This window comes from Anser brachyrhynchus (genome assembly GCF_964034855.1).
Source record: "Anser brachyrhynchus genome assembly, chromosome: 4".
Taxonomy (NCBI): Eukaryota; Metazoa; Chordata; class Aves; order Anseriformes; family Anatidae; genus Anser; species Anser brachyrhynchus.
Window position 1 is genome coordinate 72,811,665 of NC_137698.1, and position 50,567 is coordinate 72,862,231.

The 50,567-nt window shown below is 49.5% G+C and overlaps 1 protein-coding gene and 1 long non-coding RNA gene across 3 annotated transcripts; one reads left to right on the forward strand and one right to left on the reverse strand.

Moving 5' to 3' along the window:
- Window positions 1-493: 493 nt before the first annotated feature.
- Window positions 494-39,641, reverse strand: LOC308194664. 2 transcript variants are annotated; one of them, XR_013950791.1, is made up of 4 exons: window positions 28,208-39,641; window positions 16,300-16,421; window positions 2,353-2,422; window positions 494-1,972 (listed from the first exon to the last, which is right to left on the reverse strand). It is a non-coding gene; the product is annotated as an uncharacterized lncRNA (long non-coding RNA). The 2 variants fall into 2 exon arrangements; XR_013950792.1 differs by lacking the exon at window positions 28,208-39,641 and having other exon boundaries at window positions 16,300-18,349.
- ATOH8 (atonal bHLH transcription factor 8) lies at window positions 27,405-48,984 on the forward strand. The gene is made up of 3 exons (XM_080590824.1): window positions 27,405-28,203; window positions 39,652-39,843; window positions 47,414-48,984. Exons 1-3 carry the CDS (start codon window positions 27,760-27,762, stop codon window positions 47,417-47,419), a joined length of 642 nt encoding a protein of 213 aa, XP_080446950.1. The 5' UTR covers window positions 27,405-27,759; the 3' UTR covers window positions 47,420-48,984.
- The last annotated feature ends 1,583 nt before the right edge of the window (window positions 48,985-50,567 follow it).

The window sequence follows — 50,567 nt, forward strand, 5'->3', positions numbered from 1 at the left end:
AAATGTAAAATTTTCAACCCATTCCACTCCATCCTTCAAGAAAAATGTGTTAATACAGAAGAAAAAGGTGTTAATACGTATTTTAAAAGAAAGGAAGTCATTGAATTAGACTTGAACAAGACAAGGAAAAATGTTTCTAAACAGATTTGATTTTCATTTTTCTGGCAAGATTTTCAAATAACTTTTGGTGACACATATTGCTGAAGTGGAGCCAGAAAAAAAAAAAACTGTTTACCACAAATTGCTTTTCTAGTAAATGAGAACCATGAACCATTTAATATATTTTTTTTCAGTCTTGGGATAGCTCTTTTTAATCAACTAAGCAACCTGAGTCTGCAGAGGAGAGCTCTCCCAAGGCAACAGCCCTTCCCTATCTGAAGAACCAGGCACAAGAAGGGAAATCCTGAGTCCCAGATCCCAAATGAGAATTATTACATTACACCAGGAGGGTCTAACCTCACAAGCTGAGAATGCATTTCCTTGGCACCTTTTCCAATAAGCATGGGCTCCATTACAAACAAATGTGTATTATTGCAAATAACGTGCCCTGATGGAGCATAAATTCAGACTATATTTTTTTTCTCATTTTGTTTTCTGCTGGGGAATTCTGGTGGAACTTATTTTCCTGCCATTGCCTACATTCTTCATATCACTGGAGTTCTCTTAAACCACATTTAGTGTGGATCAAAGTCCTGACTCAGAATTTAAAAGATCCCCTAAAAGAAGAAAGCATCACTCCAAGAGCATTGCTCTTTTTCTTATTCTGTCACACCCCCAAAAATATTCAGTAGAGTCCTTTTGCTGCTACTTGCACATGTACATGAAATAATGATCTAAATTTCATTAATAACTGAACAGATTAGTCTCAGATCAAACTCTTTCTATATAAAGCAAATTCTTTCTGCTGTCTAACAAAAAAAAAAATCCATTCATTACCCTAATGGTGAACTCAAGTAAGAAAGCTTATTTATCCACTCTGAGGTATTTTCTGCTTTCCTATGAATTAGCAGTTGCCACTGGACCACGGGCATAGCAGGTTGTGCCCCCCAAAGTGATGCCCTCCTGCTGGGTCACTTTGTCCCTGAGGTCAGACCCCAAAGTCAGCAAAGAAATTAGCAATTTTCTAGTTTGTTGGGTCTAACCTATGTGACTCTCAAGACTACATAAGGCTGAAATTTCTGTGCATATCCACACACTACAGTTTCTTTCCCCTCTGATATTTTGTCATCTACAAAACTCCTCCTTCACCCACCAGGAACACCACTTTGGGGATCACAATAATACTATCAAAATCCAGGTAAATCTGAGTGCAGCCTGTAGCTTTCAGTCATCCTAGGATAACAATTTATAGTGAATGTCTGTTGTTCATGTCAGTCCTACCTGACAACTCTGGAGTTTACACAACCAAGAACAAGTTGTGGCTTCAGAAACAAGAAATGTCTTCAAGTTGTTCTCCTGGGGAATAATTTTTCAAAGGTAAATCTGAAATAAGGCTCCCTTATTAATATATATCTTTCTCAATCCTCAAAAAAATGGCTAAAATAGATAAGTAATATCATTTTAAAACTTTATGGTCCTTCTAAACATTAGCCAATGTGGAAATCTATAGATTTTAATCTATCATCTGCAAATACACATATGTATGTGTCCTTAGATGAGACAGGCAGACCTACTTTACTGGGTGGGACATAGTTTGGCCACGTTCTCCCCATCTCTTACTGCTCCATCAATACGTTTTGATGTATATTGTCCCGTCCAGTTAAAAGGTATCATCTGCTGAGCCTACCAGCATTTCTTCCTTACAACTGTGGTAAGTCTATGCACATAGACTCCTTGTCCTGCAGCTCCTGGCTTTGGCACCAACTGTGCAGCAGAGACCTGTCTTGGAGGTTGGCTTAATTTTGTGTTGAAATTTCATGAAGTCTTAATAACTTCCACCTCCTTTGCAGCCAAAACTTCACTCCTTTTCAACCTGGAAAAAATGAAGATGCAAACAAAAGTCTGGGAAACGAATGCTGAACTGAAACAGTTTACCAGGATTAGGACTATAATTGCTTAATGGGTAAAGCAGGTACCTTTTAGCCTCTTGCTTTGCCTTACTTGTGGCGATGGAGAAGAAATAAAGACCAGCTCAGTATATGAAATCAGCAGTCCAGATCACCCTAGGCTGTTGTTAACTACATTTTATTTTTTTTACCACAAGGAACCTCAGGGAATACAATCTGACATCTAACAAGATTTCTTGGTGAGAACTATTGCCATCATCTCCTTATTAACAGTTTTATCACATTCTGAAAAGAAGTTATTGGGAAAATATTGTAGCAGAGAAATGATAAATATTATTTAAAATACCTCCTCCATCCAAGTTTGGCAAGTCCTGAAAACACTGAGCGAAGGTAAATCATGCAATAGGTAACCAGGCCTGAAATCAAACAGAAAGCATTGCACAAGTTTGGTTCACATCTCGACAATAACTCCATACAGCTTCATCTAACAGACAAATAAGGAAAATACAATATTTAAATAATAGCATGGTGTGATTGTATTCCCTTCCTGACACTCCAAACTTGGCGCCAGACCTGCCGGGGGTTTCGCTGACTGTTGAGGATGTGTCTGACAAACCTGGCTTGAGTCTTGGGCTTTTAACCAAACAGCCGGTGTGTTCTAGATAGTTATTTGTCCCCAGATGCCCTGATGTAACAGCCAGGTTTAATACAACTCTCCCTTCAGCTGCTGGAGGTATTGGTAGTTGCCCGTCATTATTCCCTTTTCTGTTTCTAGCAGATGGGAATTCTCCTCTGGGGATGAAGCTGATCAGCCTTAGAGTCTTGCAAAAATAGAAATGACGTAAATTGAGATGATAAGGCATGTTTGGAGAGGGGCAGAGATATTTAGGGAAGAAGCAGCAATGCACTGGGGAAAAGGAAGGTGCATTTTAAGTGCTTCTGGGAAATTCAGGCCCAGCCCCTGAAGTTCAGATTTATGAATCTATTCTGGTTTTCTGAAATGATTGAACACACAGTTTAATAATATGGATCCTCACTTTAAAAGCCTCACTAGCATAAATCACAGATCTGCATTGTCTGCAATATGCATGCCACGTTTATTACCTAGGTTCATGGCCAACACTTAACTTAATTTAGTGCATACCCTTTCATGTAATGTATTCCAAGATATGCATCACTTGACAATTCAGCACCACGGTGCTCAAAACTGCCTATGGTATCAATCTATATGATGATTAAATCTCATCATTTTTTAACATACCAGGCTTTCAGAGCACTAGATGGTGCTAGAGAATGCTCTTAGCCAGCTCCAGGGGCTGCATTCCTGCAAACTCTCTCCATGTACCATTTATTTTTTGTAGGATTTAACAGTCTTATCTGGATCAAGCATCTATATTCTCAGCAGTGCTTCAGATCGGCTGCTGATATTGTCCATCACTCTTCCTTGTCGTGTGATGAGATATTGTTTGTTATTGCCAGAAGCAAGCTGTCAAAACCATGAGTCAGGCTCCCCAGATCATAAGACAGCCTTAAAAACCAGGGATATATATATTTTGTAGTGTGTACTTTTTATTTACATTCTGGTTCCTAAGCTTTAGGACTGATATGATGATGTTAATGTGCTCCCTAGGAAGGGGTGGCAGTGCTGGGCACTAAAAGCATCTGCCATTAGGGCCAGGCATGGGGCTAAGCTGCAAGGTTCAAACCCATGTCCAGACCTTGACCTGGGGGTGTTCTGGAGCAGGGCTATGACCCATCCAAAGTACAGGAACTGCCCTCAGAAAACACCAGGTGGAAAGGACAATTAGGAAATGGAGTGTTTTTCCCTCCCTGACAGCTCAGCTGTGAGGCCAAACATACAGCAAGACTCAGGTGCTTCGAGGCAGGCCATGTATCTTTGGTAGACAGGTGCTGAACCGACACCGATTTCACAGTGCTGGCACTGTAAGCGGGGCTCCCCAGCTGTGTCTATCCCACAAAGCCACCGGGCTGCAGACAGCAACTGCTGCCGGACAGCTGGAGGGGCAGCGGGTTATTGGGCTGCTCCGGGACAGCCCCGAGGTGCAGCTGGTGGTGGGCAAGATCCTTCCCCCCACGAGGCAGCTGCACACTAGAGGAGAGCAGCCTCCCCGGGCACCGACACCGCAAGGGCTTGGCCTCATCCTGCACTGCGCAGTGTGGGTTGGAGCCTCCTCCATCCCACCCGGCTGTGGGGTCATGCTCATCAAAAGCCCAGCTCACATCTATATGGGTAAATTTGGGTCAGGTGTGATGGGCCAAGGCTGTGGCACATCTCCTGTGGTTGGTTCTTCCTGGGCACGGTGGAGCTACCCCATGCTCTCGAAACAGCCAGCAGCACAGATGGAAACGCCGGGGTTCAGCCATTGGCCCTGCCGTGCTTCATCCCACCAGGAGCACAAACGAAGGGTGGTGCAGAACAAAAAAACATTGTTTGGATGATATGGGAAGGAAGAGCAGAAATTTGGGAAAGCCGGGTCAAAATCCAGATGGATGTTATGGGCTCTGCATTTGCACCTCTCCTGTGTCATGGACCAAAAGCAATTACTTCTCGGGATTTATTTAATCTTGGGTTTCTTGGTGACACGTGATTGCGTCCCGCTCCAGATTGATGATGGTGTTTAATCCAGATGGAAAGAGTTGAAAAATTCAGACATGATGTCATGGAACTACGACATCATCGCTAAAACAACCAATCAGATAACAGCTAAATAATGACATTTCCAGGAAAACAACATTTATTTCTGTGGCAGTTCTAGTGCAATTAAGACCTGAAAGGGACACAGTCAGATCATGTTAGGACCATAGCTTAATATTTTCCAAAAGATCAGTGGAAATGCTCCCGTGGCTTTTCCTTTAGCGCAAACCAAATCGATTGTTGGTATGAATTTAAATATATCGCAGAGGGTGAAGCTGCAAACCAAGAGAAATCCCACTGCTGTGCTGCTTGCCCCAGCTGAGCGAGTGCTTAAACGCAGTGAGAAAATCGCCGTGTTGCCACATCTCTGTCTCATTTTATGTCACCCACAGTCTTCTAACAATACGGCAGGGCAAGAGATTTGCTTTTAATTGATTAGGAACCTACCAAGCTCCCTCTGTGTGCCTTTTATTTATATTAGCAGTCTCAAAGGTTGAAGTATTCCCCTTCAGGTTTTATTCTGCCAGAGAAACGGGTTTGCTGTCATCACTCCTCACCAGCACAGCCTGAGACCAGCTTCTCCTCAGTCTCTCCCTTCCACCATTTGTCTTTACTACCTCATAGCTGTCAGCTTTTCCTTTAGCTGCTACTATGACATGAGCACAGGGTTATTTTGGCTAAAAAGCACTCAAAATGAGGAGGGGCAGAGGGGGGCAATTATTGATCTTCAAATGGGAAACATCCCTGGGATGGTATCCTTGACTAAGGGCTGCAATCCCCAGGTTGAAAACCTCCATCAATGCCTACCCAATAATAAATCCAAGAGAATTATATGGGATCATGACTCATTATAGACAATTCTGTGATTCTGTAGTGGTGGACTCGAGTTGGACTAGATGAACTTAAGGGTTATTTCATCCATGCTGCCTCAGTTTCCCTACCTGTAAAATACGCATAGTGGTAGCTGCTTGTTTGACAGTGGAAGATCTTGTTTAAGGAGTAACAGGGTTTTCTGTGAGCCCCTTGTATTTCCTTCCCCAGCTGAATAGGTATTCAAAAAATAGACAGAAATTCATGCGAGATGCAAACCCAAGGATCTGGGAGAAGCAAATAGCCGAAATTACTACACAGCCCTCATTGCACCACCCCATGAGAAAAGCCATGTTCAGGCCCTTTCTGTTTGGGTGATGGATGTTTCAATGGACAGTCAGATAAATATATTTATTTTCCCTGAAAAAAAAGAAGCCTTGTGCAGAAAAGCCTACTATATTTTAATGTCACTGCAACTTTCAGTTGGGCCAGAAGTCTAAACATTTCTTTCCAAGCCCTTGGCTTCCCAGAGGAATTTTTTTCCAAATGGTTAGTGAAAATGCAGACAAATGGGTCAAATATCACAGGAATTGTAGAATGAAAGATGGGGTCCATCAAGACCAGAGGGTGGGCAAACTGCTGTAGGTGACACTGTTTGAGTAGGGGTTGGACCAGGTGGCCTCCAGAGGTCCCTGCCACCCTCAGCCATCCTTGTGAAGACAAGAACAGGAAGGCTCCTTCCTTTATCCCGTTCAAGCTGTTTGGCATCCTGCTGGAAGCACTGGGTTTGGGGGACACACGATGCATCCCAAGAAGGTATGAAGGGGGAAGGCGGATGAATTCTCACCCCTGCATGAGATCCTGGTAAGAGCAGCCCATTGGGCAAGCGGCTGTCACTCTATGCAATTAGATATAATTAATAACACACAGCTCAGAGAGGGGCCAGCAGGCACCGGTGGTAGTCCGGACCATCCCCAGCCACGATGGGGTGCTGGGTGCTGCCACCCACCTACCTTCCAGGTGGCAAGGCCGTGCCCTTTTGGGGAGCCCCATACATACATGCTGCCATACATCATCCCGGCTGGCCGGGCAGCAGCCCTAACCTGGGTCTGTCCATCAGCCCGGAGCCAGGCTGTCCCCTTGCTCCCCTCCCGCCACCCCCTCGCCGGCCGCCAGGACTTTGTGTCCTAAAAGCTCATTCTTTCCATAGCGTAAAAAATAAACCAGCATGTGCTCCCTCTCCAACGCCGCCCATCTCCGCAACGGCCCCGGGTGGGTTGTTGTCGTAGTTGGGCTCGTTGGGCTCGGTGTCTGCTTAAATAACAGAATTACAGCGGGCCTAATCCTGCAAAGTGCTGAGTAACAGCTCGTTCCCAATAAATTAAGTAGGCACTCAGCGCCGCGGCCTGATATTTGTATCCATGTCCTCCTGGATTATCAGTCTCTCCTCCTCGCTCTCTCCCCGGCCCCTCGGGGAGCAATTATCTGTGAATGAGAACAGAATAACTCTTTTAGCAGAAGGTTTCCACACTCGCACACAAGGAGCGCTCTGAATGGATTTATCATGCTCACTAAAAAGGGAGGTGGAAAAAAAAAAAAAAAGTCCCCCCTTCTCTCTCTCATTTTTTTATTTTATTTTATTTTAAGGAGAAATCCCTGAAGCGGCAGCCATTCCCTGGTGGCTCCCCGCACCAGAAAAAAATAAAATAAAATGGATATAGTAAAACTTTTTAAGGGAAGCATGAATCGGTTCTTCAGAAAAACAAGGCAGCGGTGCCAACTGGAAATGTTTGCTTTGGGGGTGAGTTAGATGGCTGGCGTCAGCCAGGGCTAAAGACATGCCAGCGGAATGCAATATTGGGGAAGCAGCAGGTCACTCAATCACTGGCAATTTGCCCAGGAGCAACTGGATGCCTTCAGATTTTTTTTTCTTGTGTGTGTGTGTTGCTTTTTTTTTCTTTTTTTTTTTTTTTCTTTTTCCAGGCAAACAGAGCCTTAGCAGTTTCAGGGCCGGTGAGAGCTGGAGAATGGTATTTCTGAGAGGCACGCTCCTGCAGGAATATCCCTCGGTCTGCGCGGCTGTGCAGCGGTGACATCTGGCAGAAGAAGCTGCGTTTCTACAGATGGGGCTGAATCTGGCCCGCGGCCGCACACAGCAGAAGATGCGGCACCACATGCAGGGAAAGGATGGGGCAACGGGAAGGGACAGCAGTGCCAGCACCTCTGAAAATACCCTCCGCAGAGCAGAAATATTTTTTTTCTTCCACTAACAAATATCAAACACCAGAGATGAGTTTTTGCTTATATTTTCAGGAGGCAATAGTTTTTTTTTTTCAAGGTTAACTTGCTTACAAGAGTAGAGAAAGTAAGTGAAATATAAAAAGAAAAAAATATTTTGAAAAAAACACATCAACATGGAGGAGGCAAAGCCCCAACAGGCAATTTTTCTGTATTTTTTCATGGCTCTATCGCTTGTGCAGAGTGCCAGGTTGCAAAGCCTGGGGAGGGAGGGCTCCCAGCAAGCCCAGCTCGTAGCTGCCACCCTCGTTAGGGATTTGCCCTTTTTGCTAACAAGGGAAATTGGTGTCCGGTCAGCGGCTGAACACAGCACATCATGTGCTGATGTCAACCATGGCACTTCTCCAGAGGTGAAAAAGAACAATAAAATTGTCCTCACCACTGTCCCCCTTCACCCACATGGGTAAAACCCAAATGTGAGATGGAGAGGAGCTCCCACGGAAGCATGGCCCTGAATCCATGGGGTTCGATACTGTTCAGAGGTCATCCTCCATGTAGGCAACCTGATCAACCCATGAAGAAATTGGAGAGAAAGAATAGGTTTTTGGAGGCAGATCCCAGCTATGATCAGAAGGTCGGGATCCCTGAGAGGTCTCCTGAGTGGGGTCATGCAGAGGCATTCAGGAGGAGACAATTAACTGCATGTGCAATGCAGCCACTGACGGCAACCAAGTGACAAGCTCAAGAATTTCTTGACCACCTTTTGGCTCCAATTCTTTGGGCTTTCTTGAGGGCATTGGTCCAAATTTTCTGCTGGTGGTAACCCCACCAGGGGCTCTACGCATGCTCTGCCAATGTCCCCTGACCTGGCAGCTGTCCTTGCACTGCCATGCCATGGTGCCTGGTGCCTGCCACCAGTCCACCCAAGCTTGGAGACCATCAGGCATTGAACAGCAGCTTTATCTTGGGACTCATTCCCCACCTGAAATGCAGCTTTTCTGCTACTCCTGGCTTTCAGAGCAGCTGCTCCAGCAAACGCGATCATAGCATGATCATTCTTGTCTCTCCATTGACTCCTTTCTTTTTACATTTTCCTTCTGGCTTTGGATCTTGATCCAACTGTGTTACAGAACAGACCTAAAAGCACTCAGCATCCCAGCTCTCCATCACTCTTCTTTTCTGCTTCTCTTTTCATCTTAAAAGAATCATATTTGGAACAAGAGATGGTCATTTAATCACTGGACAAGGGCTTTAGTTAAAATGAATTGCATTCCCAGGTCAGTCACTACTTTCTTGTGTGATCTTGAGAATGTCCCTGCCCCAGATCTTTGTACTGTCAGATGGATATTGCAACCTTTTCTTTTCCTTGCTAAGCCTTTTTTTGCTCTCAGGAGCGGAAGGAGACTCTCTCTTGCAATGTGCATGCATGGCAAACTCGTGAAAAGAATTTGGTTTTACTGTAAAGTATCTTGAACAATTATTTAATAAAACACCCTAGTTCTTTACAATGATCTGAGGGAAAGAACATTTCCCAACTTCTTTTCTAGATGATTAATCCGGCTTTCTCTCCTTGCAGAAAGGGTCATATCAGAGCATCCAGCACGTACAACCTCTCCAGATGCCATAATGGCCACCTAGCCACGGCACCTCATCACCTGCCCGCAAGCACCTCCTGCTTCCCAGGAGGACCTCTGGTGTGGTTCAAGAGGAGCACTGATGGGCAGTGATTAAAGACAGAGTGGACATACTCAGTAACCCAGCAAGATCCTTGTCACAGTGAGCTCTCCCACCCAACCCTGTACTCCAGGGCTGCAGCACCAGGCAGGTCACCTGCTGGAGATGAGAATGATCAAGCCCTTCTCTGCTTCTGTCTCAAGTGTTGCTGTGTTGCTTGGGCAAATCATTTTTGCTTTCCGTACCTCAGTTTCCCCATCTGGAACATGGAAAAAGTGATCTTGGCTTCTTTTTAAAGCCCTTTGAGATGTGTAGATGAGGAGCCCTTTTAAAGAGGTAAGCAGTATTATAAGCAGCGGACTCTCGTCTGCCAAGAACCAGAAGTGATATGAGGGTGATGAAATTCAGGCCACCTCATCAGCAAAGCATGTTGTCCTGGCCTTCAAGACAAGGTTAGGGCTCTCGGAGAGAGCCCGTTCCTTTTTGGGACAGAAAGGAGTGGACACAGACCCAGCACATGCTTTCCTATTATTAGTCATTTGTATCCATGCATTGCCACAAATGTATATGGCCCTTAAAAACCCAACCAAAGCAAATGCATAACCTAAAGCCATCTAACCCAGGAGCTCAACTGTGCAACATAAGCTGATTTTAAGTCTCCAGCTAATTTCCCCGTGATGGCTTGAGCAGGATGGGTGCAACCAGCCCTCAACAAGCCCCCAAGCCCCACCACCTCCATGAGACTTTCAGTAGGGCTGGAAGGGGACAAGAGCCAGCAGGTGGACCTGCCTGGGGACCGAAGCTGGAGAGAGCATCGAGGCTTCTCCAGAGGACCATGCAGGATGGTGACACACGGCTTGGCCGAGGCAGGAAAGCTGGACGGAGGCAAGCCACAGGCATGGGAGAGCTTGGTGAGGACCTCACAAACGAGGCCGGAGGCACGATCGAGAGCTGCTTTGCACGACGAGGCCAAATCCGTCCCTGGCACGGCTCCGCTCCGGCCACCTCCATATGTTTGTGTAATAATCCCGCTCCGGCCGCTCAGGGAGGCACCGGCTGTGCGGGGCTGGCGTGCCAGCCCGGAGGCCCAGACGCCAGGACAGCACCAGATGCCGGGCATATTTTGTCAGCTGCGCGGCAGCGGGGAGTCACACGGGGCCCGGCGTGCACCTGTGCGACCCTGAGCCGGCCTGCTATTAACAGCCGGCAACAGCGCTCGGATGCCGTACGGCTGACCGCTCCGTTCCCCAGCGCAGTGATAAATTAGCCTCCCCGCTGGCAGCCCCGAGCTCTTCTGCAGCAGGGATTGATGTGAATGCTGAGCGAGGCCAGCCCGGCTCCGCAGCCTCCTGCCTCTGCTGCATGGCCCCGTGGCCCTCCTGCACCTCAGCACCCTGTTGTGCACGGGGTGCCCCCTGCTCCCAACACTCTCCAGTCAGCCCCTTGAGGTGAGGTGGCTCTGAAGGTCTCCTGTTGCAGCTAATTAACATTTGGGGTCTTCCACAATGTTTGAGACTGGCACTGTTTTCCTGGAGAGGAGATAAGATAGGGAGGGTCAATGTGAGATGTGAAGTTGCTGGGAGGTGCTTGAAGCCAGAGAAAGCACCCAGAGATAAAGTTACAGCAGACACTGAGTATGAGGGGGCTAAAGCTTTCTCAGATTTGGGGGACAAAAGCTAGAGGTGTCAGGAAAGGAAGCACTGATGGAGAAAGCTGCATTTACCTCTTCTCTCATTTGCCCTTTGTGCCCTGAGTGGGCACAAAGTTCAACATGAGCCAGCAGTATGCCCTTGCTGGAAAGAAGGCTAATGGTATCTTGGGCTGCTTTAGGCAAGTATCACCAAGAGGTGATTCACCGACAGCTCATCCTCCCCTTCTATTCAGCACTGGTGAGGCCACACCTGGAGTGCTGGGTCCACTTCTTGCCCTCCCAGTAAAAAAGAGCCGTGGACATACTGGGGAGAGCCCGACAGGAAGGCACCAAAAGGGCCTGGAGCACATCTGCTATGAGGAGAGGCTGGGAGAGCTGGGGCTGCTCAGCCTGGAGAAGAGGAGGCTCAGGGGTATCTCATCCATGTTTATATACACCTGAAGGGAGGCTGCAAAAAGGATGGAGCCAGGCTCTTTGCAGTGGTGCCCAGAGCCAGGCCAAATGGCACTGGACACAACCTGGAGCACTGGAGGTTCCCTCTGACCATCAGGAAGCCCTTCTGTGCTTGGGTGGTGACAGTGCTTGGTAGGGGCATTGGACAGGATGACCACGAGAGGTCCCTTCCATCCTCAACCATTCTATGATTCTGATAAGCACCGGCCCTGCAAGACTTGCAGGAAAATTCCTGCCATGTCCAACCCCTGTGGAAGAGACACACAACAGGCAAAGTGATGGTCTTCACATTTTCTATTTTCTTTCACTGCTGACCCAAAACAAGCAAAATCTGACTCATTAACAGAGCTAGTTAGCATCAGGATGAAAGGTCCAATAGGGACTGCAGACTCTTGGGAAATAAATTTTGATGCCTTGGGACTCAGAAAAATGATTTCCCAGGCATCATGTGCATAACACAGCCGGCTTTGTGACTTTTCCTCTTTTTCTTCATCAGTTCTTGGTTCTAGCACAAAGATGATTTTTAATGCCAAATCATTGTGCTTCTTCCCTCTTTATTTCAGGCCGCAGGCTCACCACATTCTGGATTGGTTGCAACCCATCTGGTTTCACTAATACTTCTAATATAATATTTATAACTAGCTAAGGGCTGATCATATGACGGGTGTAATCAATAAGTCATGTGCCAATTGTGGTTATTCTACACCTCGAGCCATTTTTCTGTATTTTGGCATTCAGAGCCTGTTGGGGTATTTGCATATTTTGTTGTTGTTCCTTTCCACCTTTGCAGCCGGGCATTAAAGACAGCTTTCCTGAGTCTCAGTAATTGAGAAAAAAGGCACATCACTTTGTTTCCACCCAAAAAAGGAAATGAGATGAGAGAATCAACCAAAAGCTCTGCTTGCCAGATACCACTTGCCACCATCTTTGGCTTTGCTGAAGGAACTTGCGCTTAGGGAAGTTGTTCAATCTAAACAAAACTGTCTTTTCAACAAGTTTGTCCTTTGCTTCGCCAGAAGGCTTACCCAACAGGAACCAAAACCAGGTCTGACAGTTTTAGCTCACCCGTGGCCAGCTGTGGCAGCCCTACTTCAAATTCAATGGGCATAGGACATTTCCTGGCAGATTATCGGGTAGCAGGGAGAAAAGATCACCTATATCAAAGGGGTAGGGCCCATTGCTTGCAGAGACCTCTTTCTTGTTCTCTCTGCCCTTCTCACTCTACATGGCTACAGTGGGCTCGAAGGGGAAGGAATGTCTTGGTAGATGCTCAGATAAAGCAAGAGGCCCCTCCAGAAAGAGACACTATCAAGTAACTTCAAGAAACTTTGGTTGAAGCACTTTTGAGGGTGGGAAAAAAAAAAAAAAAAAAAAAAAAAAACACCACTTTTAGCTTCATTTTGAAAAGAGTGAAAAAACAAGGTTTTACCTTGGTGTAAAACCACTGGAGTTGCACCAGGCCAGGATTTGGCCCTGTGTGGCTGCATGGAGGCAGAAGAGTGAACTCTCCCTTTCCACGGGTGCTTATAGCTGGCCACAGCCTGAGAGCAGATGATTTAATGATTCATTCTGGCAAGCAGGGAAGCATGACTTCAGGTTTGAGCTTCCCACATCGCTTCTACCAGCTCCCCCTGGAGAGCCAGCACGTCGGTGGCCAAGACGATTGCACGTCGCAGAGCCAAGTGGTGCTGCCTGTTGAGCCCTTGAGCAAGAGCACCACGGAGGGTCCCTCCATGACACCGCCGTGCGGGAACTCAGAAGGGAAGCAGAGGCTGTGTGGCAGCCCCAGGAGCACAAATTAAAACATCTCCTTCTTGTGCTGAGGCTTTCAGCGGTGACAACTGCTACCTTGTGAGTCAGTGTATTCAGAACAGCCCAGCACTAACAGGATTAACAAGCTCTTCACTGCTTGGATCGCTTCACGGTGGGAAGATCCAAAATCAACTGATGGAAAAAGGATAATTCCTCCTGCAGAGGGAGCAAATTGTTTGTGGAACCAAATGATCAAACAATGAATCTGAGTGCTGCAAGACGTCCGTACGTGGAGACACACACCCAAATTCGGCTGGGTGCTTGGGCTCGCAGTGCCATCGCTTGGTTGGGACCCCCTGACCACACTCAGGTGCAGCATTGTGAGACAGGTGGGTGCTTTTGGGACGGTCAAGGTTTGAGATGAGGGTGGGAGAGGTGAAAGGAGAAAGGAACCCATGTTCTCTCAGGCACTTCTCACCTGCTCGACCTCAAGGCCGGAGGCTCAGCTCCAGTCAGGAGCTCACACTGTTGAAGCAGTATTAAGTCCTGAAAAGCACCAGCTCTGCTTCACCTGAAGCATCACAAATAATGTATCCATGCCCAAAACCATACAGGGACATGCAAAACCTTTCTTTTCTTTGCAGAGCTGGGTTTCTCCTTCCCCACAGACACTGCATGGCCTTGTGCCTTGCGCAAAACCCTGTCTCCAAGGAGGAAGATACGCTCAAATTCTCCCAGTACCAAGCTTGCCAAACTCATTTTCTCATTCATCTATCTCTCACGGGGTTTGGCGCTGAAGAGGAAGAACTGGCTGAGCACCAGCACCCAGTAGATGGCTAGAGTTTGTGATAGATGAAGCAGCAAGTCTCCACTGTCAAGCCTGAGAATCACTCAGTGGGCCTAGTTTCCTGCTCAGGCCATATCTCTACTATGCGCCAAGGGCTGCGCTGCAAAGCTAGGGCCCTGCCTGCTGAAGGCATCCTGATTTGGGGTGGGTTGATCATCTCAGCTTGGTACACGTGCTCAGAGATGGGCAAACACCAGAATGCCATGTTCCTTTGGGAACGAACTAACTTGCCAGCACCAGGCACCAAAAGCAGCCATGCTCAGCAGACCAGGGAGGTGACAGTCGTGTGGCCCCAGAAAGGGTTACAGCTACAACCTGAGGCAATATTCCTTCCCCGTTCACATAACCTGGTATGTGGGGTCCACTTCTTAGGAAAGAGGAATGCTCAAAGAGACCTCATGAGTGCAAATGGTTTATGCTAAAGGCAGTCATGCGTTTAATGTGTGTGCATACTCTCAACTCTGAGAAGCTTTAGGACCCTGTCAGAAATTGTTATGAAAAGTTTCATACATGTTGTGTTTTCCTTTTGTCTTTCCCATGGCAAGGAGCTAAGCCATTTGACAGGCATGAGTGAAACTTATCTAGCCAGGACCCGACTAAGGGGTTCCAGTGTTCACACAGAGCTTGACACTTCAAAATGACATTGTTCGGGCTCTTCTCCATCTGGAAGAGTGAATGAACTACAGCTGGTCTGAAAAAAGAGTTTTCTTCTTCTACAAAATAAAATAAAATTTAAAACCCCTATCTTTTAGTTTAAAAAGAAAAAAGAAAAAGAAAGAAACAGCTGAAAATAAACTTTCTGCTTCTAGCTGAAAAGCTTCAGTAAACATCTGAAATTTCATGCTGAAAACAGACACTTCCCAAAAAAATGCATAATCCATAATGGCATTTTCTGTCAGAAAACATTTGAGAGGTAAACATTTTTAAACATCCCTGGAAATGCTTTTTTGCCTAGCAAAGTTCAGCGCATGTTAAGAATTTTAGATATAGCTTGGAATACTGTCAACTGGACTTTTAAAAAGAATTTTTTTTAACCCTCCTTCCAGGTAAGCTCAGCAATAGATCCTCATAATGTCTCTGTGGCTTTCCTCCCATCCCATTTCCATCCTGATTGTCACTACATTTAATAGTTATAAAGATGTGTACCTGCAGATTTAAAAGCAAATGAGTCTCTCAGGAATTTATCAGGGTCTCTAAATCTCATTAGGAGTGATTGGTAGCACGAAAATTGTTGTAAGTTAGGGTGAATGCTAAAATTAAAGCACCTCAGTTTTTTTTTCTGACTGCACATGATGTTTAGCTCTGCTAAAAGGGGGTGGAAAGCACAAGAATAAAAATGTCCACATGAAAACTGGACTCATGTCCACACTGCATATTTCAATAGGTTCGTGTTTCAGGCTGGCTAAGATTGCTTTTTGGTCAGTTTAGCCTGGTATCACAAAGAGAAACATTATCAGTTCTTTCTGTTGTGTTAATATCCAATTTATGTTTCAGCATTGCAATTTCCTGCCTGCTCTTTGAACAGCTATCAAAGGACTAGACAACAGATCATGGTACACATTCTTCCCATGGTGACATCTGCTAAACTAGTCAGTCTGTTCCTATACAGCCCACTCAGCGCATCCTAAAATATTTTATAAGCCACCAGTGAAACAGAGAATGGTAATATTGGTCCCTGACCTTTATTCAAGCCACCTTGATGTTCACTGCAGATGGAGAGTCACACTTCAGCAGCCAGAATTTCTGGGTCCATTCAGCTTAGGGTTTCTGTGTTACCTCCAAACCCAATAAATTTCACTTAATGCCATCTGGCACTTCATATCCTTCACTGTTTTTCATCTGACAGTACTGGCAAATCCGCATGTGAGGCTCAATCCAAAAGCCTCTGAAAACCAATGGAAAGATGGTTTTGGATCATAACTAAAAGTGCAAGACTTTATTTAGCAACATGCCTTCTACAGCTTTGCTGGAAGATGCTCTTCTTCGGAACAAGCACTCAACCAGCAGTGGGCACTTTCCAAGGAAAGTACACCAAGGAAAAGGTTGGTCTGATTACATTTAGAGAAGCTAAGAAATATAATTAATAAGATAATTAACCTAAACGCTTACATGTGAGAGCACCATTGCTAATTTTGTGTTGGGCAACACCACTGATAACACGGATATCAATGTGTTTCACAAACATAGGCAAGTTCTGCTAGGGACTACTTACAGCTAATTTTCAGAGTTACTCATAGGACTTGCAGTCTCTGCGTCACAGTCTCTCCTGTGCACTCTGGCTATATCCCAACATGTTTTCCATACCAGTGATGACTTCAGCCTGAATTTCCTGTCCTGTAGCCAGAAAAATAAACAAACAAATAAATAAATAAATAAATATTTTTTAATTACTCAGACACCTGAGAGTTTTCTTGAAGGCTTGATTGGTGGTTTGACCCAACCAGTTATTACTCAAAGAGTGCTTCCCATTTTTCTCTGCCCTCACTATCTTTCTGGGTTTTGGTTGTATCTCCTTAGCCATATCTCTGCTGCCTTTGAGCCCTGGTTTCTAATCCCCACCTGCCTGACCTCCCCTTCTGCCTATTCCTTGTTCTAGATCCTATCCTGTGACACTGCTCTTCCTAATCTTCAACAAAATCCTAGGCTGAACTTTGATTTTGTTCTTGAAACAGCTCCTGCATAGATTCTGAGCAAATTTATGGCCTTTTATCTCACTTTTCTGGACCACTGTGTTCTTCACATTCCCATCCATTGATCACAGTTGTCCTCATTCACTTCTTTTGAGCCCTGCCTGAGCCTGACCCCCTTACTGGCACCCCTTAATAAGCAGGGACCTGGTTAAAGGGCATGGCTGAGTAGCAGTGTCATTAACTGTTTGATAACCAGCAGATCTATACCGCGTGCCACATGGGTCAGTCACAGAAAATACCACTTTTTTTAGCTCCTCAAGATTGTTAGATGCAGTTATTTTCCTGGTGTTGACAACCATTCTGAGCACTCCCTATTCAACCAGAAAGCTTGGTCCTCTTTTCTCCCGCACAGAGACTGAGCTGAGCAGTACCTATGAAGCTGATGGCCCAGCAGGCTGGAGGAAAGAGTTTAGCTTAAATTTACACCCAAGACTGTTCAAAAACAGTAGTGAAGACTTTGGTAGTATGTATAATAGCAAATAAAACAGGCAAAGGCTATTTTCCAGCTATAAGGCCAATTGTCACAGCATAATAAGGGTCTAGATGGATAAATGCTCCTTGCCCCCCAGCCCTAGAAAAAAAAAAAAGAAAAAGAAAAAAGAAAAAAAAAAGAAAACAAAAAAACCCCACCATGTTGACCACTTGGGAGTTTTCCACTGGGAATCTCTCTTAGCACAGGCCATCCCCAAACCTTGCCTGCAAGTCGCCTGAGAAAACTAACTTGGCCCAGACCCAAACTGTCCCATGGAATGCGCTTGTGATCTAACAGCATGGACAACAGCCCGTGCTCTGGTGTGATCTGGCCCTCTGGGTGCATACCAGAGGATAGCCCTCTTCTGACAGTCTTTCTTCCCTACAAGAAAAGCTGACTACTTTTTTTTCCAAGAAGGGCCTGGCTGGTGCATTGATACAGTCCTGCTACAAACATCTTCACCTGGGAGGGGCAGGAGCAAATTCAACAATAATAACGAACCAATCCATCTATCAGCCAGCTGAGGACTATCACTCCTGTGACTAGCCAAGGAAAAAAGTGCCAAATCTCAGACATGGCAATGGAGGATCAACCTCTTCACATTCTCGCCATGACAACCCAGATGGATGGACGTGTCCAGTTCTCAGCACTGAACAACTCATCCCAGATAGCAGGATACCCAAAGGCAAGCCTGAAGGTAATCTCCTACTCTGAGGAAGCTTCATATTTGACAATGTATTAACGTCTCCCAACCTTCTAGGCTTTATAGAGAGACTTTGAAGTCTCTATCAAGGGTCAGCTGCTGTACCTCAGCCCGTCACTACTTTCTCTTTTACTTTTTGCCACTCTGTTCACTAGGACACCGATGAGTGTAGATGTCAGAAATTCACAGACCATACTGTCAGAAAGATGATAATGTCCACAGAGCATTCATTTATGTGGTGTGAAATGTGTTAGGAGGCCAAGGTGGAGGATTTTTATTGCAGAGATGGCTTGATTCTTGGCAGTGTTTATATTTTATATCAGAATAAACCTAGGAAGACATTTACTGACTAGTACTAAACCAAGTTCTGCAATGAACTGACATATGTGTTACCAATCACATCTTTCATACATTAAGTAGTGGAGCTTTTTCTCTATTTGTAGAATGCTGACAGGCAGGAACAAAAAAATGAAGAGCTGTACTGAAAGGAGTTGAAAGGGAAAGTTAGGATTTAAATTATTTCAGTACTCACAGAGTCTATTTTAAAAGTACATTTTTTTGGTGCTAAATGTTAATAGATATCTCAAAACAACAACAAAATTAAAAAAAAAAAGGGGGGGGGAGAAAAAACAAAAAACTTTAAAAGAACCCCTAAAACCCAGAACTGTTAAACACCAAAATAAAGTTTATTAGAAGTAAAATATGAGAATGATGTTCAGAAAGGAAATATAGAAAAGACATACACTTAGGCTAGCCAATGCTAAAATTAATATAAATATATTTAAAACCATTCTGAAGAACAATTTCCTAAAGCTCTAAAAGCTATTAATAGAAACTGCTCCGAACACACCCAAAGAAAGTGGTTTGCCAGAGGACTGGCTTGGCTAATAGATGATCTATATGCGATAGCTGAGCACTCAAGAAATATTATCTCATGATAGCAAAGTCAAATAAATACTTAGGATGCATCCCGCACTGCAGCTTTCCTTACTGGGAGCACGTCCGAAGAGATATCTCAAATTGAAGCGTCAGTAGAAAAGATTTTCAAACAAACTGATAAAGTGAATAAGACAAATCTACAGGACCAGATGGTATTCACCCAAGAGCTCCATTGGAATCCAAAGAGGAAATTGCTGAATTTCCACAGCGCAGAGCCAACCTGCTGTTTAAATCAGCCTATGTCAAAAGAATAGAAGCAGTAAACATGATGCGAAATGAAATAGCAGTTTCCAGAGATGGCTCATTGAAGAAACAGAGGCAAGTGTGATTCTGTATAAGGCGAAGTGATAAATGTTCTAAAAAAGAAGAGTAGACAAATCAGGGAGCAAGGTTTAATAGGTAAGAGTCAAGTATTGCATCCATAGCTTTAAGTCATGTCTCACCAGTCAAGTCATCTGTGGGTGTCATGGAGTTGTGGGGGTAGTGATCTGTGTAATATGGTCTACCTGGATTTCCAAATGCTGGAACCTATTAGGTTATTCCTGAACAAGGAAGAAAGTCCTCTCATTGTCTCAACAAATGGTTACAAGTAGGAGACCAAACAAGGAATAAATGACCACGTACCTAACAAAGGCGGCCAGTCTGCAGGACTGGGTGAGGTTTCGTGCTGATAGGACCTCTGGTGTTCAACACATATACTTATTGTAGACAAGCTATAAGAACTGAAAAGCAAGGCGACAACTTTTTACTGACGATACTGAAACAACTAAAATATTTCAAACTAAAGCTGTGAAGAAGAAAAAAATCAGAAGGACTTAGAACGCTCAGTGATTCTGCAATAAAATGGAACTCAAAATTCAGAGTAATATAAGTAATGAGGAAAAAAAAAAGAAAAACAATAATCCTAAGGATCCATGCACAATAATGAGCATTGCGTGAGCTACTACTGTTGGAAATAAGATCCTGGAGTTACTGTGCATGGTTTTGTAAAAATGAGAACTTACTGCTCTACAGGGATCAAAAAGGCAAAGAGAAAATTAAAAACTAGTAGGAGAAGCGTTCAGAAAATATAAAAAACTTTTGAACATAGCTCCAGTGCACCCATCTCATATAGGATATAGCAGAATGAGAACAGTTACAGTAAAGGGCAACAAGGCACCAGAGACAGGGAGGAGTTTCCAGAAAGGAAGAGCCAAAATAGGCTAAAACTGTTCATTTTGGGAAAAAAAGAAGGCAGAGGCGATCTGAATGATGTCTGTGAAGTCATGAGTTGCATGGAGAAGATGAAGAGAAAATAATTATGTATCATTTCTCAAAATATCAAGGGCCAGAGATTAACTAATGAAACAATTAGGCAGTGAGTTTAAAACAAAGAGAAAGGAGTTTTTCTGTCCCAAATGAGTTATGGAACTCATTGTGAACAGAAAAAATTACAGTAGGGTTAAAATACTAAAGTGGATAACTCTGGCAGGGCTACCAAAACCACGGACCAAACTCAACCTTTAGTTCTCAGTTGTGGACTGCCAGAAGCTGGGTTGGTGTACCAAAAGTAGGACCACTCTGCAGTCAACTTGCTTCCTTTTTTATTATTATTACTGTTATTTATTTATTTTGACTTTCCCACCATCATTCTGTTTTATTACTCTGACCCTGCGTGACTCCGGACTCCCATGTCCTTATCTACTAACATGCCTCTAAAGTAATATATCCCAATGTGGAGTCCAAACTGAACCAGAAATAAGCTGCTACAAAGAAAAATATCGAGTTACGCTATTGATATACACTATTAATAAATTCAGACCTTCTAATGAATGGTCAACAGCAGAAAACAATGAACTTTATCAGGCAATAAGACCTCCTTCATGAAGATGAGCCTCTCTAGGAATCCTCTACTACCTCAAACCCAAGACTTCTGCATGATTATGGTGACTGCCCACTGGAGATGTGGGTACTTAGATCCTGTAAATTAAGTTCTTAGTGGTAGTACTCTTCCCTTTTCACCAGCAAAAGCTCTTTTACACCCAAAGAATATGACTAGAGAGTTTATAATAAATGTGCCTCTAATGGCACTCTCTTTACTGTAATCACTAAGTCATTGAGGATTCTTGGGACCTTGCAAACCACACTCAACGGCCACCATTAAAAAATCTGGCAGACTAGCGCTTGCTTTGCCCTCACCCACAAAAGTAAACGCCTATTCAAAATACATATGTTTGAACTAAAATAGAGACTGTAGTAACTCTACCTATGTTATATTTAACATTCGCTGTCCTTTTTCTGAAGCCAAAAAATATTAAGTGAAAGACTTCAGCATCCTCACACCTCATCCTTTTTTCCTTTTTTCCTTTTTTTTTTTGTTTCGTTTTGTTATATTTCTGCCTCAATATATCCACAAAGAAGACAGCTCTATCCAAGGCCATCTCAGCCTCTCGTTCACCTGCATTCCAGAGTTGGCCAAGAGCCGTGCAGCGAAACAAGCAGGGCTGGAAGGGAGCGGTGTTGGAGGTTGACCAAGAATATTGGCTTGCCCTCACTGACCAGAGAGCAGGAGCAATGCCTTGACAAGCTAAAGGAGGAAGAGTTTGAGCTAACACGATGCTGGGTGTTTTGTTGCTGTAGGGCACAGGGAGCCCAGTGAGGAGGTGGGCTGGGGCAAGGAAGGACTCGGTACTGCTGCTCACCAGAACCCACAGAGACCACGAGCACTTTAGAAACAACCCACAAGAGAAGTATCGGCAGGGCAGGGACTGGATCTCGTGTCCACCTCTAGGCACAACCCCTCTCCTGACCACACGAACAACCTCGAGCCACAGACAGGTCCGAAGGAAACAAATGGGAGGATTTTTACTGGTTTCAGTGATGGATGAGTTCAGACTGGGATGGAGCCAGACCAGCTGCCAGTGCAACTGTGCATAAATCAGTGAATTGGCTCACAGATGAAGAAAGAGTTGAGGTTTGCTTTCAGCTCTTTCTCCAGCTATTCAACCTCCCATACATCTCGCAATCCTGCAGTGCAGAAGCCCATATCTGCTCTTGCTGAAGTCAATGGAAGAGTTGTCCGTGGCCTTGACAGCTCCAGAGTTGCTCTAAAAGCTGATACAGTGCGGCTAAGCCTCTCAGCAGGTGAGCGGAGACAGATTTTTCATCTTGCCTTAGCAGGAGGAAGGCAGCAAGGCACTGGCCCTGAGTAAAGTAGTACTTCCGCTGGGGCTGGGCTGACAGCTTCAGGCTGAGGTTTTTAATTTTCAATAAAATTGTTCTTTATAAAACTGAGCCTTTCAGTCTATAGTGGAGTGCATCCAAGCCAATATGCGTGACTGCCAGGCACCCAGCAGCTCCCACCAAGATGTACATCGATGTTTCAGAAAGTCAGATACCTAACCAGGAATCAAAGGTATTAAGACCAGAGGGATCCTGTATGAGTGTTCAGTCCAGCTTCCCACACAGGAAAAAAAAAATAAATAAATAAAATAAAATAAAATAAAATAAAATAAAATAAAATAAAATGAAATGAAATAAAATAAAATGAAATGAAATGAAATAAAATAAAATAAAATAAAATAAAATAAAATAAAATAAAATAAAATAAAATAGTACAGTAAATCCTGCATCAAGCTTAACCTATAGCTTATATTTTTAAAACCTCTCCAGTTTATATGTGTATGCTAACTACACTTCAAGCAGTGTGGACTCAATTATCCCTTTAGGTAATATATTGCAAATATTGTTATGTTCATTGTAACTACATAGTTCTTATCACAAGGCTCATCTCTTCTGCCTCTGGATTGCACTCCTTCATGATAGACTAGAAAGCCACTGGGCAGCAGCGATGTCCTCTTTGTGAAGATGTGAGTAGGATAACAAGCATCTCACCCACAACCATCTCACCCCTTGCTGCCATACAGTGACAAAACATATTTTTCAGACCTTGGGTCACTCTTACATCCCCTCTTTAAACCTTCTGGAAGAGAGGAGAGGAGAGGAGAGGAGAGGAGAGGAGAGGAGAGGAGAGGAGAGGAGAGGAGAGGAGAGGAGAGGAGAGGAGAGGAGAGGAGAGGAGAGGAGAGGAGAGGAGAGGAGAGGAGAGGAGAGGAGAGGAGAGGAGAGGAGAGGAGAGGAGAGGAGAGGAGAGGAGAGGAGAGGAGAGGAGAGGAGAGGAGAGGAGAGGAGAGGAGAGGAGAGGAGAGGAGAGGAGAGGAGAGGAGAGGAGAGGAGAGGATTAAATTTCATCATTTCGTCTAAGAAAATAAAATAAAGATGCTGACTGCCATAAGCACTTTTTCCTCTGAGTGCATATTGACTGTGTTATGTAAAAAACAAGCATTTAAAAAGAAATACAAAGTTAAGCCAATGACAGATGTGACTCCAGTGCACATTGGGTGTGAATAATTCTCATTTGTTACCTCATTTCACTATTGTTCCTCAGTTTCATATTATCCAAGAAGACTATCCTATAATCCTGCCCATGCACATTTGCCAAGTCTCCAAATAGCTTTAAAAAACCCCACTGATGAGAGACCACCAACTTTACGATTTCTTGCAGCTCCCACTGTACATTTTATGGGTATTTAGCAATGCTTTCCTAATGCTGGAGAAATTTCTCTTCTCTTCATTAGTAATAGATGTGTTTCATCAGCCTTCTCTCACTTTCTCTCTCCTCTCCTGCCCATATTCTCAAATTGCTGATTTTTAAGATGTATTTTTCATAGAACTGTAAAAATAGTATATTTTTTTCCTTTTCTTTTTTCTTTTTTTTTTCGGATTAGGGACTGGACAAACTTTTAGCCTGCCAAGCCTTTTTTTATTTCTTTTTTTTTTCTGTTGTTGTTGTTTAAATACTTCATAATAAAAGAATGTGCTCCTGATGGAATTTTTATTGAAAAAAAAAAAAAAGTTCTCCCATTCTCCTTTTTTGTATCTTACACACTTCAAAACACAAACTGAAATTCTATAACCTCCAAGAAAGAGGGCTGCTCAGATGCTGCCAACCTAGTAAAGATAATGTCACAGTACATGGCACAGATGTAAAAGTGAGAGGAAGAAGATTAATGCTGCATCTCCATCTTGCCTGGGTGACTCAACTTTACATTGATATACTCCGTGTGCCAATTGCGATCAGACTTCTGTTTTTGCTCTTCTACAGCACTTTAAAACAATTCCTCTTGCCTAAGGAGGTTGCTGGAAAACGTACATGGGAGCACACATTCCTTTTTAACAAGTGCAGAGCCCTAGTTTTTCACAGCAGTTGGAAGCGTGTTCTGGTTTTCAGAGAGCACAAAGCTGTCATCAGCCACATCACCTTTCAGAAATATTCGAGACGCTTTCCTGAGGATGACTTCCCACTGCTCGTTGTCCTTCAGCCTCAGCTTTGGGGCCATTTCCCCAGCAGCCTCCCACAGCAGGTCTGTCCGCATTGCCTATCCTGGGAGCTGAAGAGAAGCCCTTCAAACACCCCAGATTGCACCTACTGCTAAATCATGCCATTTAGCCACTCGATTGTTTCTGTCTCCTTTTTTCTATTTATCATTAAAAATACATATTAAATGAAGACACATTCTAGAGTTTCACAGTCGTGTCTTAATACGGTATCAGTTTTAGCAGAGGTGTTTCACCCACTGGCAGGAGGCAGAGATCAGCTCAGGACGTGGCACTGCAGTGTCAGGGCGAGCTCAATCCCTTACTGGATCCGCACTGGATTTAATCCATGACTTTGAGTAACTCGGTGCCAGATGATGCCGGAATGAGAGGTTAACACTTCTCCAGCAATAGTCTGCTCAGATTTTTACCCAGGCTTTGTATGCCCTTCACAGGGGACTGGCAAAGGGTTCATTTCCTTATTTATTTACCCTTAAGGCAGAGGTAGCAAAGCTGGGTGGCACCACAGGACTGTTAGGACTGACGCTGAGTGGCCAGAAGAAAGGAAAAGTCAGAGGTTTCTCTGCTTCTCACAGCCACAGTCCTGTTCCTCCACGCTTCTCTCCCAAAGGCAGGCAGTTCCCTCCATCTGTTTTTTACCTCATGTCATCATTTTGGCACGTAAGTGCCGCACAGCAGAATGAGCTGCTACATCCGTATGGCACGGAGCAGCCAGCGCCGCGCCCAGATTTATTTTGTCCCCAAAGCCGTGTCACTCCAGTGGCGTGGCACCAGGCCGTGCTCCTCGGAGCCACAATACCCACACAGCACGGCCCCACTGTTGTGATTTCCACCAGCAACGTGGGCTCCATGAGCTCAGGCATTGCTACCCATCTCCATTACATGTGGCAGGCGTGCCAAAGGGCTCCGGAGCCACCGTGGCTTGCACAGAAGGGCAGGACTCTTGTGCTTGTTTCATGGAAAGCCTAACTTTCGGTTAAATACCGTAGCCCGGCAGAAGAGGCTGTGCAGAGAGACCCTTTCATCACGGTTTAAATCTTTCTCCCTTTGGTGCAGCTTTGAGCAAGCTTCCATTTCAGCCACGCTTTGGTTTCAGCCACCCTAAGTTAAGCAGCAGCAAGGCTATCGGATGCTAACATGCAAAAGTTAAAGGAAGCAAGGTTCAAAGTTAAAGGAAGTTCAAGGCAGCTTGCACTGCTTTGAGTAGTGGAGCGCAGGCAGGTTCTTGCCCCCGGTGCGTGCTGGTGTGCACAGCTGGCAGCTGGCACTGCCACATCATCTGTGAACGGGGCTGGCCGCGGCACTGCGTGCCACCCCACGGGACAAGGACCACCACGTCCTGGCCCATAAACCATGGAGCCCTGATTCAGCCCAGTCCTCTTGTGATATCCATACCACAGGGATACTAAAATGAGAGGAGGGGAAGGTCTGACACATGGTTACGTGACCAGAGAGGCACAGGTTTAGGTTTCTTCTTGGAAGCGCTCTGTAATGCAGCCACCGCCAACGGAGACGCTGTATAACCAGCACCCAGAAAGTATCCATGCCTTAAGGTCATCAGGAAAAACAAATGGTGCAAATAGTTGTAAATTCCTTTGTTTGGAATGGGCTTCACCTATCTACCACCCAAAAGGATTTGATCCACAGAGCCAAACTAGAACAGCAGGGGATTTTAGGGAGGCAGGATTTAATGGCTGAGTGAAATTTGGCCAAGGTCTTGGGTTTAATCCTCCTTCTCTTGTGAGAAGAGCCTCAGAAGGTTTAATGTAGGCTTCTACTGAAAGCCAGATCTCTTGAATGATGAGGGTAGAGCCTGCTGGCAGGGCTGGTGCCACTGCCACCCAGCAGGACATTTGGGAGAAACCAGGTCAATTATGAATCCCGTTGTTGGCTCTCATCTTGGAGAGTGAGAGGAGGTCAGAGACGAAAGATGGAGAAAATGGTCATTGGGGCATTAGTAGCCGAGGGTCAGGCACTTCTGAGTTCAACTGGCTCACCTAAGTCCTTGTACGACAGAAAACCAAACTCCAAAGATTGCTTGGGCAGAGGCTTTCATGGAGGAGGTGGCGTGGCCATCACAGAACCAGGACTCGGCATATCTTTTCTAGTATCTCCCCTTGTTATGTCAGCTCTGGGGCAGCCTGGCCATGGAAGCACAAAGCAGAGGACCTGAGCCACCAGGCAGAGCTTGCCTTGCTGTTTGGACCTCAGCTGGGGCACCGGGAGCGCCCCCTGCTCCCCCCACACGATGCCGGTGGATGCTGTGTGCCATGGAGGAGGGCTAGGAACCAACTTGCCTTTTCCAGCAGTGAATACAAGCATCTCACAGCTTACAGCCCATTGGTTCTCAACATGGCACAATCTCTGGGGGCTCCAAGTGACTGGAAAACAGAAGCCAGGTGCCCAGATAGTGCAGATACCCCTAAAAAAGCCAGAGGACCTCCTGAGGTCCCTTCCAACCCGCATTTTCCTACAACCCCGTGGCACACAGCTCATCCCCGGCTCTGCCACTGCTCTGGCGGTGACCCCAAGCAAGTCCCTGTTATCTCCATCCCTTTCTCACCCCATCCTCACCCCGCCCTGGGGCTGCTTGCTCCAGCCAGGAGACTTGGGGGGGGGGGGGGGGGGGGGCCGGGGCCAGCAGCACTTCCCCCCGCGTCCTGGCTGCCTCGTTCTCCCTGCAGGAGAATAAGGATCCCAAGCGGATTTGGAGTCGGTAGCAGAGCGGTAACCGAAGGAGAACGGCTTTTGGGGAAGGCACGGAGCGCAAAAAAGGGGCGAAGGGAGAGGACCGGGAGGGTGCTGGAGCCTCCCCCGCTCCCCATCCCGCCGCGCACGGCTGGGAAGGCGGCGTGAAGCCGGGCACCCCCCGCCTCGCAGCTCGGCATTTCGGTGGGGGAAACGAGCGTTAGGAAGGGAAAAGTGTGTGTGTGAGGGGGGTGCCGGCAAGCACAGCAAACCCCCGATTTCCCCGGGGAGGGAAAGGGGTGAGAAAAAAAAAAAAAAAAATTAAATAAATAAACCGCAGAGCGCGCACGGTGTGGGTCGCGGCGAGGCTCCGGGGGGCAGGATTTCTCTTCCATCGCCTGGAAGGGCGAGATTAAAGAAGAAAGTGGGAGTGGGGTGGGAGGGAAGGGAAGGGAAGAGGGGGGGGGATGAACAAAGGAGATTGGCAGCACAGCTGTTTTGGGAAGAGAAAAAAAAAAAAAAAAAAAAGCCAGCCTTCCTGTTTCTTTAAAGCCGCTCATCTGCGCCGCGGCGGCGGCGGCGGGCCGGCTGCCGGCGCTGCGAGCGGACAGCCAGCCAGACGGACGGACGGACGGACGGACGGACAGACAGAGCCGGGGCTCCGCTGCCCGCCGAGACCGAGGGGGGAGCAGATGGGAGGCTGGAGGCACGGGCAGGCAGCGGCCCCGGGAGCGGAGCGGTGAGGCTCAACCTTGCGGCTCCCCCCCCCGCCCTCTCCCCGACCTCCCCCAGCCGCCGTGCGCCATGCGGAGCACCCCGCTGAGCGAAGGCGAGCCCTGGCCTCGCCTCTGCACCTCGGAGCTGGGCTCCCTGAAGCGGCTGAGGCGCAAGCAGCCAAGCTGCAAAAGTTTCCGCGTCCAGCTTCAAGTGCTGAGCGGCAGGAGGCCGGGGCTCCGGGCCCCCCCGACTCCCCCCGACGCCCCGACGGCCGCTTGGGACCCGCGGGGCGCCGCGCTCCGAGCCGCAGCCTCCGCTCCGCCGCCGCCGCCCCCCGCAGCCTCCGCCGCAGCCTCCCGGCCTCCGCCGCCGCCTCCCGCCGCTGCCTCCCCGCGGCCCCGGGCCTCCGAAGCAGCCGGAGTGTCGCCGGAGATCAAAGCCCTGCAGCAGACCCGGCGGCTGCTGGCCAACGCCCGGGAGAGGACCCGGGTGCACACCATCAGCGCCGCCTTCGAGGCGCTGAGGAAGCAGGTACCTGCCGGCCGGCCGGCCGCCTGTCTGTCTGTCTGTCTGTCCGTCCCCGTCGCCGCTGTCCGTCCGCTCCTCCCCGCCTGGTTTCCAGCCCGCTTCGGGGTGCTGCAACCCCCCCCGGGAGGGAGCTGGGATTTTGGGGGAGAAAGGCTGCTGTGGGGTGCAGGGGGGGGAAGCGGGCTGGGAATGCCTGGAAGCCCCAACCTTACTTATAACTCTACTGACAGTATGGATAAATAAGGGTTTTTGATTTTGCTCGCGCTCGGAAACTTTTGGACCTTTTCCCCCAGAGGCAGGACGGAACAGAGGGAAATGAAATAAACCCCCCCAAACCCCGCTCCGAGCAAACAGCGAGGGTGAAGGGAGGCGTGTGCCCAAACTGCGGGTCGGGGTGATGCTCCTGTCCTGGGAGCACGTGTGCTCGCTGCCTCTGCTGCTGGGGTGGGTGGGCTGCCCCCCCCCCCAAGTGATTTTTGCGCAGGGTACCTCGCCCCTAAGGCCCCGTGGGGTTCCCACAGCCACCCCCGAAGCTTTCAGTGTGACAGCTGAGTTAGGCTGGGCTCCCTTCCAGGCTAGTTTCCCGTGCTTTTTACTATAGCGCCTGCTTGAAGTGTGTACAGTGCCGGGCTTTCTCCTCGAGAGGTCTTGAAAAATCCTCGTGGGCTCCCGTGAATGAATAATAGGGGCGTTCTCGCTGGCAGGGTGGAGCTTCCGAAAGGTAAACAGTGTTTTGGACAAAATCCATCCATCCCCATCACCTCCCTGGCACGTGGAAGGTGATGGGGGATCTGGGGAAGGAAGCAACGCCGTGCCCCGGCGTCGAGGTTCCTGTGCCTTCCCCGTGGGGATAAATCAGTGCCCGACCCCACTAGGGCCCTATATACCTCCGTGTGGGCAGGCACCCCGCAGCAGCTCACTGCTGGCCAGGGATCTGCTGTCAGGCTGCAACCCCAGCCGTGCCGGCTGTGCCACCAGCTGCCAGCAGGACTGATCCAGGTGCTCAGGAAGGAGGAGATGTGCAGGGCTTGGAGGGCTGCAGATTTATCTCTGAGACATGCCGAGCATCAGACACCCCAAGCTGGTCCCTCCAGCCCGGTGGGGGCAGCTCTGCAGGCGGGGGGCTCACAGACCCCCTCGGGCAGGCTTTTGGCTACCGTCTTCCAGCTTTGCCCCTATTCCCCGAGTGTGCTCGCTTTAGGGCTCAGCCCTGCATGTTCCCACCTCATTTTCTCTCCGGGATGCCTCAAGCCTTTCCCAGTGACCGCTGGGTGCTGGGTGGCTGCACCCCGAGGATTAATCCTGCCCCAGCACCCAGCTCCGCAAGGCTCCCACCTGGCGGGGAGCGCAGGCTGAGGCCGTGCGTCAGGATGGGCACCTAAATCAGAGCGGTTTTAATCACCACGTGGCTGTGGGATCTGACAGCTTCTGCTCTAATCGCAGCAATCCAGGACGTGCTGGGTGCTGTACCTCCGGTGCTCAGAGACTGCTCCTTGTAAATGCAGGCTCCAGGCCGGACGGATTTTGTTTCTGTAAGCCGCTTCCCTATCTCGGTTGTTTGGCGACTGCGTGAAACGCGCTTGGAAGTGTCAGTCTAATTCTCCATGGACAGACATCTACACCACCAAAACCGCAAGGGGAAGTAGCACTGATTTCCCAAATCACTGGCAATCTTGTTCTAGGCTGAGCCTCAAGCGCAAGTCAGGCAAGCAACAAATTAAAGCCGCGCTCTTTGGGGAAATGGGCAACTCTTGAAAAGCCTCAGATTCCTGGCCTTGGCCCTGTCTCCATAAATCATTTCAGCCCTGGACTCAGCTGGGAGCCCAAAGAGCCCGGAGAACAAGTTGCTGTCCTCTCTTCCCGTGAAAGCCAGTCTCCAGGGTCGGCACCGGAGCACACTGGCGGGGCTGTGCTCGCCCTGCGGAGAGAAAGCGATCATTCTCCAGGAAACGTCTGCTGCGAGGTTTTCCGAGCGGTTTGCTGAGGGGTGGGCTGGCCGTCCCGACCGGGCGGGTGACATTTGGATTCATTTCTGGCCGGGCTGCCAGCGGCGTGCTTGGTGCCGTGCGTGACATCAGGTGACAGGCGGCCGCCTTGCACGCCCGCGCGGCGCTGGCTTGTCACTCAAACCATCCGCGCCCGTCAGCGAGGTTTTGGGGAGCGGGTCGGAGCCGGGGACGTTGCTTTCTGCCACCTCTTGGCCAGCCGGGCTGTGAAGCGAGAGCACGGGGAGGTTCGTTTTGGGAGATGGACGCCCTAGGGGGGGCTTTCCTCGCGGTCTTTTCACACCCCCAGGTGTACAAAAAGCCTTCAGCCCCGCGCAGGGTGAAATCCCCGGCTGCTGTCAGCCGGCGAGGCTGCACGCAGAGCTCACTTTGCTTCTCCTTCTTCCCCCGTCCCCTCCTTGTCAGCACGGATCAGGCTCTTAACCAGCTGGGAACCTTTTCCTGAGGCTTTGAAACTGATACGTCCCCGCAGAGCTCCAAGGAGCGCAGCGGCTGCGTGCGGCCGGCCCCGTGCCCTTCCCCGGGCCGGGATCGGGGTGCGGGATCCGGCGGCACCCAGCACCACCAGGGACCTCGTCCCCTTCCCCACCCTGCTGGGGGGCACGGGGCTGGAGACACCCCTCCTTGGGGATGTGCAAGAGGTGAAACCCAAATCAGGGTCGGGCCCACCGTGGGCAAGCTGTAGGGTGCCTGACCATGCCAGGTGAGGAGGAGGAGGAGGAGGAAGGGCAAGGCATCGCAGCGTGATGCCCGCTCTTCCCGACCCCAAAGCGAGCGGCTGGCACGCAGCGTGCCGGGCAGACGGGCGGCAGCGGCGTCCCCGCGTGCCGCAGCTGTGTGCATATGGCACACGTGTCTCGGCTAGCCTGGGCTGGCTCCCCAGATGGCAGGAGGCTTCTTGTTGTTGTTGTCTTCATTCGTGGTGGAGAGAGAGCCGACCATGGATCGTTTCACACAAGGAGAGGCTGATCCAGCCATGCCGCTGAGCCCGTAGCTCGCCTCCGAGGTGGGAGATGGATGGGTGGCTGCTGGCTCCAGAAGGCAGAGCCCGCTGTTGGGACACATGTGCATGGGCACTGTCCTCACACCTTTGTGTCACGGCCACGAGGAACCAGGATCTCTCACCGTAAGGGTCACGATGCCGGAAGAGGGACCAAATTGCTCCTGAGATGCAGCCCCTTCTCCTCAGTCCCGGCACTTGTGGCCTTCAGATCTCAGCCTGGAGATGGTTTTGCTCCCTGCATCCCCCAGGTTTCATTTCTGAAAGTCTTCTCTTGGTGGAGGCCTCGAGGCTGACAACATGCTTCCCTATGGAAAACACCGCCTCGCTGTGTGCCTGCTCCAAAACACCTAAAAGAAGGGGAGACACCTCGCTGTGCTTTGCTCTCCCTCTGCTGCTGCCTCTCCGAGCATCGCTCCTGGGTGCTGCCCCTGCCCCTCCTTCCACCTCCTTGGTTATCCATGCAGGCACTACCCTGCAGGCTCCTGCACTGTGTCCTGGAGGGCTCCCCACGGGCACCCAAACACCAGAACCCTTCCCCCCAGCACCTTGCACACTCAAGGGTCGCGCTCGCGCTTCTCGGCTGTGCCGACAGACCCTAAGGTGGCAGCAAACTCTCCCTCGGTGGATGGAGACAACCGCAGCAGCCTCTCCGATCTGCTCGCTTGCACATCTGGTTCCTCTCCGGAGCACTGCTGTCCAGCTCCTCCTCAAGAAAGAGCCGGGGTCTGCGCCGGGAGCAAATGTGTCCACAGACATTTATTTTCCCTTGAAGTGCATCGGCGTTTTCCTAAATCTTTTCACCACTGCGTCAGCAGGGCTCTCTCCGCTTTAGCAGCTGACAGGCTCGCTCTCTGCACTCCTGTGGGTTCTGGGGATATTTTTGAGTTTTATGGGGCTTTTTAGCTGCTGGAGCTGAGTTTTTCCCCCAAGTAGCATCCTTTCATTTGGAGCTGCTGGCATCCACGTGACTGCTGCGGCTTGTAGTTAAATCGGTGCAGAAAATACCCCGCTCGCTCCCGCCGGGAGCCTGGTGGCACATCAGGAGCAGCAGCCCCAGGGTTATGGGGTGGCGTTGGTGCAAGACATCTGTAGGGCTTTGCAGGAGCAAGCTGGGCACTAAATGCAGGCAGGACCTGCGGCTCGAGCATTGCCTTCATCACAAACCCACGGAGCCTGAGACTGTTTTGGGGAAGCATCACCACGTGCTCACCCTCTTTGTGCATCTTCCCAAATTTGTCACCTTCTTTGTCACCTTTGCAGACACTACACCGTGTCCAGCTGGTGTTGGCTGTGTCCTTGCTGCGTGGCAGGGAGGCTGAGAGCTTCTTCCATCACCTGCTCCCCGGGTCTCCCATCCCAGTGCTCTGCTCCCCCCGCGATCCCCCGTGCCTTGCCATCATTAACCGGGGCGGCTCGGTGACTGGAGCCAGCCCAGAGGGATGCTGCAGTTATTTAGAGTGTGGTCGGGGCAGAGCAGGCTGGCACTGGGGTTTAACAGCTACAGCAGAGGACAAAATACTGGCCTGGAGCAATGCACAGAGAGAGAAAATAAGGGAGAGCCCAGACAAAAGGACAAAACTCCTGAAAACAATGCGTGCATGTCACCAAGGAGGAGGCTTGTTCGCTCCCTTTGCTGATTTTATCCTCTGATACAAATCCCGCTGCTGTCGGGAGGTATTTCTTCTGCCTGCCGCCGCCACCCCGCGCTAACCTCTGTGTTTTCTTTCGGCTCCCGCTGAAATCGGAGGAAGGAGCCTGCTTTCCTCCAGCCGGGCTTCACGTCCAGCCCCTGCTCCCGGCCTTCAGCCACTCTCAAATTACTCTCCAGGCTGCAGGCCCGGTGGCGGGGAGGTGGGATGCTACCCTGCAGCACGTCCCCCGGGGTCTTTGTCCCCAACCTGCGTCTCCTTGGCCCCATACCTCTGGTTTCACAACACAATGCATCCCACCCCAGTCCCAGTTTGCTCTGCTGGGGACAAGGGAGCAAGAAAACTCCAGCTCTGCCTGGTGGCCACAGCTTTGATGGAGCTTGGTCTCCTCTTCCCCGGCAGAATTTGGCCCATTCAGAGGCAGAGGTGACAGCCACCCTGCTAAAATCTCACCTAATAAAGCGTTCCCCACTTGGGGTGGCCCCTTCTGGAGGAGATTTGCTGCGCCCCATAGCCCCAGCCTCTCTCCTGTGATACCCCCTGTGTGGTTGTTATTTTGGGAGGTGGTTCAAAGCGCCTACAGTAAGGTAAGGCTTTGCTGCAGTGTGATATTATTCATGCGTGACACTGAGGGTATGTGCTGCCTGCTCCGAGGATGTGCAGGAAGCTCTGAGGGTGTAAAACATCCCGGGACGGTGCTGGAGGACCATCCAAGCCAGAGCGGAGCCAGGCCCGGGGCAGCGTTAACCAGACTGCTGTTTGGAAGGGATCCCTGGGGTGAACTCACCCAGCACCACACCTAGGTTTTGTTTGGAGGAAGCCAATTCATTCGCTCCAAGGAGTGAACTCATGTTCCTGCAATGCGAGCGCCGGGGGAGCCAGGGGCTGGGAGCGAACCAGGAGCACGGTTATTTCACCGCGTGGACCCACCCGAGAGGAGAAGGCGCCTGGGTCGGGGCCGGTGCTGCCGCCCGAGCGATGCTGCTTTTGTTCTTGCTGACGTTTTTAAGCTCAGTTTGGCCGCCGGGTGCTTTGCTGGTGGCAGAGAGACAAAGCCTCCCACACCGACGGCATAAAATAGCTGCCCGTCGCTGGCCGAAATAAGGAGCTGCGGAGCACCCGACGCCGCGACGCCCACGGGACCTGGGGCTTGGGACCACATCCAAGGCCGCTCCCCTGCAGACCGTGCCGTTTGCCCGCAGAGCTCGCAGGATTGGGCCTGCTGGGTGCAAAGCCCTGCTTTGAAGGGGCCCTGAAGGTCCCACTCGTTGCAGTAGATGTCGGTGGCAGCTTCTGCCTCCGCGCCATGGGCAGGAGGAGCGATGTTTGGGGAAGAGAGAGGCATATCAAGCTTTGCTGATGTCCTCAGTGCTGCAAAGTTCCCTGTCCGGGAGCTGTACGTCACAGGAGGTGTGTGATGAGCCCATGGGATCACGGTTCATCCTTTGGGGCGTTGCTCAGAGGCTCTCCTGGGTCCTGGCTTCGGGCACTTCATGGGCTTTGTTTCATGGGCTGCTTCCCTGGTGTGGTGACTGCCATCTCCATATCCACCCACGGAAAGCCTGGTGTGCCGGGGGGGGACCGGCAGGACCATGAAAGGATGCTGCAGCTCCACCTGGAAGGATTCCATCATGTACGAGTCGTCATCGTCCCTCCTGGGGTGTCAGGAGGACTCGGGGGATGGACGTAACTGCGAGCAAGGTGGGGAAACCAAGCCCTTTACCGGCAAAAGTGAACGCACCAACAACCAGTCAGACCCACATGCGCTCACCCCAAACCACACAGAGAGAAAAATGCCTGCTCCAAACCTACTCCGGGAAGTAACATGACTCAAAACCAAGCGGTGATGCTCTGCACAAGGCCTTCAGCCTTTAATCAAGGCCGTAAATCTCTCCTCCTCCTCCCAGTAGCTCCACAGACGCCAGCCCTGCAGAGGTGACAGGCAGGAGAAGTTCCCTCTGCCCCGACCTGCAGCATGTCCCCGAGATGCCTTCACCCCAGCAAACATCCAGCTCATCGCGGGGTGGAAGGAGCGATGTGAGGACGCCAGGACTATGAAGCACCGGACATTTATGTGAACCTTCTGGAAATATTTTTGGCACACAGCACCGCACAGACAATGAGGCAGTGAAGTTTCACTGCGTGCTCTGAAAGGACGGGAGGAAGAGGCAGCCAAATTCTCTCCCGGGGGGGCCCTGACATGTTTTAACTCCCAGCGTAAAAATAAACCAGATGAATTAGAGGGCAGGTAGATTCAGCAGCTTACGGCGTGCTGCGGAGGAGCCGGCTGTCAGGAGGGCTTAGCTCACGGCGTGCTGCAGGCGTTCGTCTGCCTCCCTGTCCCCACTGCTGCAGCCCAGGGGCCGAATTCCCCTGAAATTCCCAACCTCATCCCCCTGGCTCCTCTCCTGTGCCCTGGGTGGGAATCGACTCTGTCTCGTGTCTCTGGTGGACGACAGCGAAGTGCCTGGCAGATGGCCCGTGGACTTCAAAGGGAGCATCTCTGGGCTTCCGAGGGCACCGCCTCTGATCGCAGACGTCAAGGATGGAAGAGATCTGTTAGGTCACATCCCGTCCCATCTTCCTGCCAAAAAAAAAAGAGCTCTTCTGCTTGGGAATCTGTCTCAAGAGCACCCATCTTGCCCTGCGTCAGCCCGGGGGTCACTGGTAAGGTCCCTGAGGCTGCAGAGCCCCATGGCCGTGACCAGCGGGCATCCTCCGGCCAAAGCCCTGGTCCCTGCTGATCTCCCAAAGCCAAGGAAGGTGCCAGCATCCCTTCCTTCCTAGCAGACAGCCGCATTCTTTCGGATCGGTGTGAAATTTCAGTTGCAGCCCCTTCCTAATTCCTTTTAATCATTGCGAATGTAGCGGGCAGGACGGTGAGCTGCGCTGCCGAAAATCGATGAGGTCAGATTAGGGAAACGATTTAATTAACAGCAGGGGAATCCGAGCTCTCCCCTGCTTCCTCCTGGCACCGAGCAAACCCTCTCAGCTCCCGTCTTCACAGCTCTCCCTGTCGGGCTCTGACGTGATGAGCAGGGGAGGAAGGCAGGAGGAAAAGGGTCATCGGTCCCCAGAAGCATGGCAGACACCTGCCTGTGCTTCCTCCTGATGAAGACCCGCATAACACAGGTCCCTTGGGAGCTGGGAGGATGGCACCTGCATGGCCATGCTGGCTTCAGGCATTTTTTTCCCGTTTCGAAGATACTCTGTCCAGTTTGGGTTGAATTTTGAAGATTTCTTGGCATCCAGGTGTGTCACCGACACCCTTCACTCAACCCGAGCAGAGCTGTCCCCTCCTTGCTGCTGTCTCTGTGCTAATGAAGGGCCCAAACCAAATTTGCTTTCTTCACCCCCCTCCCACACACACCCACACACACTTGGGGAAGCTTTGGATCTGGATCTGAACTAAGTGGCTCATTCCTCTCTCAATTTCCCATGTTTAATTCAAAAGGAAGCATTCAAATGGCAGGAGCCGAGCCAAGACAGGGAGGGTTCCTACAAAACAGTTATTCTAACACCGTTACCATGGCAAAAAAAACTCTTATCTCCTAATGTTTGTGCCCTGCACCCATCGCTGTGGTATCTGAGGTGAAACGCTTCCCGTGTACGCACGGGGCAGCTCCAGTTTGGACTTTGCTGCAGCGTGTGGGAAACGGGGTTGTGTAATCCCAGCCGAGGGCTTGGTCAACTCTGTTAACACTGAGGTCTTTTCTTGGAATCTGTAGCAAACATGCCCCACAAAGCAGTTTGGTTTTGATTTTGTTTCTTCTTTAAATAATAATAATTAAAAAAGAACAGCACAAAGAGAGCAAAACAGATGAGGGGAATAGGCGCTCGCCTGGCTTCTCGTGTTGTAACTGGACAGCGTCTGTGCATCAGCCTCAAGGACTTCGTGGTCTCTTTTCCTTCCACTTGATTTAGCTTCCTCCTTGCTCTAATTCTGAAATTATTCCCACATTTCACTGAATCTTTCCATTTTAGTTTCCGCCTTGCTTTGGTCTTCCCCGCTGCCGTTTGATCTGGGATCTCCACTGCTCTTGCTACATCAGTGTCGAAAGAGGCTTGGGTGTTTCTGCTGCCCGAAGCAGTGCTTTCAAAATAACCCCCAGCTTATTGCATCTGGGGCCAGGTATGGCCATCTGAAGGCAGATGAGATGTTCCTCTTGGCGTTAGTGTTAGCAGCAGAGGTTTCTGTTCCGTGCAAATGCCACTGGAGGCCAAAGCACTGGGTATTCCCTGAGGATAAATAGATTCCTGGCCTCCACAGAGGTATCAGTAGGAGATTATACGTACGGAAAAATACCCTTTGAAGCTTGTTGGCTTGTTTATGGAGAGGTCAGCTACTGCTGGGCACTTCAGCTGTAACACAAATGGCCCACGGGGTCAATGCCATTGTTCCATTAAAATCCCCGTGCTCATGGATAAGGGTGACCCAGCTGGTATGTAGCTGTTTGGATTTCCCTAAGCGTTATGGCAGAGCTCGTCCCTTGAAGTGGTTGGAGAAATTAAGCAGCTTGGACTCTCCTGTGGATTGGGAATTGGTGGAAGGGCAGGGAACATTGGTAGGGAAATAGGGCTGTCACGGGTGGGTGAAATGGATCCTGGCTTGGCATTTAGCCCTGCTCCGACCAGGGAGTGGGGCTGGAGACCCCAGAGGTCCCCCTGCTTGAAGCTGTGTCTACATGTTGGTGTGTGTAAGTGAGCAGCAAGATGGGAAGTTTGCTGGCAATGCTCAGCAAAGGTACAGATATTTGTTGCGGGCAGCCAGGATGACAAGAACTACAGAAGGACCATATGATTCAGAGTGACCAGGCAATACGTGGCAGGTGAAGTAGTGTAGATCTAAAATGATGAGTAAAGGAAAAACCATACCAGATTTCCATGTGAAATGATAGCTTCTGAGCTGACTATAATCTCGGAGCAGAGACCTTTACAGTTTGTGTAGGTTGTTCAATGGAAGTGCCTGGTAGTGGTCACAAATCAGATCAGGAGTGATCAGAAAAGGAATAGAAAATAAAGTAGGGAACATCAGCATCTGTTAGATAAATACACAGAGCACCCACAACGTGAATACTGCGTGTGGTTCTGGTCCTCCTAGCTCCAAAAGGAAATGCCAGGACTAGGGCAGGTTCAGGGAAGAGCAACAAGAGTGCTCAGAGGTATGGGATGGCTTCCACACAACAGTCAGCTAAGGAGGTTAGCTCTTCTCCTTCTGGAAAAGGGGAAGGAGAGATGATGGAGGACTGAAAACGTGAGTGTCACAGCGGGGATGAACCAGTTGTTCTATCTTCTCATACAAGAACTGGGGGAGCTGAGGTGAAGACAGTGGGAGCCAAGTTCAAACAAGCAAAATGAGGGCTGTGTTATTAGGAAGGGGGAGGAAACTTTGCAAAAGGATGTTGTGGGTGCTAGAAATTGACAGGGGTTCAACTTACTCAACCAAATTCATCAACATTTGTGGGTTGCTAATACAGAGAAAGCACATCTAGCTGGGTTCATGGGGCTGGCATTGGTTGGAGCCTGGCAAATATTTGGGGAAATACTGTGTTTGAGCTGTTCTACCCTTCCCTTGGCATCTGCGTGTGGCTACTGTGGGGTTAGTGGAGGGGCAGAACCTGTCTTACCTTACCTGAAGTCAGGGACGTGGCTCCGAGGATGAGCCTGGCAGAGCAAAGGGAAGCTCAGGCGTGAGCATGGCAAGAGGCATTAAAAAAACTCCAGCCGTAAGCGGAGCGTGACACCCTAGAGGGATGAGGAGGATGGAAGCTGGTATGGAGGCAGATGGTTGAGGGACACTCGGCCATTCCGGTGATTGATGTCGTATGAAAACTTAGATTGACGGGCGCTCGGACAGCCCGGGCGGCTAGGATGGATTTCAGATAAACGCCCGGCTCCAGTTTCCCGTAGGCAATAGACTCTTGTGCATTAAAGGCTGAATGACCTTTAGCAATTTTGCAAACTAGCAAAGGGGGCCCCAGGCCTATTTGAGCTCAGAAGATTTCTCTTAAAGCTGGACACGTCGAAGTTGCGTGCCTAAAATTGAGCGCACATGTAGCGCTTTGCTGGATCGTGATCTAAAGGCAATCAAACCTTCTGCAGCAGAAAACGTACACCATGCATTTATTTAGACACATGCTGTTTAGTTTGAATCGTTTGAATGTTTCACATTACACTAAAAATCTTCGAGGGTGAAGAGGTAACTTGCATCAGATATCATGAGGGTCCTTCCAGAGGGGCAACGTGACGGGTGCTTCGGCAGATGCTCAGCACGGGGCAGCAGGGTAGGAATTGCAGAGCAGATCTGGAAGCTGTAACCAGCGCTGTCTGAGCACGAAAGCACCAGGTCGTGACACATGTCCCTTATGCCACCATCGTTGCCTTATTCCACCAGGCCCCGATGGCTCTGTAGCCATTCAGTTACTTGGGGCGAGTAACGCGGTGCAAGCGAGGGGCTGGCACGAGGGTCTGAGGTTTCCAAAAAAAACAGGGTCTGGCCTCCGAGAAGCCAACTGAGCGACAGGCAGGCGTCCTGGGCCGTATCCTGCCATGGCGTGTTCAGCAGAACTGCCCCGCTGAAATCAAGAGGGTTCGTGCTGCTTCGTTCCCGCGGAGATCAGCGGGGGAGTTCTTCTGCAAAACCTGTTGGGACCATATGGCTTCGTATCAGCAGAGCTCCTATTTGTGTTAAAAGCTGCAAAGAAAATAACCTACAGTTGTTTTGTCATGCTTCGAGCGAGGTATTTTGTTTATCTGGCCTAATTTTTTTTTCTTTCCCTGTTACCCTTTCTAGGTTCCCTGCTATTCTTATGGTCAAAAGTTGTCCAAACTGGCCATCTTGAGAATAGCCTGTAACTATATCCTTTCCCTGGCCAGACTAGCAGACCTGGATTACAGCGCTGACCACAGTAACATGAGCTTCTCTGAATGCGTGGAGCAGTGCACTAGGACCTTACAAGCAGAAGGAAGATCTAAAAAAAGGAAGGTATGTTACAGCCTCCCCCCGCCCCCCAAATAACGGTAAAAGTTACAAAAGAAGGGGAAAAAAAAAAAAAAAGAGAAAAGAAATCCAAAGCGATTTCCTTCCTTTCTCAGCCTTTGAAATTTCCCCCGTTCTTTATTCCCCGTCTTTCTCCCACTTCTCAGCTCTCGCTTTTTCTCCTCTGATCTCGCAATAACTGCATTCTTCTCTAATCAAAAGCTTTGCTCTCCTCCCCGTGCTCCGCGCCGGGCTCTTCCTCTCGTTAGTCACCCGGAGCGTTTTAACGCGGGCATGATCCTATTAGCGTTGTCTTGTGGCGGTTATTTGTTAAAAGAAACCAGCCGCCAGTCGCCTGTTGGAGAGCACAAAACGCCATCGCCCAGCTGTGTTTTCTGTTTGGTTTAATCCAACACTTATCTCTGCGAAAATTGCCCGACAACAACACCAAAAAAAAAGAAAAAAAAAAGGCAGCTAATGGAGACGTTGGACATATAAACACATTAGGAAGATGTACGACCTGAAGGACGTGTGGGTATCTTGAGGAAACAAGGCTAAATCTAATTACGCATCGCATTCCTTTAGGTTACTTAACACTGAACCAATTAGGTGAAATCATCATCAAGCTGGGGTAGGAGGAAGCGGAGCGCTCGGCCAGCTTTCCTCTTGGAAAGTGACATGGGTAAATTAAAGGAGTGATTGATGTCTTTGTTCGGGCTTTTATGACAAAAAGAGTTTTGTAAACTCGAATTGAACTTCCCCCTGCTTTCTGGGCTCACTTGTCATGCAGGATAATAAATCAGCAGGACTTTAATGGATGAATGGACAGCCAAGTTGGGGAGCAGGCTCCTTCCCGGTGTCGTTAAGGTCTGCCTCCGATTCGGGCAGGTTTCCTTGGTCTTCCTCTTCTTCAGCCCAACAGATCATCCTGCAGAAGCTCAGTTTATAAATAAACACAATAGCACACTCCCTGTCGCTTCCTCTGCCTGTCCCGGGCCATGTTTATGCCCCCGGAGCAGCAGTGCCAAGCGAGATGTGCGCAGAAAGATGTGGTCCTCCTTGCTTGTGGCTGAGGAGGTGCAGGGGATGGGTCTGGGGACGGCCTGAAACTGGGGGGTCATTGCGGGGTCCATGGCCTGAAACGGGGGTCCGTGGCACCACAGGAGGTGTTATCCCAGGGACCCAGTGTGGTGCCACCAAACCCAGGGCAGGAGGTGGGAGCTGGGATGTGGATCCCCAAGTGGGACGTAGGAAAAGGAGGAGGATGAGCATCCTGTATGGCGCTCGGGCAGACTTCATGGCTGGTTTTGAGGCTTTCAGTGCCCGGTGGGCTGAGACTCATTGTCTTGGCTTATGCGAAGCAACGCGAGCTTCAAGACAGAAAACTCCGAGCCAGATTTCAGACGGCTCCAAATCCCAGGGTGTTCACATCTGAGGGTTAGGGCTGGGCCCACCCTTAATTAAAAAAATAAATTAAGAATGAAAATCCTTCCATTTATGGCGTTTGCTCTCTACAGTTCTCTCGGAAGCGTGTGCGTGGAGAAAAGCCCCGAGCCTACCGAGAGCATATGAACAATGAAACTCTCACGGGGCACTGGCCCTGCTGCCTCCATGCAGGCCACCACCAGCCCCAGAAACAGCGTCACTAGCAGGCAATCTGCATTTTCTTCTCATCCTCCAAGGACACCTTCTTCAAAGACCCTCTCCTAAAGGAAATCTGGGCTTTGTCCCCTTGGGGACGGTCCCAGTCCTGACCCTGCCTTGCTTTTCTTTCTGGAAAGGGTCTTGAAATCTATTTCTGCCATATAGGAAAGTCCGAGTTGAGGATTGTCTGGGCAGCCCAAGACCCTGTGGATTACCCTTGCTGATAGGAGTCATTTTATTCTGAGTGCCATTTTCCCAGCTGAGGGCAAGAGCACGTTCAGTTGAAGGTGAAGCCAAAACCAGTAGGTATCGTGGAGGAACCCCAAGCAGTCAGCAAGTCCCAGGAGAGAGAAGATGCAAAACCAGGGTTGAGGGGACGCCCCTTAAGGTGTCTCCCTTTCTCCTGGAGCCAAGCGATGGATGGCTTAGTGGGCACGAGGCAGGGAAAGGCTGTTGTCAGAGCGGAGCTATAGATCTGGGATAACCGGGCAGTGAGGATCCGAGCTCTGGATGTCAGGTGGTGTGAAAGGATGTCTCTCCTGGGGGGTCTTGCGCGGGCGGCTGGATGAGGATACAATGGCTTGGCCCGAAATCACCACGCGCTCATTAATTTGGAAATCGGCACGTTTTTCTAAGCCCTTGTGTGGTTTTAATCAGGTCTCAGAAACCACTACTCGCTGAGCAGTTCCTCTGAATTATCGACTTTGGGTCTTTTGTTGTTGTTGTTGTTTTTCCCTTTTTGTTCTCCTTTAAAAATAAAATCCCAGCAAGCCCAAACGCAGACCTCCGGTGCTTGAGCCGCACTGCTCCGGTGGCAGCGCCCCGATCCGCTGTCCTCTCCCTCTTGTTGTGTCTCTCCCTGCCTCTATCTCCCTCTCTCTCGGCTCCCCGGCAGATCACAGCGTGCTGGGCACCATGAGCTTTTCACACAAAAAAGTAGCTGGTTGGAGTTTGTTTTGGCAGGCCGGAGCTCCAGATGTTGCGTTTGCTGGATGGTGTGTAGCCTTGTGCTTTGTTTTTTGAGGGCGAATTATCTGCTATCCCTAACGTTAGGTTGCTGTGCAGACTTAGCTGTTGCAATAGGAAACTTAATGGGTGTTTTTTTCCCCCCTTCCACTCCGTTGTGTTAATTAGAAAAGTTGGCGTTAGCCTTTCTGACTATTTTGGCTAGGCAAAAAAAAAAAAATCCCCTTCCAGTCCTAGCTGCTGGTATAGAGTGATTTAAGTTGTTGCAATTGAGACTTGACCGAGGGTGTTTGGTGATTGGAGATCTCATTTATAAGTGGCCAAGGGGGTAACTGAAGGCCTTCAAATGTCTTTTTCCTAAAAAAATAAGCTGCATTGAAAGGGGGGAGGGGGCAGTGGGTTCTGAAGAAATCTTCATTTTTGGTTGGTTATAAAAGTGCTCTGGACCGAGCCCTGGCCTTCACAGCACACGCAGGAGTCACATCACGATGGAGATTTAGGTTGTGGCACCCCCAGCAGAGTCCCGAGTCCCCCTGGGGCTGTGCTCGGGTCCCATCCCAAGCGTCACCCGAATCCAAGCATGGATTCTGTGGGGCTTCTGCTATGGGACGCTATTCATAGCCCTGTCCCCCAGTACCCTGCAGGATGGCTGACTTAACTGGTCTGTTTAGGGTATTAGGGATGAAGGGTGCAGAGCTGCACTCCCCAGCCCCACAGAGCTCCTGCCCCATATCTGTGGGGCAGCCCCCACCCCCCCACCAAGCAGCACAACCGCAGCCCTTGGGTCAACACAGAGCAGCACCTGGCCCCCAACAAACACCCTATGCAAAGCACCCCATTCCCCAAAACAGCCAGAAAACCCCTCGAAGTCAAAATTAAAAATAAAATTTAAAAAAAAAACTAATTTTGCCCCCTAAAAAACCTCCCCTCTTTGCTTTGCACCGGTCGCTCTGCTCAGCAGCAGCGGCGCGGCGTGCATGGGAGCCGAGCCGGAGCGGGGAGGGAGGGCTGGGTGGTTGGGTTGGGTGGTTGTGTGTGTGTTATTTTTTTTTTTTTGGCTTCCCCCCCCCCCCCTTCTCCCCGGCTCTTCTGGCAGTCGCAGACTCCAGATGTTCGGAGCGCGAGCTGGGAAGTCCTGCTGGCGCCACTTGGGGCAGAGGGCAGGGGAAAGGCACGCGAGCTGGAACCCGGAGTACTCAGTCACTGCAGGACTTGGTGCATTCCCCAGCTCGCTGCTGGCACATTCCCCGGCTCTCTCCTGGCCATCTGTTCCAAAAAAACACTTTCAGAACCTCATCATCACTCAGGATACAACACTGCGAGCAGCTGTTAGCAAGGCAGAAGGAAAAAAAAAAAAAAAAAAAAAAAAAAACCATGCGAAAGGTCTCTTTGTGAGAGAGGAAACTGGGTTATGAATAACAGGCGAGCAGTTGGAGCTCAATAAAAGTTTTCGGCTGGAATTTAGTTTCTTGGGTTTTTGAGTCCCCGGGCCTGCGTGTGTGTGTGGATGCGCACAGACGCAAGGAATTAAAAATTAAAGATGCTATATATATGTATATATATATATATTCCCCGATAATTAAATGATATAGGAGCGTACACGGAATGAAAAGCCGCTCTATTTGTTGCAGTCTGTTGCACCGAAATTGCTCACGTTATGTATGTAATTACTGCATTATAGGAAATAGTTATTGTGGTGTTCTGCCATGCCTTGATGCCGCCTCATTGCTACTTTGCTCAGAGCAGATTTCCCACTGTAGGTAACGCTTGTTCCCACTGAAATAAACGTTCAGAGCAGCGCTTTCTGCGGGCGCAGCTACTTGCCAGAGCGAGCAAGTCAGGGGCTGAGGCTGTAGAAGAGAAATGGTAGCGGCAGGCTTCATTTGTGTGGCACCGAAACCACTTGCTTGGAGCATATTTTTTCTATAACTCTGCATCGGGATTTGGGATTTATTTACGCAGAGCCCCAAGATAAAGCCACGGCTCCCAGCCCTGCTCCGCGCGGCCGGTCCCGGCTGTCGGTGCTCGCTGGTATTGATCAGCTGATATCGATTATCGCAGCGCGATCGATAAACCCTTGGTGATCTGCGTGGCATTTCTTCCCCACGGACTGTGGTCCTGTGTGCCGGGGGGGGCTGGTAATGAGGTCCATAGCTCCCTTTCTCTGCAGTTTGACTTAGCAGAGGTTCCTCTTTAAAAATAGCTCCCTTTCCCCACTCACACTTGCAGGCGCGGGCGGGCAGGCAGCCAGCCTGCTTCCCCGGGGAGGAGTTGGACCACAGGAGAGCAGCGACCCTCCCCGTCTGTCTGTCTGTCCGCCTGCGGGATGGCAGGACGGCAGGAGGGTCCCCGGGGGGGGGGCTGGATCCCCCACGAGTTATCCCTGCCCCGTGCTTGTTGCTCCTGCTTTGAGATGTCCCCACGTCCCAGCAGCCCAAAGGGCAAATGTGACCAGGGCAGAGGTGGGAGGCTGAGGGCTCCCCGCAGGCCAAGCAAATTAACGGGGCTGCGAGGTTTTCCTTGCCGAAGGGACGTGACGTGGGACCCCACTGCTGCACGACAGCACCAAGCCCCTTTCCTCCGAGGGGCATCCGAGCGGCTCCAGCGCCTGCCTCCCATGGTGGGCTCCGTGCTGTGTCACCCAGGGTAGGGCAAGATCTGCCCCGCAGCTATCAGGTAACTGCAGAAAAAGGAAAATGTGACTCGAGGAGACGGGAGAAGCCCTGGAACAAAGGCTGACTCAATTCCAGCAGTGCTTTGATTTATAGAGATTGAAATGCTCCAGGATGCTGCGAACTCACCAAGGTCGTTGGGCCAGTTGTCAAATTCAAGAGCCAGGGGAGTTCTGATTATTAGTTTAAAGCAGACCCCGTTTAATAAATCTGTCTTTGGAGCTCCTGGCTGGAGTGGGAGAGGGTGGGGGAGAGGCAGGGCGCCCCTTCCCACCCAGCACACCCCACCGTGAGCCCCTGGGGACCGATGGCACTGCTGAGCTCCTCCAGCACGTTGCAGAGGGCTCCCTCCCTCCATCCTCCGTCCCACATCCCTCATCCCAAGTCTGTGGCACTTCGACCTGCCTTCGGTCACCCCCCTTCTCTTCATCTTTCCCAGCTGCGATATCAGGCACGATTTATTCAGCATTTTAAAGAGCCCCCGAGGCACCAGAGAGGGAACCGGAGTCCCTCTGACTCCGGTGGCTTTGGATGAGGGCACGAGGCTGCTCCTGCGGGGTAATTCCTTCCTGCGGTGGAAAGGGGTTTGATCACCAGGATTGCTGTCCCAGACAGCGACAGGGGATTTGTCTCTCTGCTGGCTTTTAATATTAAAGAGAGCATTTGTCACTTCCCTCATTTTTCTTCTTTTTCTTTCCATGTGTGATGAATTAAACTACCGGCATTTCTTTTACAGCTTATTAATATACATTATTTATCGTTGGAAATTCGTTTTAGGCATTTCCTAACAAACGTTTGCGATACACAAGGCTGTTTAATATTCTCACACCTAACCCTCATTTACTCAAAATCTCGAGTCCCAGTTAATTAGGGCAGTTGTTCCTCCTGCTCAGGGCAGCGCTAGGTAGTGTGTTAGTAAGCAGAGACACCAAATTGTTGATGATAATTGCAATAATGAGCTGAGTTTTCATATTCAGTGTGTGCCAATCCACAGGGTGAGCTCATGCTCCCCAGGGTCTGCACTTGGCAGGAGCGGGTGGCAGTGGGGGTCTTGTGTCCCCCGTCCCCTTAACCCGGTGTGGATGCTCAACTGGGATGGGTCATCTCACAAGCAGCAACCCTAATTTTAGTGTTAATAAAATAAAACATTGGTGTCTTAATAATACATTCATAGATCATAGCACCATCAAGGTTGGAAAAGACCTTCAAGACCTTCAAGTCCAACCATCAAGCTGACCTAACAAGTCCCACCACTTTCTACCTTAATGTTATAAAATTCAGTAATGGAAAAGGGGAAAGAGTACAGCAACAAAACGGCTTGAGGAAAAAAAAAATGCTTTTCAGCCCAGCTTTAAGGAGTTTGACCTTTTTAGATGGTCAGCAAGATGACTAGTCTGTCTGGAGAATTGATGACCGTGTCCAAAGGACCATCAGGGATGCACTGCACCCCAAAAGGCTCTTAAATCCACTGGTGAAAAGCAAGAAACAGTGGTTGGACTCAGAAAAGGGGATCTGATTTCCAAGTTTCTAAATTCCTCAGTTACTTAAAGGAGGATTTAGGAGCCCACGTGATGAAGGCAGTTTGGCCAACTGCGATGTGACCTCATGAAAGAGCAGACCCAAAGGATTTTACTGTGTTTTGAAGTATGCTAACGATTGTTTGTGGGATATTCACAGGGCTTATTTTAATGTCAGAGGGGGTTTAGATGAGGTTTTCCCTGTCCGGAGCTGCTGCACGTTGGAGCTGTGCGTTTTCCAGTGGCAGCTGCGAACCTGGCCTTAGCATTGTGTACTGAACACAGTTACCCAAACACACCTGCCTCAGCCCCTCCTGCGGGCTGAGAAGCCGTGCACGTGGGGATGAATCCAATAACCAAAATACCACCGTAAACCCCACCTCCTGCCCGAGTCCGGGCTGCCCCAGCTCGCTTGCTTTCCCTTTGTAGTGCAGAGATTGACTTCTGAAACTGAAAATGGACCCGGAGGTCTTTTCCAAAGCAGGCGTATGCCATTGTTTCTCATTTCATGCAGCGGGAGCTGGAGCCAGCACCGAATTACCTTGTTCTGTTTCCTCCTCAAACCTTCCTTGTTCTCTCTTTCTCCCAGCCCCTCTGCTCTACGAACTCTGGCCGCGGCCGTCATACCTACACGGTGATGCTGTACAAGCCAGACCCTTAAAAGCTTGCACCGTGGGTCAATGAGTCCCAAGGAAACCCCAGCGTGCGTCACCCAGGGTCGTTCGTGCAAGGACGGCACGTGCTCGCTGTTCTGACGATGCCTCTTTCTCTTTCCAGGAGTAATAACTGGGAAGGGAGGGTGGAGGAGCTTCCAGCCAGAGTTACATCTGTTCTTGGCAAAGGTTGCGTGATCCAGATGAAGACTGCAAGCAGCTTTTTTGCAGAAACCCCTTTTCGAGATGACGATTGGCCAAGGAACTTTCTTCATCTCTGGAACAGAAAGGAAACAAAAAGGACGACGATGCTTCTTATTGTTTTTAAGCCAGCCACCTTTTAGTACGTGCAATTTATTTAGCACTTTTCCCTTTGCTTAACTGGGAAATGTTCCCCTCTCAGCTCATGTGTACAGTCGTTTTTTGTTGTTGTTGTTGTTGCTGTTGTGCCAAAGATTTGATGGAGCTTCTACACTGTGTCTTATTTTTGCCTTAACGTTAAATCCTCGAGCCAAAGAGAAGTCAGAGGCGCCGCTCAGATCATGGCGAGTGGGCCGGCCAGCTCTCGGGGAATTTTCGGAAATTTCGGGATCCTTCTGCGAGTTCCCTCTTAGTCCTCCCGTCCTGCAGCCCTGCAGCCAGCCTTCAGTGTGGGAGCGAGCTGGGACACAGCACGTGGGGCTTCAGCCACCAGGTTATCACCTTCCTTGGAGCTGCTCCGTGGTTCTGCCTCTTTGGCGATGGCCCGACCTTCCACGGGGCAGCAATACCGACACGCAGTGAGAGCTGAAGCAGGATCTGTGGTGGTGTTTTTCTAATAAAGAAATAAAATTGAAATAAGTAGAAGCTAAGTGCTATGTAAAGCAATAAAGGAAAATCAGAGGGACGTTCAGCTAGGCAGAGTGAAACGCAGCGAGGCGGTTCAGCGGGCGTTTCGGTTTCATGAAGGCATTGTTTCCATGGGGTTTTCGAGTGGTCAGAAACCCATGTAATGCAAAGGCATTTGAATCCTATACTGTACCTTTCACTTCAAATTGAAGTAAAAAGAAAGAAAAAAATGGAGAAACATTTGCTTGGAGTAAGCAGACTTTATAGGTAAACGCAGTTTGTGTGCAGGACATCTGCTAATGATGGGGGACAGAGCTCTGTGTTCACGTAAAATAACATGGGTTTCCAAACCCAGGAGATGAACGTATTTTGTTTCCAGTAAAGGGAAAGGTTGTTAGCGAGGCTGGGTTCAAATCCCAGTTACAGCAGCGTAAATCAAGCACCAGGGGGGTCTGAAGCTGGCCCGGAGCTGGGAGGGCACCGCCGAGCACCCTCAGGCGAGCCCCTGCTTCGCTCCTCCGCCCGGCGGTGAGGCCGGACTTGAGCTCCTCGAGGCTGCCCGCTGATTTCCCTGCACGAGCCGATGCCCTGAGCAGTGTGCAGGGGAACGTCGAGCGTGCCAAAAACCTGAGCTTGCTTGAGCAGCATCGGGGGTCTGTGGGAGGACCACGGTGACCCCCTCCCCACTCTCTGCGTCCCCTGCCCAAGGCGGGGAGGAGAGAGGTCCCGCTGAGGATGCTCGAGATACCCAGGGCACTCAGGGGACAGCTGTGTCCAGATCCCCAGCTTTTCATTATCCTGCTCACCACCCCCTGCCCTCACCGCTGTTCATTATTAGCAGCCCAATAAAATACATTTTTAGATTGACGTTTGTATTTCTTTCTTAAGCGTGTTTTTTGACCCTTTCTTTCACTTTATACATTAAATACATCTTTTTGGCTTATAATTGGGAGAGGGGCTGAGTGCACCGACTCGTGCATGGCCACAGGAGCACAAAAAAACACTCTGAGGTGTTTGCACCCACAGCAAGGGGCTGGGTTTAAAGTGCATTTGCTTTCAAGGGCCATGTTCCTCGTGGCACACACAGGCTATGCAGCGGAGCTAGGGGCTATGGAAACGCTGGGCATTTCTCTCCTCAAGCAGCATCAAATATGCATTAAATTTCTTTAAATTTGAGAAATGCCATGTTTTAATCCTGAGCTCTGCGGTGGCTCTCAGTTTGGGAGAGTTAATGATTATCAGTACAGCAAGGTCTGCAGGGAGAGCCGGTGATACAATACCGCTGATCTTTATTTGCCTTTTTTCCCCCTTTTCAATCGCTGCTGATAGATAAGAAATTTGCTGCAAGTGCGTAAGCCACAAGCTGGGCAGCACCGTCAGGCTGTGATTGGGGCTCTAGGTCACGCAATATCGTTTGTCCCTCTGATGAGGGAAACATTAACCCTTCAGATCAGGTTGCTCATTTACACATTCCCAGTTTCACTTCCCTTAATCGTGCCCTGCTATTCACACCCTATCCATTTCCCTCTGGTAAATGTCTCTAGAAGTTAAAAACTGAATTACTTTCCTTGATTTAAGTGAGCAAGGCTCTGCCAGAGGAGACAAGGTGTTTTCTGGCTGGGCTTTGGAGTCCAACTGGGAGGTGAGATAAAGCCAGGGGGCTGGCAATGATCCCCCATAACACTGCCCCGTGTGTCCCAGCCCAGCCCAACTCCACCAACCAGCTCCAAAACCAAGAAGAAGGGTAAATTTTTACCAAAGGATAACAAATACGTTGGTGTTTTCCTTGAAAACCACGGTGGAGATGACGCTCCGTTGTCCTGGCTGGGGTCAGCCGAGGTAGGGAGCTGACCTTGCCTCACTCCTGCCCAGCAAACACGGCAGGTGATCGCTCTCCTCATCCAATAACGTGGTGACGATGTTTGTTAGCATGCTGGAAAAGCAAAACCCTCCGTGTTGTCACCCTCCTGCCAAAGCAGAGCAAAAGCCTTGGCTCCCAGCCTGGGATGCACAGGAGAAGCTGGTGGGTCACCTCTGCCGTTGTCCTGTGATGTCCAGACCAACTGGGACCCACCATAGGACAGAAAGGTGATGTGTCCCTGAGCAAAGGGGACCCTGAACAAAAGGTGGGGGCTTTCTGATTAAAAAAATCATGTTTCTCCTCCCTGGGGCTGCTGAGGTATGGACAGGCTAGACAGGACCAGATCCTGCTCTGACAGCATGAACCTGCAGCAATTCCCCAGAGGCCAGTGGGATGTTTATTTTATTTTATTTTCAGATCCTGAATACCGCATTAAACCAGAACTCATACACCAAGCCAATAACATCCCCCAGACACAAAGCATGGCACCTCGTTGCTGCTCACACCACACCTGCTGCCTCGGCTGACAGCTGCAGTGGGTGAAGGGCAGTGACATTTCCCCTCATTTCTGACCTAAAGGTTTGTGCAG

Excerpts from the sequence above, each read along its gene's own strand:
- ATOH8 (XM_080590824.1), top strand. The coding sequence starts at position 27,760 with ATGCGGAGCACCCCGCTGAGCGAAGGCGAGCCCTGGCCTCGCCTCTGC. Across the intron at positions 28,204-39,651 it reads TCGAGGCGCTGAGGAAGCAG|GTTCCCTGCTATTCTTATGG; the intron begins GTACCTGCCGGC and ends TACCCTTTCTAG.